This window comes from Heliconius melpomene, chromosome 19 (assembly GCF_056956725.1).
Source record: "Heliconius melpomene rosina isolate 202511_hmr_F chromosome 19, ASM5695672v1, whole genome shotgun sequence".
Taxonomy (NCBI): domain Eukaryota; kingdom Metazoa; phylum Arthropoda; class Insecta; order Lepidoptera; family Nymphalidae; genus Heliconius; species Heliconius melpomene.
Window position 1 is genome coordinate 135304 of NC_140407.1, and position 60948 is coordinate 196251.

General features: G+C 35.4%; 5 protein-coding genes across 14 annotated transcripts in view; 2 read left to right on the plus strand and 3 right to left on the minus strand.

The window, feature by feature from the left end:
• Positions 1-67, plus strand: part of LOC146528200 (nucleoplasmin-like protein) — a 3074-nt gene extending 3007 nt beyond the window's left edge. For both annotated transcript variants that reach the window (XM_085202520.1, XM_085202521.1), the window contains one exon: positions 1-67. This exon is cut by the window's left edge and continues 575 nt beyond it. The gene's annotated coding sequence lies outside the window, so the exon portion shown is untranslated.
• Positions 68-6684: 6617 nt separating this feature from the next.
• LOC146528201 (uncharacterized) lies at positions 6685-9269 on the minus strand. The gene is made up of 2 exons (XM_085202518.1): positions 8989-9269; positions 6685-8612 (listed from the first exon to the last, which is right to left on the minus strand). Exons 1-2 carry the CDS (start codon positions 9101-9103, stop codon positions 7141-7143), a joined length of 1587 nt encoding a protein of 528 aa, XP_085058644.1. The 5' UTR covers positions 9104-9269; the 3' UTR covers positions 6685-7140.
• An 8644-nt stretch (positions 9270-17913) lies between these two features.
• On the plus strand, positions 17914-42761 carry LOC146528202 (uncharacterized). 5 transcript variants are annotated; one of them, XM_085202998.1, is made up of 12 exons: positions 17914-18136; positions 19605-19774; positions 19984-20143; positions 21001-21102; positions 23136-23198; positions 24736-24796; positions 26959-27044; positions 28333-28529; positions 29021-32527; positions 32739-32829; positions 40676-40729; positions 40851-42761. In XM_085202998.1, exons 2-12 carry the CDS (start codon positions 19607-19609, stop codon positions 40886-40888), a joined length of 4527 nt encoding a protein of 1508 aa, XP_085059124.1. In that variant the 5' UTR covers positions 17914-18136; positions 19605-19606; the 3' UTR covers positions 40889-42761. The 5 variants fall into 5 exon arrangements, with proteins under 5 accessions (XP_085059124.1, XP_085059123.1, XP_085059121.1 ...); XM_085202997.1 differs by lacking the exon at positions 17914-18136 and adding an exon at positions 18312-18409 and having other exon boundaries at positions 40679-40729; XM_085202995.1 differs by lacking the exon at positions 17914-18136 and adding an exon at positions 18316-18409.
• Positions 41200-55845, minus strand: LOC146528203 (FERRY endosomal RAB5 effector complex subunit 3). 5 transcript variants are annotated; one of them, XM_085203003.1, is made up of 10 exons: positions 54891-55837; positions 54488-54815; positions 51758-51979; positions 50931-51110; positions 48529-48724; positions 47688-47835; positions 47430-47548; positions 45540-45753; positions 45399-45412; positions 41200-43637 (listed from the first exon to the last, which is right to left on the minus strand). In XM_085203003.1, the coding sequence occupies exons 1-9, from the start codon at positions 55069-55071 to the stop codon at positions 45408-45410; spliced, it is 1593 nt and encodes a 530-aa protein (XP_085059129.1). In that variant the 5' UTR covers positions 55072-55837; the 3' UTR covers positions 41200-43637; positions 45399-45407. The 5 variants fall into 5 exon arrangements, with proteins under 5 accessions (XP_085059129.1, XP_085059128.1, XP_085059127.1 ...); XM_085203002.1 differs by having other exon boundaries at positions 41200-45412; positions 54891-55839; XM_085203001.1 differs by having other exon boundaries at positions 41200-45753; positions 54891-55836.
• A 2191-nt stretch (positions 55846-58036) lies between these two features.
• Mlc2 (myosin regulatory light chain 2) lies at positions 58037-60648 on the minus strand. Its single transcript, XM_085203006.1, has 3 exons — positions 60508-60648; positions 59018-59212; positions 58037-58798 (listed from the first exon to the last, which is right to left on the minus strand). Exons 1-3 carry the CDS (start codon positions 60508-60510, stop codon positions 58379-58381), a joined length of 618 nt encoding a protein of 205 aa, XP_085059132.1. The 5' UTR covers positions 60511-60648; the 3' UTR covers positions 58037-58378.
• Positions 60649-60948: the final 300 nt, after the last annotated feature.

Genomic DNA, 60948 nt, shown 5'->3' on the forward strand with positions numbered 1-60948 from the left:
GTTTGTTTGTACATATACATTTAAAAGCATAAGAACCGTAATAATAAAATCATTTCTAAACATTCTCTTTACGATTCTTTTATTTTATCCCTCCTCTACAGTTTGACTGCAACCTAAAAATCTTTACTTAGAATAAAATCGCAACTGGTCCGGTGTCTACTTGAAAGATATAACAAAAAACGATTACTGGGGACATTTGTTAGTGTAATAAAGCCCAAAACTGTTTTCCTGTGCATGTGTTCACGCTAATCTCTGAAACTTCTGGCCAGCTTCGCCTAACATTTACACAACTATCTAACATTTACATAACAGTTATACAACTTATTGAATTGGCCTAATGTTTAGTTTTGTTGTTTGATATGGTTCGTAAAATTATTTGTTTGATTATAGAAAAAAGATTGTCATAATAAAAAACTGTGATTCAAGATTAGGATTTTCCTATTGAAGTTGACCTCAGTATATAAAACCAATCGTATTCAGGAAATAAAATCAGCTTCACGCTGCATCCTGCACAGCAGGGTAGGCAGAATGAACCTAGTATTGAAACTCCATATAAATTTAAATATCTCATATATATTAAGAAAATTTTAACATACATTTTTTTGTAGTTATTTATACCTACATATAAATCAAATTGATTGATTGATTGCTCGGTATATGGCGTTTCGAGCGTGCCAGTTGAGCACAATTCATTTCGCCAATGTCACGTTGTATGGAAAACACACGAAGGAAATTGACCGGTAATAAAAAAGAAAAATATACACAATTATAGAATACATGTAAAAAAAAGAGATCCTGTGTAAGTACAGCCTTCACCTAAAACAAAACAAACACAAATTTACAATATACACACAACACATTAGATTAGTAATAAATAATATTTTATGGGAGTTAATTAAAGTTTTATTTTGTTAAGTTTAATATATTTACATAAAAATTTACATAAAGGACTAAACACAAACATTAACAAACACTGAACATTTAAAGGGCGAGGGACTTTATGAGGAAGGACATCATATAAAGGACGAGTTAACTTAGGACAAGAGAAAAGGATGTGGGAAGGGGAGCCGTCGTCCAGGCCACATTCACACAGAGAGTGGTCCCTGACCCTGATCTTAGCTAGATGTACAGGAGTAGAAGCATGCCCAAGACGTAAGCGATAGATTGTTGTAATAATCCTCCGTTCAATAAACCTTTGAGAATAAAACCACGGTCGCCTAGGAATATCAGGTTGGATAAAGGCGTAATACTTACCTTTATGAGATTTTGACTCACTCCAGAAATTATTCCAGGACTTATGCAGATGAATATCCGCAAGGGCCATCAAATCTTGGGCGGAATTGGAGAAATGGTCTAATGTGCCACACTGAATAGCTGATTTAGCGCAGGAGTCTGCAGATTCATTCCCACTGATTCCAGAATGTCCTGGAATCCACACCAAAGTAACATCCAAACCCTTTAGATGACAAGAGTACAATTCTTTACGAATCCTTAAAACAATTGAAGATCTCAATCTACTATAAAATGGGCTTCCCTTTAAGGCCATTAAGCAGCTTAGTGGGTCAGTAAAAATAACCGTCTGTTTAAAATTGTGGGAATGTGTAAACAGGACTGCTTCTAACAAAGCAACAGCCTCGCCTGTGAACACAGATGATTCGGGAGGGCATTTAAATTGTAGAAGAATTTTGAATTTTGGTATCCAACAGGCTGCACCAACACAGCTCTCCTTCGAGAGCTTCGATGCATCAGTGAAGATGAGGAGGTGATTCGACCAATTGAATTGAACTATTTCTTTAAATTTTGTGTTGGTGCCAGGATCTCCCTTGGTTAGGCCAAGATTTGTGACAATACAAGGAGAATGAACTAGAGCGTTATACGGTGTAAGGAATAGTGGATTAGAAGGAAAACAAGTCAAGGGATTAGGGAGAGAGGTAAGTCTAAGAAAGCTATCAAGCAGGAATGGTAAAGGTTTGCCTTGAGGGATGAGATCAGCTAGCTTAGATAGCTTAGACCGTAAAGGATGGGAAGACAGCTGCAACATTTTACTCACAAATCGGTCAGAAAGGAATTGTCGGCGGATATGAAGTGGAGGATCTACACACTCCACCTGCAATGCATTGGTAGGAGTAGACTTCATCGCACCTAGGATAATCCGAAGACATTTATATTGTATTCGGTTTAATTTTTCAGTAGGTAATTTATTAAAGGGGTCTAACACAAATAATCCATAGTCAATATGACTGCGAATTATAGCATTGTACAGCAGTTTTTGAGTATAAGGGTGTGCGCCCCACCACACACCAGACACAGCTCTCAAAGCATTAATGCCTTTTTCACATTTCCTGCTGAGATATTCAGCATGAGCAACTCCGTTCAATCGTTTATCAAGTATCATGCCCAAAAATTTGACGTTTTCTGTTAGATGAATGGGAATATTATCACACTCAATGTTAAAATTTGGAATTACTCTCTTTTTTGTAAACACGACCGCTTGACATTTAGCTACCGACAATGCCAGGCCATGCTCAGAGAGCCACTGGTTAAGATAGTGCAAGGCAGTATTTAAACGAAAAGTTATGTCCTCCACAGAATTTGAGCTGTAATAGAGGACGATGTCATCAGCATACTGAAGGATGTTACAGAAATTATTAACAGATAATTCAAGGTCATGTGTGTATATGTTATACAACAGCGGACTAAGAGCTGAACCTTGAGGAAGACCTTTCCAGACAAGTCTGGAAGGTATAGTAAGAAGCGGATGTCTTACAGATACCGATCTCCCGGTCAGCAGATTACATATGTAATGGGACATCCTCGGCGGAATACTCAGCTGACGCAATTTCTGCCTAAGCACCGGAAGAAGAACATTATCATATGCAGATGCGACATCTAAAAAGACACCAACCAAATACTCTCCTTTGGCAAAGGCTCGTCGAATATCTGTAGTAAGAATGCTGAGACTATCAATAGTACTTAACCCCTTTCTAAAGCCAAACTGAGAGGGCGCTAAGATATTCCTACTTTCCACTATCCATTCCAATCGATTTTTCAAAAGCCGTTCAACAATCTTAGATATAGTAGATGCCAGGGCAATGGGTCTATAGGAATTAAAATCTGAAGGACATTTTCCAGGTTTGAGGATAGGTATAACAATTTGGGACTTCCATGAGTTGGGTATATTGCCTGATTGAAATATTTCATTTATCATGTTTAGAAAATGGTGTTTAGATTTATCATTTAATCTTGTAATAAAGGAGTAAGGAATACCATCCTCACCTGGACTAGTATCCTTTAAATCCGTTAAGACGTTTTTAAGTTCTTCAAAGGAAAAAGGAAGATCCATCCTCCGAAGATTCAACCGGCGTGGATATAGATAAATCTTGGGATGGGACAAAAGGAGGAGCCAATTTGTTTGCAAAATCGTTGAGCCAAACAGAAGGATTATTGGAATTGGGACTGCTGACATTGTTAAGAGATCGGCGAAATCTCTTAACATTTGTCCAAACAAGGGAAGAAGAGGAACGAGGACTAAGGGATTCACAAAAACTTATCCAACACATTTTTTATTTTTCCAAATGCAATTTCTAAACTTCGCATCCTTGCGTCTGTAGTCGATAAAATTTTCCATTATCATACAGGCTGCGTATGACTCCTCGGCAGATGTTCGCTGAAGGACAGAATCAGAGCATTCCTGATCCCACCAGGGATTGAAATGCATCCAATTCTGAATGGAGCGGTATTTGGGGATATGTAGGTCAGCAGCAGACATAATAGCAGAGACAAACCCTTCATAGTAAACAAAGATACTCTCATAATTACCAGACTCAGAAAGATTGCACAACATGCAATCCACAGAGTCGGCGTACTCGTTCCAGTTGGTCTTTTTTAAATTAAATCTATGGGGAAGGGAAGGGACTAGGAGTGGAAGGAAGTCTATTATTTAAGGACAGCAAAATCGGGAAATGGTCACTACCATGGGTAGATGGAAGTACAGACCATGATAGTTGGGAAGCAAGAGAAGGAGAAGATAAGGAAAGATCAATAGCAGACCTAGGGTTCTGATTTGGATTAACCCTACGAGTCGGTGATCCATCATTGAGAATGCAGAGATCCACATCATCAATCATGTCCACCAACAAAGGCGAAAATCCATCACAGTAGTAACACCCCCACAAAGTGTGATGGGTGTTAAAATCACCCAGGACCACCACAGGGCTAGGAAGCGAAGAGATAATAGACTTAAGCTCTAAAAAGATGGAAGGGGAAGGATGGGGGATGTAAACAGAAAGGAAGGAAATACCAAGGACCCTCACAGCAACAGCATTCAACTGTTGACTATGAGAAGGGAGAGGAATACGGGAATATGGAGAAGAGTGCTGGATGAGGATAGCACTACCTCCATACCCGTCATTTCTGTCCTCCCTTAAACAGGCGAAACCTGGCACCCTGAATCGGGAGTCAGGCACCAGCCACGTCTCTGAGAGGGCAATAATGACAGGATTATGCAGAGAAATAATATAAAGTAATTCATGCTTTTTAGCACGAATACTCTTACTATTCCATTGTAGGAAGGATAGTGGAGCCATTGTGAAGGATATTGAAGATTTTGAGTAGGTTTTGGGCAACGTTGGACGGTAAAGGAAGTTCATCAGCAGTTGAGATTATGCTCACAAGAGTGTCAGTCAAAGCAATCAACAGATCCTTTGTAGATTCTGCTGAACTGTCAGAACCTTGATTAAGTGCACAACCATTAGGAAGGGATGAGGAACAACTGCTAATAATGGACTGGTGAGCTTGTCTATTGTATCCCTTTGCCATAGGAGCGTGGGGACGGGGAGCTTGGAAAACTGTTTTAAAATAGGATTTAGAGGAATAAGCAGCAGGTCTGCTTTGTTGGGATTGGGAGTTCGTGAAAATAGGAGGTGAAAACATTTCCTTAGCAACATCTGCATAGGAACGTTGGACAGACGGAAACCGAGAGGATGCTTCCATATAGGAAATACACTCTTGCGACATAACCGACTTAATGTTCTGTTGTCTTACATACTCAGGGCACCCTTTATCAGTTGCAAAATGTTTAGCTGTGCAATGGATGCAGGTTGAATTTTCCTGCCGGATGTCACATGCGTCACCAGTATGAGACTGGGAACACCTATAGCACCTTGGCTTTGATCTACACTGTGACTTAACATGACCAAAACGACAGCAATTAAGGCACTGGATTGTAGGATATTTATAAAGTTCAATATTAAGGACAGATTTATAGGAGAACACTCTTTCAGGCAGTTGTTGACCACGTATAGTAATTACAACAGTTTGAGTTGGAACCCATGTAACTACACCCTCACTTACATTCTTCCGGTTCATTGGTCTTGCTTTTATAACTTCTCCGCACGCAGTAGGGAATATCAGTGAGCCAACAAACTCTTCCAAAGACCATTCAACGGGAATTCCTTTTACAATTCCCATCCTTGTAATATTAAATGTCGGGATTACACAAACATATTTACATAGACTAAAAACAGGATTATTCAAAAATCTATTTGCTGCATCAGCAGATGTAAATTGGACACTGATTTTATTGCGACCCACATTTTTAACTCCATCATTAACTATATCAGTGATTTTATTAGTATGGAGAAATTGACCAAATTTAATGGCTCTTAAAGAGGTCCCTGCAGACGGGTCAGGAGATGACACATACACGATAAAAGGACCTTTATCAGTACTTATATAAGATTTTGGGGCATCGGATAAGGCAGGGTGGGTCCATACATTCTGGATGGAAGGAGTGGCGGAGGATGGGTCTATAATAGTTTTTTTAATAATATCCTGGTTTGAGGATGTTTCCTCAACTTGCCTCTTTCTATTAATTACTTGAGCTGTAAAATTTACATTACCCCCCCAGGATCAGGGGGGTCAGGTGGAGGATCAGGATCCATCTTAAAATAAAATAACCTAACTATATACTAAAACTAATCTAAACTATAAGACAACACAACTACTTACTATTACCAATCACCTTGTTAGTATGGATCTATTTACACTATTATATATTGTTTCCACTATGTAAAATAAACATTTTCAATAGTAAAAAAAGGAAATTTTCACGAACACGTGTGTCAACCAAAACAAACGTCAGCCTATAAATCAAATTAAAGGCAAGGTTCTGTTTGTGACCCTTGTCAAAATAACGGTGTTTTTTCAAGTGCATATTGGTTCTTCGAAAGACAAATTTCAAGTTTCTTATGTTTACTCATAAATAGTACATTATTTTAAGATGAATATCATCTTAAACTCCTCTAAATAAAAGCGCGTCGTTGAGTTCCGCCACTAAACACGCAATGCCTCCAGAACTCTGCAGAAAGTGGTGAACGGTGTGTCGTAATCTTTGGCGTATTTGTTGTGTGCGGGATACAGCGTGAAGCTGATTAAATTATATACAGGAAGGAAGCGTCCGCGCTCCTTTTACGGAAACAGCATATAGGGTACAATATTTTCCACACATCACGATGCTTATCCTGTTATCCATACCTGTTGTTTGGTGTGACGCAGTTACGTATGCCAACAACGTAAACAACTATCGCCAATACCTGCGACTCGATCTCGGAATGAGGCGTAATATTAAGTAAATCACTATTTACTTATAACTACCTGAAAAATTATAGAATTAAAACAAAATTATGTCTTTGGTGGTTTGTTTTTATTTATGATGTTCATTTTGAAAGCAAAGATAAGTGTATGTATTTAGTTGCAGAGTTGGCATATGTTACACAGCACCAGCTAGTTAGCAACACTATACAATTCTATTTCCTATTGCATAACTTTTATTTTGGGACCTATAAGGAACATGTTATTCTCATTTCAATTATAGCTAATAAAATAATTAATGACGCATTTATTATTAGCTACAATTGAAATGAGAATCATGGACAAATATATTTAGATTATTGATTGTATAAACTCAATATATAAAAGTTGCTCTTTTGACAGTAACTCAAAACATTTATAAAGAAATAGCTTGATTAAGCCATATTTATTCAAATTAAATAAACAGATCGTGACGCTGCTCGTGGCCTAGTGTAAACTGCGCCTTATCTTATTGGAGTGGGAATAGATCTCTCATGGCCTTGTATCTCCCTACATATGTTTATCTAATAGGGCAAGTAATATTTTATTTCTTTCTCTTTGAATTTTATTAGAATCCTCTATAGCTCTTACAAGTTGTTCAAATTTGTCTGTTTCTTTAGTCTGTATGTTAGTTATTATTTGTCGAACTTCCGAGACGCTCAGCTTTTCTGCATTATTTGTGGTAGTAGAGTGTTTTCTATACAATTGTTCATCACAATAAATTTGTTCAAAGTAAGAGAAATATGGCCAGGCGATGTCTGTGCCAGTTTCTTGTTTTCTGTCTGATAGCCTTATATAAGTTTGCTTTAAATTTCTAAATTTTTTATCACATTCTGCAGCAGTAAGACCTACTTTTGGTCCAATTTCTTTCCATAAAATTTTTTTTCTTGAGAGAGGACTAAATTTGGCCTTATTTTTAACACAAAAATCTAACAACTTTTCAATATAATTTTCTGATAATTGTCTCTCTTGTGTTTCTTCAACAGTTGATCGAGATTCACTTTCAAACAAGGCCACAAAATCCTTGTAGTATCTCCATTTGCTCAAAGATTTTTCCACCCCCAGTCTCTTTTTTAATCTATTATATGTTTGCTTTAGATTTCTGAACTTTCGGTCACATTCCTTTGCATTTTCCCCCACAATTTGTGATATTTCTTTCCAAAGTTGTTTTTTCTGATATTTGGGATTTCTAAATTTGTGAGCAATCACTGTATATGAGGATATTAATAAACATGTTTTATGTCTATCCCAAGATTTTAGATGAGGTGTATAATTATGAAATATTCTTTCAAAATATTGATAATATGGCCATTTTACTAGTTTACCAGTTTCTCTATGCCTCTCAATCCATTTAAAATATGTTCTTTTTAGATTTTTAAACTTGTGATAACAATTGTAATCAGTAGTATGTAATTGTAGTGCTATATCTCTCCAAATATCTTTTTGGTGAATCATATTGTTATTTTGAAATTTACTGATGTTTTCAATGTACAGACTTAGCAATTTCCTAGTCTTGGTGTCTTCCCAAGGCTCTAAAATGGCAGAAATTGTAGCTTTACAATCCTTGAACACTTCTTTACAAGCATTATAGTGAATCCATTTTATGTTTCGACCTACTCTTTTCTTTCTGAATAGTCTTATGTATGTTCTTTTGAGGCTTTTATACTTTTTTTCGCATTCATCTGGTGTGGTTCCTGTTAATATTGCTATTTCATCCCATACCATTTTTTCATTATTCATACATTTAAATCTCTTGTCAAGACAAAGCGTAAGGAAATTTTTGGTTTTATTTCTATCCCAAAAGTTTTCATCATTTCTTTTTTCATCATTTTCATTGTCTTGGAGTGGTAATAGAACAGATTCTGTAGTTATAGGTGTGGGGGTTACTGTAGGTGTTGTTAGAACACATTCTACATTGTTAACTTGAATGTATTGTCTAACTTCTGCTGTATCTGCAATGTACCTTGCTTCTTCCTCAGCAACTGCAACCAACAATTATACCATTTGGAAGCTTTATATAATTTACATAATAGAGATTGATAGGAAGAAGATAATAGGAATAGGAGAATCTATTTTTTATTGTTAGGCCATAGCGGCACAACAGCACTGCATTAAACTGTAACACTATTATGGTTCTGGTTTCGTTTTCCATTTCAGGGGAATGTATTAATTTAATTTCCTCTTGTCACAAATTGACTTCCCCCACATAACATGCAATGTCTTAAAAAATGTATGGTGCTTAGAGCATATTATTCTGCTATATGCAGATACAGCTAGAGGCTTAGAAAAAAGCTGATGTGGTAAGATAGCTACGCTTATATTTACTAATTTATTACTAATATATTCAAAATCATTTACTTTGAGGGTTTTGTATAGTACAATTATTAGTACTAAATATGACATTGCTCTGATCTTCTCTCACCACAAACCAGTAACTTTGATTGTGTTCACTATTGACATCCATCGTTAACATGAGTACTTATATCACTGTTTACGGTTTGATATTGATTACATGTATTTGTGCTAAGCAAACAGTACTGCGTATTAAATTAAAGACATTTTGATATCAAGGAAGTATTTTAAAAATCATAGTCCATAATAATAACATTTTTATGTATCCATGAACTGTACAATAAGTTATATTATATAGTATACAATACATATACAAGGAACATATACCAGGTATAGGTATTAGGTATAGCAAGGAACCATAGATAATACACAATTACATATATACTAGTCTAGAGCTGTAACAGCAGTTGTCAACTGCTGTTGAGTTGAGTTTTTTTTTTAATGGCCTGATTTGATGGTGATGACAGACGCAAAATAATCTGCCAGTGTCACGTATAGTAGAAAACACACGAATGATATGATTCAGTAAATTTTGAGAGGAATAAAATGAGTTGAGATATAGTCATCAGATGAATGTTGAATGATGATAGATAAATGATAATAGATTATACTCGAATCGAACGAGTAGAGACACGAAAAAGTATTGATACTTTGTGATATCGAGTATATTGCCTTTCGATCCGATACTTTTGTAATTTATACTCTGTATTTGATACGTACTTATCAAGTATTTTTAATAGGTATCGTATCGAATAAATTACCCAACTAACTTGGCCTTTCGGTTCAGACTTATGATAAAATATCTCACTCACAAGCACTCTTCCTTTGGAATGCTCTGTACGCGAAGATCGTAAATCTTAATTAGAGAATATTTTTAACATTCTAAATTATCCTTTAATTTCTATTTGAAAAGAATTATAATAGTAATGAGTACTTAAATTAGTTACGCTTTTACTAAGTACTCTGAAAAATTCCCAAAACCACCTATCACCAAAACAACAACAGCTAGAAAAACTTTTATTATTAAACTAGCGGACGCGCGCAGCTTCGCGTGCTTATTTGCACCCTTAGGGATGAATTCTAATAAACTATGAAACACGTATTCAATTAAATATTTTTAAGAGTCTGAATTTAAAATTTTATAAAAATCGATGTCGATTTAAACATTTTTTCATACGAACTTTCAACCCCTTATTTGCACCCTTAGGGGGAGAATTCTAGAAAACCATGAAACATGTATTCAATTAAATACTTTTAAGAGTCTGAATTTCAAATTTTATAAAAATTGGAGCCGATTTAAAAACATTTCTATACAAACTTTCAACCCCTTATTTGCACCCTTAGGGGGTGAATTCTAAAAAACCATGAAACACGTGTTCAATTAAATATTTTTAAGAATCTGAATTTCAAATTTTATAAAAATCGGTGCCGATTTAAAAAAAAAATCCATACATTTCATCCCTTTAGAGTTAAATTTTTTCAAAATCCCTTCTTAGTAGATGTCCAGATTACAAAAGTAAATACCTGTCCAAATTTCAAGTTTCTACCATCAGCGGTTACAGCTGTGCGTGCGTTACCTCAGTCAGTGAGGACAAGTCCTTTTATATATATAGATGTTAAACAGCACTAACAAGACTATACGGAATATTTCTATTTATTGTCATATTCTTATTTTAGTACATTAAAAGGGTTATAATCAATTTAATTATACATAATACATAACTTTTAATAACAAATGAAAAGAGCGGGCATTTTGACATTGACAGTGACATTGACACATTGCAGTACTATATTTGACAGTTGACATTTGTAGCACAGAAGTCTCCTAACTATATATTAATATTATTTCCTATTGCATAACTTTTATTTTAAGACCTATAAGCAATATGTTATTCTCATTTCAATTATAGTTAATAATTAATGACGCATTTATTTGTAAATAATATATAGGCAAATATATTTACTTTATTGATTGTAAAAATTTAACATATAAAAGTTGCTCATTAGACATTAAGTTTTATAAAAATCACGTCATTAATCGCTCGAGTTTTTGTTTTAAACATTGCCATGAAATTACATTATATAATGTACTGTATTTTTCAACGATTTCTATTTATAGTAAGTTTTTTTATTTCTTTTTCATTATTCTTATTTTTTAACATCTCACTTTATCCCTAGCGGGGTAGTCAGAGAACGAAGCGGTTAAAGCTCTTCTCTACGTATGTTTCCCTTCGTCCACTATCACCACTCTTCAAATTCAAATTCAAAATATTCTTTATTCAAATAAACTATAAAAGCACTTTTGAATCGTCGAATGTACATGTCAACAAAAAGCTACCACCGCACTATGGGACGCTTTCTATAAAAGCGTGCCAAAAATGGTCGAAACAAAAATCGTAATTTCAAAGTTCTGTTGATTGTTCTATATACTAGAATAGACTATCTTATCAATACAACAAGATTTTTATTTTTGATAGCAGTTTAAAGTATCCAAAATGACCTTCAAACAATACACTTCGATATTTCCCTATTTTCCATACTGCATATAGCGATATTTAAGCGTTAGTTTCTTAATAAATTTCCATAGTAACTATATTTATGTTATACATTTTTATAAAGCTCATTGTTTCTTCTTTAAGAAAATATAATTAGTGTATAATAAAAACCTATATTTAAAAAGATATCTTAAAATTTTTAGAAGTGTTATATTTTAACATTTTCATATTTTCAATTGGAGTTTTCATTGTTGCCGCTGGCTGCCGCTGCCGACAAAACTATATGTATGTATACAAGAACTATTCAAGAATTAGGGGAAAGAATAAAATTTTGCGCATATTTGCGCCATTTTGATTTAGAGCAAAAAAACCAAAATGTAGTAAAATGTCAATTTTTGATATTTCATGAATACTGCTTTTATTTTAAATTATTGGCGTCCTATTTAGTTCTTTTTTGTTCTATAAATAGAAAAAAACTATTAGAATGTTTATTTTAACATGAAAAATAATAATATGTCTATTTTTGAAAGAGTATATTTGTTTTGAAATTGACATTTTTTGTGGTCATTCCAACCATGAACATGATAAAATTATCATTTTTTTATGTGAATAAACAATATTATGTGAATACAAAATAAAATATTTAATTAATTTGATGTAGTTTTGCACAAAACACTTTTCTGGACAAGTATAAAAAGACCAATTATAACTAGTTGCTTTCATTAGAGTAACCGGACTTTTCCGCATTGTTTCTAATACTGTTAACTTATTAAAAGATACATATATTTTGTGCAACATGAGTGAATTCGCTTGCAGTAGACGTACTTATGCTTTTTTATAATTGAAGGGAGAAATACTTCTGAAATAGAAAACTTTTAAAAGGAGAACTTCAATTTATCGTCATCAGACGTACAAACTATAATGAACAACATTCAAAAAATTTTTTTATATAATTCTTCACACTATGTCATCAGGACTTGCCGTAAATGTCGAAAAATTAATACATAAGTGTATATTGATCGAATTGCGCAATTGTATGTTAACAAATGTAACAAGTATTACATGCCTCCTTCGGTGCATAAAATTCTTACGCATGGAGTTCAAATTATTTAGTACTATGCGATTCTTCCTATTGGGCAACTTTCTGAAGACGCTCAGGAAGCAAGACATAAGGTTTACAAAAGTATCTAACGAACTTTTTGACGAAGCTAAAGAACTTCTGCAAATCACAGAATAAATTCCTTGTTTACGTCACTATTTTTATTAAAATTATTTTTATATTACATATGATACATCACTTTTTTGTTTAACAGCCTAGATTCAGTATACTTAAGTTACTTTTAATGATTTAAAAATAATAATAATTTTTAAACATCTTAATATGCTCTTATTTATGACAATTTCTAACTTTGAAATTTTTTTATTAAATAACCCTTGACTTTTATTAGTATCTATTTTATGTCATTGATAGCAAATATATTCAAGTATATATATGCAAAATTTCAACACTTTGCGATGAAAACTGAATGAGTTACGGATTTTTGACACGAAGCGGGTCATTCCGTCCCACTGTGCACCGGTTCGGAAGGCAGTTCTGCTGAGAAGAGCCATCAAGAAACTCAACAGTCGGTCTTTTCAAAGTCAATTGTATATTTAACTATTACATTAGCTGGCAGCTATCCTGCCTGACATTCAATAGACATTAATTTCATACATGTTTATCCTCTAAATATTCTTGAACAGTGTAATAAGCTTTACTTTTTAGAATTTTTTTACAGATATTTTAAATTTTGGTAGTGACAAACTACGATTACACTGCAGAATTTTATTATATACACGTATACTCAGCCCCATAAAAGATTTATTAACTTTTTGGAGGCGAAAACTTGGAGTAACAATCTTATCTTTATTTCTCGTTCCTATCTTATGACTGTCGCTATTTTTTCTATGACAATGTATATTTTGATCAATTCTTCAATTCTTCTTCAATCTCTTTATATATGCCATGCGAGAGTTCCTCACGTTTTTTCGTTACCTTTCTCTATATCATCGATATTATATTAAGTCTTCTCCTTTCTGGCCATAAAAAAAATCTAACCGTAACGTTAACCTCGAAGAATATTCTTGGGATATACATATCTGTTCTCCTTAGCGAGGGTTTGTGATCTATAACACCTTATGGTTAGGTTTATCTTTTTCCATATGCTGCTAACTTCGATACATGTCCATTCTTGACATCGGATATGTGTTCATTCCTCCAATATCAATGCTTCTCCTTTTTTGAACAATATATGTTAAGGCACAGTTACTATCTACTTTTTAGAGATCTGAACACTGCGAAGGAATATCACGTTTCACCGGTCTTAAAAATTGGATTTACTTTCTTGTTAGACTTAAATATAATTTTAGTAGAAGCTTTTCTTAAGATGTTACCATTCCTGTCTGAAACCTCCTTTAGATATGGCAGAAGAACAAAATGGTAAGAATTCCTGGCATGTTGAGCCAGTTTATACCTCGGCGTATCGATTTGGCTAACTGTTGAAGATACCGACCGCACCGACATTTTACACAGCTAGTTACGAGAGGTTTAATGTCAAGGATTTTTGTGTTTTTTGAAGTTGTATATCTTACGTGTCTTTCATCCTTCTTCTGCTACACCTACAATATCAGCGTTGGTCCTCAGCATTGCATTCTGTACCCAAACGTGTAACTATTCTGTTATTTCACGGTCTCATCAATACATCTAAAACACCGTTAATTCTATTACCCGTAGCGATACACCGGTGCGTCTTTTCTGCATTTCTTTTAAATGCAAGAACAGGATTTTCTTTGAAAGAGGACTTTCTTTGAGAAGGAAATTTCATGTGTTACTTCTTGGAGATAGCTATGTAAATACATTTTGAACAACCAAGACATGGCGCAACCTTATTCAATACGTGTGACGTACCTTTTCTTTTTCGCACACAGGCTGTGCGACCTCTATAAAAAGACTTTACAACAAGGGTTCGCTTATATTGTACCGGGGCGGTCTCCCAAAACATCTTACATCCCTGTCAAACACCTTTTCGTATTTCATAAATGCTCAAAAAACTTCTTGGTGTAGGGCCAAAAATTTCCCTTGATTATTTCAGGTCTACAACCTCCCTGGACCTGCCATAGCAGCCATTCGAATCTCTCCTTTACTATTCTTGTTAATGGTGGTATAAGTTTTACTATACAAGTTATTGAAATTGATAGCCCTCTAGCTTGCAGTGTGTCTGTGAACCTTTGTCTTAATACAAAGGTATGAAGCCTACACCTCGCTTGAAACTGATAGTCGTCGTCGAGTTAGTTGCAAGAAGCGTGGCCGTAACTCTATCTGCTGCCGCTACCACATATTAGTCTTCGTATGATATTCTCAACTTCTGATTTGTTCATTTCGCCATCTGCTATATCAAAACTGGGTATTTTATAATTGATGCAAAGGCGTCATCACATACATACATGTCCTCGTTAATTCTGCTCACCGCTGTAAAACGTGTGGCAAATTAGAAAACAACCTTGGGAGTCTCTAAAATTTCTTCAGAAATTTCTTCTATTTTCACGGAAGTTGCTCGTTAACATTTTACCTCTTTCTTTCTCAGAACTTTATACTATATCAGTGCTTTCATTTGGTGCAAGGAGGAGAAGAAGCTGCAAAAGCTTATCTTTTAAAAAGATTTATCTGAGGCTTTATCATCTTAACAATATTTCTTCTTTTTCTCTACAGTGTCTTTCATTTGTTGTGCTTATATATTTCTATTGCTGTTTCCCTCATATAATTCTTAAATATAATTGCAGAGAATTCAACATTTTCATTTCCTGTTTGAGGTATCTAATATTTTGGAAGCACTTATTCGTCTTTGATCGATGAATCTTAAAACTTCTAGCTTCTTATGCGATAATTCGACTCAAGTTTAGACGTCTCGTGCGGCTGCTTCAAAATGAAAACAAACCCCTTATTCTAACAAACACTACATATCCCCGGACAGCATCCTAAAAACTCGCGTGTCCATAACTTAACTTTAAATATACTGATCCACTAGGAATAAGTCAATCATACTTTTCACGGTGAGAATGTAGAAGAACGTGCGAATGGATCGGTGATGAAGGAATAGCAAAAAAGATTTATGAAGGAAAAGTTAGCGGTAACAACGGTAGAGGGAGACCTCGGTTGACTTTCGAAAACTCAGTAAGCATCAAAGATACTGGAGGAAAGTCTCGTAAAAAGCATAAAGACGCTCCGGAGAGCATGTATGATGAAATTGGTGACAGTGGTTGAGGTGAAAGAGGTATGTAGAGACCGCAGCGGTTGGCAATCTATTCTCTCTGACTTTCCCACTAGTAATAGAGCGTGAAGTTAAGTAAGAAAGTATTTAATTTCAATTCTTTACATACAAATATCATTGTTGGTACCACAGCATCATTTTCCGACAGATGCGTATCATTATTCTACACTAAGTGTCATTGTCCGTAGTAACTCATTTTTTGCGAATTCAATTTTTTAATTAAATAGAAGTAGTTCGTAGACGTCACTTCAATAAACGTGCATTAAAACGTCTAAGCTTCTATCTCTAAGCAAAATTTCAGCTTTACACGCTGGTTTTAAAAATGTCAATTTTTTTGGTTAAAAATAACAATTTTAGGAGAACTGCTAATTGGCAGTACAACACAGAACTACATAACATTATGTAATATAGAAAAGGAAGGTGCTAATGGAATACCGTGAGCAGCCTACGCGAGTAAAAGGCAGTTTTATTGTAATTCATTATTTTAATGTATTCTATAGAAATTATATCAAATATATAATTTGATCTATGTAAAATTCTCGAGATTTTTCAACATTCGTAGAAAATTTCACAAGTTTTATAGAAATAAAATATTAGCATTTCCTTTGTTATTAATTTGCTTAATTAATATCGTAAGTAGATTTTTTTTAAGTAATCTAACAATATATAATAATTAGATTTTACAATAATTGAGTCATCCTCATATGAGTGTTATATTACAATAGCTATAACAAATAAAAGAAAATAGAACGATTTTTTATTCTAAATTTAACTATGTCTACCTCCTTATGATAAGTGGATAGTCTACACATCAAAATTTAAAAAAAAATGTAAAGAAAAAAATCAAATTCCATAATTTGTCCCCTTCTGTGGGCTGTTCAGATTCGTAGTTCATAGTATCAAAAATTTGAAATTTAAGTTATTACGCCCGTGTCATCGAAATCACACTTATTTTCTTAAATCTCACTTGCCATTTCTCTATCCTGGATAACTAAAGACCATTGCTGATTTTCTATTGGAAAATCTTTTCTGTTGACATATTTTCTGTTACTCTAGGTGTGCACATGCCGCATCAGCCGGGATCCATCGCTGGGCAACTACAGGTAATTGCCCAGAGATGGTCGCCACAAGCTGCCCTGCGGGCTTATTATTGTTGTTCTCTGAAAATTACTGTTGTAAATATGGATCAAAAGTTCAACCAATCCATTTTGGTGGATTAAAAATACAACTTTATTTACACACTTGGATCTTGGGTCTACTTGATTATCAGTCGCTACAACTTAAGACAACATCTATCTGTTCTATTTCTACAAATTTGAGACATGGTCCCTTACTTAAAGATCTCATTAAGAAACAGAGAGTTTTTTGAAAATGACGAAGAAAACTTAATTTTATAATTTTTTTCGATATAATTGTTGGCTATTCATTATTGAGTAGATATTGTTTAGTTTGATTAGGACTCTTTCTTATTGTTTTAAGAGGCTAGTATTTGTTACATCAATATTCATCATGTTACAGCAACAGTATCGTTACGTTAACATTGTTTATAAATTTATTCATTGTTTAAATAAAGATGTTGCGTTTAGTTCCATTGAGGTATGTAGAAAATAACTGAAACTATTATGAACAAACAAATAATGATAAGAAAACATGGATTAATATGCTTGCTACTCAGTAATTGTAAGAAATTATATTTTTTTTCTATTTATTACCTTACATTTTTAAGACTGAAGAAATCTGCTGTATGAATCAGACATTTACTAGATTTTTTAAATTTTTTCGTGACAATATTGATGTCACATCGTAATCAAGGACGTTATTAACCAATACGATTATTATTAGAAGTAGGAAACCAAACAAATACATGTAGCACTAATACTTTATACTTTCTGTAGAACTGTGTCCGTTCTGTGGTCATCAAAAAAATTATGCATCGAATATCTTTCTCGAAAACGAATAATGATCTGGTCTCATATTTTTCCTGTATTAGGTTAGTCTATAAGAATTAAATGAGAGTGATTTTGAACAAATATTTCACTTTTTTTTTTCGTACACATTTAGGTCGCGATTTGTGTATGACCCAATTAGTATCGTACCATTGGCAACCCTTATGTTGGCAATCCTTATGTCCGCCATTAAAAAAACGCCATGTTTAGATTTGCTTGTGTTGTTTGGCTCATGAAGTCATGACTGTTAAACAGCGCGACTGACGCCATTTATGTGCCGCGTTTTGTTGTCTAGAGCAATTTGATTATAAATTTCTAACATATTTAGCAAGTTGTGTTGTGGGCTGCGGCACACAAATATTTCGTTGCTTGTGTTTGTGTTATCATGATATCAAACTTTTGATCGGTAAGTAAAGAAGGTAATATAAAGTGACGCTATATCAGTGTTCTTAATGAATATTAATCACAAATTACTACATTTGATGTGATCTATTTTTTGTATCTGAAAATATATTCTTATGTTAATTAAAAGTGGCGGGAAATAATACCGTGACAGGTTATCATAACATGTTGAGTCTACAGAGTATAAAAAAAACATAATTAACATTTATCAGGATCACTTTTACATTTACACGATCTTGACGTTATTCAAAAAGCACTTCACTCAATTTTATGGGCAGTAAGTTCTAACACGAAAAAGAAACCTTATAGAATCAAAATCAATATGGCTTTAGAATTTTTCATTCAAAATTAGTAAGCACTTGTTACAATTTTTTGTGTACAATTTGTATATTATAACATTCTCTTTGTCTGACAAAATATACTGTCATAGAAAAAATAGTGACAGTCATAAGATAGGAACGAACGACAGTCATAAGATAGAAAAGGAAGATAGGCGCCGAGTTTTCGCCTCCAAAAAGTTAATAAATCTTTTATGAGTCTGAGTATACGTGTATATAATAAAATTCCGCAGTGTATTCTATGTTAGCCACTAATAAAATTTAAAATATCTGTAAAAAAAATTCTAACAAGTAAAGCTTATTACACTGTTCAAGAATATTTAGAGGATAAACATGTATGGAATTAATGTCCATTGAATGTAATGCAGGATAGCTGCCAGCAAATGTAATAGATTGTACCATTGATTTTGAAAAGAGCAACTGTTGAGTTTCTTGCCGGCTTTTCTCAGCAGAACTGCCTTCTGAACCTGTGGTAGCTTTTTGTTCATATGTTCATTCGACAATTCAAAAGTGCTTATAATAATTGCCTATTTGATTAAAAAAATATTTTGAATTTGAATTTGTTAACCGGTGGTATGCCTAACTATTAACAATAGCAAAACATTTTTTTTTTGCGTTAGGTCCTTAAAAGATTAACCATGTCGTAGATTTTAAAAATTCACGTTACAACGTGAAAACGTTAAAACGCCTTGCACACGGCAGGAAAGACAGAGGGAACCTAGTGTTGAGACACTCTGTTCCCTACTTTCCTTCGAATTCTGGACGTATTCCGTGTTGATTGGAGGGACTCAACGTCACGCATTGCCGCGACATCAGAGCGAAGAAATGGAAATATAAACTTAAATAAATATTTCCACTTTGTGCCCCTGCGCCACGACGGCCTCTATCCTCTATTATAGATTTATTTTATGGTATTCGTTAGATTAATTCAAACATTTTTTATGACATGCAATCTGATGCTACATTTATACAAATAAACAAACTTAAGTTATTAGTAAGTGGGGAATGGAGTGTCTTAACACTAGGTTCCTTCTGCCTACCCTCTTGTATGCAGGATACAGCATGAAGCTGATTTGATTTGATTTTAAGTTATTAGGCTTATAATAGCTACAATATTTTTTTGTTGGTTGCCAGCAATGTCCGGTGGTCGTTTAGTTGTATTAGATCGGTTGCGGCGAGATGTGAAGGCGTATCTTCTGGAGGCGGGTCTAGCGAGGATCGGCAGCGATCCTGCCTGCGACATCAGGATCATGTTGCCCACTGTCAGCCCACATCATGCCACCATTGTAGTTCATACCAATCAAGTAAGATAATTGTATGTTTCCTTTTTAACTTTTTATAAGATTAAGACTAGTATTTATGAATCTAGTATTAAGATTTAAGACTCTCCGTTACAACCGGCCGGCCCCCCCCCCCCCAAATCCTTGTCAAAGTAATAAAACTTGAAATTGTTCAATATATAGTAATTGCTTAAGTTAAGTTAATTAATTTAGTTTCCATTTTTCTGACACAGACAGTAGTGCGGAGTGTCTCGGTGGGTGAGACACTGGTGAACGGTGAGCCAGTCAGTGTGGCGGCGCTGCGACACAAAGATGAAGTAATCATCGGTGGACGGACACTGCGCTGGGAGTACAATGAGCCAAACAGGCCAAGACCTTTGTCTCCACAGCCAGGTATGCAATTAATAATTATTGACATTAACCAACTGTATACAGTATTTTTATCTTCATCACTTTAAATGAAAGTACAGTTTTAACTACTCTATAAAAGCCTAATACAATTAAAACGAAAGAGATTTAGCTAAATGAAATAGTGATTTTTTCAAACAAAATAATAATGAAGAATGAAAAGTGGTAGATTGACAATGTTTAGTAGTATTTATTTTATAGAAGTAGGTGTTTATGTTATTAATATCTGTTCGTAACTGGGTCTCACGTAATACAGTATGGATAAAAATCATGAAATGAACAAGTATGTTTAAAACTTGAGGAATCTTGCTCTGCTGTGTAGCTTCCAGCCTGTATATTTTATTTCATTTTTGTTTAGTTTCACGTTCTTTATATACATAGCTGGGTAAGCAGAGGAAATCTAATATTTAAACACTGCCCACAATTATAGAAACAGTGTGTTAAGTGGCGGAACTCAACGCCGCGCTATGTCTTGTTATTAGCGCAAACAAAATACAGTTAAATAGATTAGGAATCAAGTAAGCAGACACGTTTAACATTTTTTAACATTTTAGGGAGTATTCTTAAATAGTCAATATGTATGAAGTGTATACTGTATGTATATTTTTTCACGCACGCGCTTTTTTTTTTCACGCGCAGTACCGCATATAGCAGGGTAGGTAGAGGGTACCTAGTTTTAAGGCACTTGATTCTCCCCTTCCTGTCTCAATTCTAGATAAGGCTAAGGCATAAAATATTAAGTTACGTCACTCTACCTACACTGCTATATGCGGTACTAAGTGTGAACAAATAATTCTTTGTTATCTGTAAGTTAATATATTAAGTTATTATATGATTAACAGCGTTAGGTCGTCGTACGGCGTCGGGGACGCGCGGCGCTCAACGCCGCTCGCACCCGTCGGTACACCGTGTGCTAGTGCCAGAACAACGCGCCTCTATGCCAGGTGTGTATTGTATTTTGATATTTGCGCTGCTTGTAATTTTTCCCCGTTTTTTTTACCATTGTGACCGTGAGTAACCTAACAATTATTTATATATAAAATGTTACTTTCGTTTCGTCTCTGAAAATTAATTAGTAGACGTACGTACGACTCAACACCATACCAAATAATTTATTAATCCAAGTGGGGATTGAACCTACAACTACTTTCCAGTCAGATGTAGTTTAACTGCGACATGATGGCCTCAGTGAAATATTTAACACATCCCTGAATGTCATCCCTGAACCTTAGTTTAAGAGTGACTATTTAAAATCTTATAATGTTATAAAATAACATAATGAGCCACACCAAGACATCAAAACTTTATAAGGTTTACAGCATTTAATGCGCGTACTCGTGCGAATAATAATAGTTTTTGTTTCATCGAAATCGAATCAGGATTTCAGTGGCGTAGTGAGGGGGGAGGGGCAAGGGGGCACTGTACAAGTATTTTGCCCCGGGCGCGAGTTAAGCTCGCTACGCCACTGCACGATTTCTATTCTAACGTTACGCGTGCGTGACGTCACGCGGCTACTGCTATGACCGATTACGGGCTTGCACTTCATATTATAAATTCTTGTTGTTGTTTGTAATTACTTTAGACATTATTCTTACTAAATTTACATATTGACGGAAGAGGGATTAAAATCATCATTTAACAGGTCAACAAATAGAATAAACATTGATTTTAAGATTGACCTTCTATTATATACCTAGTTATGATAACGATTACCGTCCAATTTCCATACTTCCTTTCTTATCCAAAGTACTAGAACGCCTTTTATTAATAATATTTCCCAACATATCACTTCTCTCTACCACCTATACGCAGATGATCTCCAAATTTATTGTAAGTCTAAAACATCTAAGCTACCAGCGGCTATTAATATGATAAACAATAATTTAATAAAAATATCCTCATGGAGTAGGTGCTTTGGAGTGCAATTGAATCCTAGCAAGTCTCAAGCCATTGTTGGTTGGTAATCCAAAGTTTGTATCTAAAAAAAATTAGCATATCCGCCTTACCTGATGTAATTGTAAATGGCCAAATTATACCGTATAGTAAATCAGTTAAAAATCTTGGTATCATCATCGATCACAATATGTCCTGGAATCCGTAGGTGAGCGAGGTGAGCAGAAAGATGTTTGCATCAGTAGGATATCTTTTCAGTCATCAGTAGAATATTAAACAAACAGGGCGGCCACGTTCAAGAAGAAGCGAAGAGAACTTTCGGGAGGTTGAAATTTCCGTAAGGAACGATCCAGAATCATCTACGCGTAAGCGTTCGGTGGCTCTGGCAATACCAAGAACTAGTCTGCAGGGAATTTTGCATTTGGACCTCAAACTACACCCATATAAGCTTCATATTGTGCAAAAGATGAGACGAAAAGCCAAACGATTACATTCAACGTAAGCAGGACTTAGATGCAACAAGATGGGGCAACATGCCATACATCAAATGTGACTTTACCGGTGGGCAAAGAAATGTTTCCTAACAAATTGATTTCTCGCAGAGGTGATATTCCATGGCCTCCAAGAAGCCCAGACATAACACCTTGTAATTTTTTTCTGTGGGGATATCTGAAGAGTCGAGTGTACCTTTATAAAGCAACGACCATATCCTAATTCAAAGAAAACATCCGCAAGGTGACAGCCGCGATTCCTCGCAGCATGCGTCAACGAATTTTCCAAAGTTTACGTAGTCGATTGTAGGAGTGCCAGCGACTAGACGGGACACATCTCGACCATGATATTACGTTAAATAAATCATCAAAAAAATTATATTTGTAGTTTTATTTTTATTCATGTTTCAAATGTGCAAAAATTTATGGCCCGCCTGTATATAAAATAAAAATAGTGTCACACTAAACTAAATACACTATATAAATGTATATATAAAATAATATATTTTATAGAAACAAATAATTCTATTAAAAAACAATTTTTAGTTCATATACATAAACAAATATTTCTTAACAATAATAATTATTTTTAGGTTCAAGCGGAAAGCAAGTAGCGATTGTTCAACCTCAACGACGGGAGACCAGCGATAAAAGTGGTAATATTTTTTCTTTACACTTTCCCACATATAGCAGGATCGGCAGGGGGGATCTAGTGTTAAGACACTCTCTTTCCAAAGCTTTGCCCAATGATCAAGACATTGCGTGTCGATTGGAACACGGAACTCAACGCCGCGCTTACAGTCTGTGCCACTTCGCCACTACGAGCACGGTGGCGGTACGGTGTGGTATGAGTTGTGTATGATTCATGACACATTCCAAGTGTTTGAAATAACTTTCATCGGACTGCAATAGTCAGCCAAACAAACTGTAGCTTTATAATATAAATATACAGGCTGGACGCGTCAGCGTTCCTTTTACGGTAATAGCGTAGGGTAAAATATTTCAAACTGTTACTGTATGTTTTAACGGCTGGCTCAGGACCTATAAGGATAGTGCTAGAGTCCGGGCTCCTGTAGGCCCTGTACTCGGTCTTCGACACATTTAGTTTGTTGAAGACCACCGCCGTTCTCAAGCGTACCCTTTCAGAGGTTCACTTTACGCTCAAGCGTCAGTCGGTTCTCGTCAATGAGTGCTATGTCATCGGCATACATCATCAGCCATGGAGGCTGGTCCTGGATGTGAGCAGAGACAGTATCGAGCACTACATTGAATAAGAACGGACTAAGAGCCGAGCCTTGGTGAACCCCCCACTGCAGTCTATTTCCTTTATTCTATTTCTATAATAAGATAATATTATTTACAGTGCTATTTTTCATTCATTTGGTAATAGATATATATTTTTAAATCATCCATAGATATATATTTTTAAAATTAATATAGTAACTCCATCAACCGTGACATGTAAACAACCTTTTTTTGACGTGTTTACCTTTTATCTCATGCCTTCGTGAATAGAGTATACTACAAATACTACTAAAGGTTAAACTACTTTGAACTTTATCGCCAATACCTACGACTCGATTTCGAAATAAGGCGGTGTCCCTTTGATAGGTTCATGTGTGCGTGTGTCGTCCTTAACAAATGGCGTTTTATTTTACAACGATAATTTTATTATTTACTAGTGGCCCTTGCGGGGCTACGCCCGCTTGAAATAGAAGAGAAATTGAAAAGTAAAGATTCAGTCTAGATTCAGTCTATTACGGCAATGATGAATAATCACTAATTTTGAATTCTAGTTCATCGTATTGTCTTTTAAAAATAAAAAATACGTGTGAAAGAATTATTTTGATATGTCTATTAGTATTTGACATATTGTCCTTTAAAGTAAGCGCGCGACGCGAGATTCCGTCCGGTTCTATTACGTTAATAAAGGTTCCTAATAACATTTTTTTTCAATATGTTCCAAATACAGACACCAACCCTCTTATGATTCTATTATAAGTACCTGTAGGTCTTGTTTGAAAAAAAAAATAAGTCTTTCATTTTTGGGAAAAAAACTTTTTAAAAATTGTACTAGGCCTTTATAGAGTAGTTAAAACTGTGGTTTCATATAAAGTGGTGCTGACAAAAACATTCTAGATATATTTAGTAACTGAAACATGCACTTATATTAATTAGTATGTCGTTTTGCAGCGCCCGCGTCAGCGACCGCTCCAGCGCGGGGCGCCCGCAGCAGACGGGCCACTTTATCTCGGTAAGACTCGTATGTTTGTTAATATATTAGACAGAGCGCCGCGTTGAAGCACCGAACACTCATTACCTCGGCGGGGCCTTACCCGATAAGCATGGGAAAGCTGCACTGGCTTCTAATTCTTCTACAGTCAGACGCTTGTGCCACTGCTTCACGACTGGTCTAGCCTTTTGTCGTCTGGCAAACGAGGATGATAGATTTCTATGAACTCGTAAGTTTGTTATACGCGCGCGCGCGTACTCATGGTGGTTTTTTAATATTTTGAGATATGTTGCACTACTTCATTTTTTTTGTAACTTATAGCATAGATAGCTATATTCTGGCAAACATGTTATTGATAATGGGAAGCACGCGCGGTAAATTGTGCAGAAAGCGTAATTTGATAACTGCACATAGACACCTTACGCCGGACCGATTCCCCGTAAGGGCTCGCGGGGAATCGGTGCGGGGTGTGACCGGGCTACGCAACGCTATCAGTTCATTACTATGAAATATGAATATAATATCATATGATAGCATCATATATACGGAATGGCGTAATAGAGCATATTTATCTCGTAATATTATAATAATTAGTGTGTTAGCTTAAGCAACATGCAAAATCAAGTTATGGATAACCAAATTGAAAAATTAAATAAAAAACTGATTTGAAATTATTATAATGGGGCCACATATAAATATTCTGAATCCAAATTCAATAAAAAAAGTAAAAAATAAAAATTGACAAATAATAAAGCAAGCAATCAAAACGGTAAAAGGCATTTTTGTTTACAATTAATTATATTCTTGTTTGAATAATATAGTGTGAGCTCGATTGTACCTATAAAGATGTGTGGGTGCGAATTTCCTGTAAGGACGTAGCGCTCACACTGACGCACAGTAACTTGTATGGCAAAGGGATACCTCACTCTCATTTTTTATATCTCAAAATTTATTGACATAATTTACCTAATATTTTTTTTTTATATAATCTTTAAGAAGTTTAAATATTGCCAGATATTTCTTTATCCATATTGCATAGTATATAAGCTTGTATTACGCATACTGAATGTTTATGTTGTACATAAGTGTGTATATAGTATATACATATATACATAAATATCATGTGCCATTAGTTATATAAGCAGAAGCTTAGAATTGATTAATTATTTATTGACAAAAATTTTTTATTATACTTTTCGGGCTAGTCTTCATTTTATTCTCGACAACAATGTATGGAACAGCTAATTATTTTTCGATATTTACATAGCCTCATATAATTTTCGTTTTGTATAATTTACTACAACATAAACATGATCAGATATTTTAATTATCGTATAGGTAAATGTGGTTTGCTAAGCCCGAGGTAAAACAACATAACAGGGTAACACTGATCGAACGTTCTCTGCGCATACGCATACTGCGCAATTTGCCTCGCGTGCTTCCCATTATCAATAATATGTTTGCCAGACTATAACTAACATGTGCATAATCTATATAATTTTGGTAGGTGTCAATTCACGAAGTGTTATATAAAAGCGTCCTCAATAAATAAACTTTAATTTTTTCTAAACTTAGAATTTCTCAAAAATTCTGAAATAAATATACAGTAACAGTCTCATAAATAGCCACTTTGAATCTCAATTTCATGACGATATCTTCAAAAGTCACCGAGAAAATAAACTTTAACACGAGGGGTTGTTTCTCCCATAACTCCCTTACTGTAAGGATTAGAGACAAAAAAAAATGGTGTGTCGCTATTTCAGATAAAAGCAATATAATCATATTAAAAATAATTAATTAGAAGTCAGTGCAGCTTTCCTATGTTTATCGGGGGGCTAGACATAGACTGTATGTATTGTAAAAAATTTACTTGTGAAATATTCTTTCCAAAGCGTGCGAAAGTTGCGCCGCTCGGTCTACTAGTGCTATATCAGGTCTATTGGCAACAATATACCTGTCAGTAATAATAGACCGATCCCAGAAGAGCAAAGCACGGCTATTTTCAAGACATGGGATTGTTTGTACCTGTAGTACTTCAAATTTAACATGACTAACAATTTAACAAGACAAAGTTATTATTATTATTCTTCGTTCTTAACCCTCTTAACATTAGGTTCCCTTTGTCTAACACCCATAGGCTAACATGTATGTATGTAGTTATTAACTATTTTTAATATCTATAGCAGCAGCAATAAATCTCAGCCGTTACTTGTACCTCTGCTTCGCGGGGCCGTCAACATGACCAAGATACAAGCTCCGTCGAAAATAGGTAAGTGTTCCAGCACTCCGCTCTCCATACTAAATAGACTATTGTGTTGTAATACTTTATAGATCACGGTTAATGGAGTATCATCTTTCAGCTTCACGTTGTATCCCGCTCACAGCAGGGTAGGCAGAGAGAACCTAGTGTTAAGACACTCCGTTCCCCACTTTCTGCTGAATTCTGGAGGCATTTAGACTAATTGTATATCATCAAATCTTTTTTATGATCATATAAAATGTGTATAATGAGGTAATGAGTTCATAGTTTTAATTTAAAAGAAAAACGTTATTTTTTCCTTTTTAGAGCGCTTAAATAAAAGCTTTTTCTAAAAAATATTTTTTGCTTTTCAATTTATTTTGTGTTCTGGACCATTTTCACTTATTATATTATTATGACTCCTTTGTTATACTTTTCATAGTACTCGATTATTAAATAAAATTACGTTTAAAAAAAATAGGGAAAATAAAAAAAAAGATTCCGTCGAATTGAAAACGATTAAAAACTTAGCTTAAAAGTCTTTAATATGATAGTATTGTTTAACGAAATGAAAGATTGTAAGTACGAAAATAATTTAAACATTTACTTATAACTTTAAATTTAAGACGTTGTGGCGCTGATAGTAAACGCGAGCGTTGTGGGTTCAATTCACACCCAAAAAAATAATTATTCTCACTTTATATTAATAAATAATTATTGTTACTTTTGCTGAAGCTAGTGTGAAAACACACTTTGTCTATCTAGACTTCTTGTTTCTTCCGAACCTGCTATATGCGTGATACAGCGTTAAGCAAAAAAAAAACGAAATATAATAAATATTTCAAGTTAAGTCAAATTCAAAGGCGAACACTTAGTCAAAGTTATATGAAACGTTTATTCGTCAGTTCTATCAACGGTTATTAACCCCGCGTTCACAAAAACTGCACGAAACTACACGATAATATACCTATTGCCGCTGAGCGATATTTTGTAATTTACTTTACTTTATTTGTTACAAGTAAGTCATTATACTGCCATTGCATCACTTTCTCAAAGTGCAATCGGACGTATTCTGTTTTGTACCCTTACTTAAAATAATAATATTATCGCGCTAAATAACATTTAGAAATATAATATATTTCAAGTTACTTTGAACTTGACTAATGACGTACACTGTTGCACTTACAAATGACAGTTAGTTTAATCACTACAGAGCTGAATCGCGAATTTAATGATATCGTGGTCATCTAGCTGTATGTTTTAAATATGTTTCTCCATTATTTGCGAGTAATAAAAGATTTTGTGTTATCGTCGCTAGACCATACAAAGCAAGCAGCCATTATGCTGATGACGGGGCACACGTCCAAGGACAAGCCTTCTAAACCTGGTTTTGTACCGAAGAGGCCTAGTCCTATAAGAACGGCGGGTACTCGCAAAATCTCAAAGGGTGTTATTGGTGTTACGCCAAAGAGAACTAGTGCGTACAGCTCCAGGAATAGTGAAGCTAGTAAAACAGTAAGTTTTTTTTAAATTATGTAATTTATAGATTTTTTTATTTGCTTAAGATTTTCCTTCATGTCGATTTTCCGCAATATTTTATGTCAAAACTTATTTTAGTAGTAATAAATACGCTTGTTTACCTTATTAAAATAAATTACGAAGATTATAATATTTTTCTGAAACTTGTATTGATTTTTATTATTTTAGTGTTGTTACAATTAATTTATGAATTGCGATATGATTTATTTTTGATTGTCATACTTTTAATTAAGTAGTCTAGTATTAGTATGATAAGTTGATTTAGTATTTATTCATGTTATAAAGAATTGTAGGTATTATAAATATTAAAGTATGGTAAAATAGTTTTCAATCTGTTGCACATTTAAAGATTTTGATGGTGACAGAACCTCAATTTTATTTTTACATTTAAAATTTTGATTATTAAAAAAAATAAAACAAAATAGTGATGTCACATAAATATTTTAAGTGTACAAATGATGTTTCAGGCTTCGATACTCGAAATAACCGACTCAGACACGCCTCGCATTGCCACGAGACGCTCCGGACGCCACACCGCCGTTGACTCCCCAAGCCTATTGAGTCCAAAGAAGTCATCACTAAAAGACCCTGCAAAGAAACTTAATAGAAAAACGGAATCCATTAAGTTCGACTTGAGTAACTTACAAGGCGATGGTCAGGAACTTTCGTCTGACGTCATGTTGACGCAGGAATGTAGTTACAACTCTGCTTCGTATGATGACATGACTTTACATTATACAGATACTTCGCCTTCTCCGACCAAATCTATACATTCAAGAAGCAGTAAGATATTAGAGAAATCTCTTGGAACTACGTATACACAGTCGCCTGTGCAGTCAGAGATGAGTTCAGTGATCAGTGATTCTTCACCAGCGAGGAAATCCTTACGTGGAAGTCTAGTGCAGAAAGCGTTGGAAAATATTGATTCGGATTTGTCGAGTTACTCCCACAGGTCTACGAAGACAATGTCGGAACAGAGCTTTAACACGGTCACTTCGGCTCGGAAATCGAGAACGTTGAGTCCGAGAACGTCGCAGAATATAGAATCGTACTCCATAGTGGATTTAGTGTCTATAAATTCAAATGAATCTGCATCAACCATGTATAATTCAATGGGTTCTAATAGTGCGTCTCTGAAATTCAGTACCCCACAAAATAAAAGGAAAACTAGATCTTATGACTTGGCGGGATCCAGCACACCATATAGTAAATCTAAAACTTCAAATAATTCAATTCTGTCGCCTACAGGAACTAAACAGTTATCCAAGAAAGATAGTGATGTACTCTTTGTAGAGGGCAGTACTGGTGATTCTCTGTTTATAGAGTCAGGCGATTCCCCGCGGACTTCTCGTAGCAAGGCAGACGCGGATAGTCCCGGGTCCGGCTCCCGTACACCCATAATCTGTATACAACGTCTGTTAAACCAAAGTTCTTCCACACGAGGAAAGAGGAAAACTGTACCTGCAGCGGCATCTAGCAGTAAAAAGCCCAAATCGAGTGTTAAATCCCGGTCGCTAAGTATTATCAGTCGTAGCTCGCAGAGAGCCACAAAATTCTCTCCACCACAATATAACCAAATATCTCAAGATGAAGAGATCGTTACTCCCAAAAGTGCAGTGAAATTGGTGCAAGAGGGTGTCAAAAATAAACATTCTACGGCCAGGAAGCCTACATCCAAACGTTCTATCATCGATGACCTCCACAAGTCCGACTTCGTCAAGCAGCTGTTCAACAGTCCCGTGAAAAGGAAATTATCGCGAAGTATGACAGAATTTTCTAGAAAAGAATTATTAGAAGACGACGAAGTGGCGCCTTTGAAACATAAAAGGAACACGATCGCTCTGATTGGAACGACGACGGATAATTCCCTGTTCAATGACACTGAAGCTTTTACACCGGAAGTTTTCATCAGCTCAATTAGCTCTCCCGGAAATAGTCCCAATCTAAGGGGTATAAGACGATTGTTCAGGAAAAACACCCCAGAAAATGATTTACGTAACGTGAGGGGTGTTAAAGCGTTACTACGAACACCTCGTAACAGAAACTCTGTAAGGAACGATCTGACTAACGTGTCAGGGGTGAAGAAGATATTCGAAAAGTCCCCTATAAATCGCCTAAGTGACGTCAGAGTTAAGGAAGTGTTCACCGCGTCGCCGAATAACGACTTAACACAGGTTTGGGGAGTCAGGTCGTTGTTCCAAGGCAACAAGGGCAAAACTACCAAAAACACGTTAGAAGATATAAGAGGCGTCAAGAATTTGTTTAGAAGTGGTCCTCGTAACGACCTGAGCAATATTTCTGGAGTTAAAAAGATTTTGAGCCGAAACTCGCCGCGCAACGATTTGACTGAAGTGAAAGGTGTTAAAGAGTTATATAGAGAACAAGAAGAAAGAAATAACTTGAGCGATCTCAGCGGCGTCGAAAAGTTGTTTTACGAGCCTTCAAACTTGGACAGTACATTTGACCTACTAGTGGGCAAACCGCGCGTGCGCTCCTATAGAAAAGCTAAAAGTTTTAGTAAAGTGAACAAGCGTACTAAACCAGCTCGCAATGCAAAAACACTGCACTATTCCATTGACTCTATTACCAACAACGTGGAGGAATGGCTCGAGAATGAATTAAAGAAGCGCACCTATAACAAGCCGATACGTAAAAAATCTGTTACTAGATCTAATTTAACCCGCGAATTGGAAAAGTTATCTACTGACACTATAGAAGGGAGTACCCCTTTAAGAACAACCAGGGTGCGAAATAATACATCGATCGCTCAGGAATCACTGGCTGACAATAAAACCGTATCAGAATTATACAGTGCTCATAAATTACCTATCAAAAAACGTCGTGTCTTACATTCTACACCTGTTAAAGGCGGTGGCGCGGCAGCCAATGACACCATTGGTGCTCGAGAATTAGGACGAGTTTCACCTATACAGCTTTTAAAACCGCATTACAACTCGCCTGGTGCTAAACCTAATAATCGTAGGGGAAAAGTAAAAGAGGTTGTGACAGCGGAAGTTTTAGAACCTAGAAGAACTCGTCGCAAACCTATTTCAAGTCCTCCACCGGATCGAAAGACAAATGCTAAGAACCGACGGTCATCTATAGTTGTAAAGAAAAAACCTCCAGCACTTATACCAAAACCCACTCCGAAAGAAGAAAAAGCTAAAGTTTATGTGAAAAAGAGTCCAATAAAAAGGAACTCTACAAGACAAAAGCGTCAAGTTCAACCCAAAATAGCTACGCCAAAAGTAGCGAGAGCTAAGGAAGTTAGTTCAGTCATCGCGTTCTCTTCGCAACAAAATCCAAGGTCTACCAGAAATATTAAAAAAAAGGAAACTGTAGAAGTCAAAGAAGTAAAAACGAGACGTTCTAGAAAAATCACTAACAATGCTACTAGTGATAAAAATGCAGAAAAAATAGAGTCAGCACCCGAGCAAGGAGTTCGAAAACGAGGAAGAAAAGCTGAAATTATGACAGATGAGGTGACACAGAAACCAGTTAAAAGAGGTCGAAAAAATATAACACATGCAACTAAAGAGGCAGGAGCCGGTACTAAAGATTGCAGAACTCGAGCAATAACTAATACAAAGACACTACAAAGATTAAACAATACTAAAGACAAAGAAAATGAACCTCCTAATAAAAGTTCTAAAAGAACTCGTCAGAACACAGAAGTAGAAGAAAGCGTTCCCATTAAAAAGACAACTAGAGGACGCAGTGCTAAAAATAATAATATAGCTATAGATGAGAAAAAAAATTGTTTGAAAGAAAAAGCTAAAGCCACTGATGTTAAAAGTGTTGAAAAAGTGCCACCAAAAACTAGACGAGGTGTAAGAACTGGTACTAATGAAGAAAACGAACAAATTGAAGGGAAAAGAAAAGAAAAAAAGAAACAAACAAACAAAACCAATGAAAGCAAAAAAACAAGAAACACTGTAATGGAAGTAGAAGTTAAACCAACTAGAGGAGGAAAGGTCAGTTAGTTAGGAAGACATATCTTCCTATTCAATTAAATATTTGAAAAGTAAAAATAGTGAAATGAAAGGCCACCTTAAACGCGATGCTTGTGAGTTGATGCCAGCTACGGGGAATTAAATTAGAGTAGATAAAGCGTAAACCTAAAAAACTATAATTTAACTATAATGTAAATATATGAAAAAAAATATTGTAATATTTCTTGTTCAGGTAACAATTATCGAAGAACAAGAAGATGCAACGAACGAAGTAAAACGAGGTCGCAAGAGGAAAGCGGAGAGCGTAGAGTCGCCGGCCGAAGGTTAGTTGAATTTATTATATATATATTTCATATAAAGTGTTGATCCCCTTTCATAAAGGAGAGTGCAGAATAATTAATGAAATGCAAGTATTATATTGTGTCTTTTAGTTTTTAGTATTTTTTTTTAGTGTTAGTTCCCGTTATTTTAGAATTTAATTTTATATATATATATATATAATCTAAGAGCTCGAGATTCTCTGCGAGATGTTTTCAAAGATGCAGGTATTATTACAGTTGCTTTCCAATTTGTATATTATAACATTCTCTTTGTCCGACAAAATATACATTGTCATAGAAAAAATAGCGACAGTCATAAGATAAGAACGAGAAATAAAGATAAGATTGTTACTCCAACTAAACTGTTGAGTTTCTTGCCGGCTCTTCTCAGCAGAACTGCCTTCCGAACCGGTGGTAGCTTTTTGTTCATATGTTCATTCGACGATTCAAAAGTGCTTATAATAATTGCCTATTTGAATAAAGAATATTTTGAATTTGAATTTTTGAATTAATGATAATATTAAAAGTAAAATTATAAAATTTCATGATTCTAATTAATAGTCAAAACGTAACAAAGGCTTTTTCTTCTCATCAAAATAGAAAAATGGAAATTGATACCGCGTAAATAATTGTAACAATTAAGCCACATCAGTCGCAGAGTGTTAAATTCCTTGATATAAAATAGAACATAGACGTCATGGAGTCGCTTGTACAATATGTTGGCAAGTTTAGTATATTTACTAAAAATAAAAGATCATTTTTGTAAATCAATAAAAGATCAAATTGCCAACAAGATATGAACAACATTTATTCTTTAAATAATATAATCTATCATACAGTTTATATGAATGGCATGCGGCTTACTCACGTGCGGTCGTTGGATCCCGATGCGAGGAGGCTATCGTGCAACTGTAAATGCGACGGTTGTGGGTTCGTTTGGGGAAATCAACGATTTAATATTTTTCTCCTTCGCTCTGACAATGACCGTAACAACTAACGAGAAAAGCGCGGCGTTAAGTTCTGCCACTCAACACCTCAAGAATTTGGCGGAAAATGGGATAGGAATGGGAACTTAATAGGGAACGAAGTGACTTGACTTGACTCAAGTGTCGTCGGTTCCCTCTGCCACTGCTATATATATATATATATATATATATATATATATATATATATATATATATATGTTGTGTTTAGGGACACGTCAATGAGACACGACAGCTCAACGCAGACTGGTTTATTACTCACTACAGATTTACGATACAGAACACTTTTCCTCCTTTAATTTAGTAACATAAAAAATTATCTTAATTTTTCTCCTTTTCACACTTTTCCTCCTTTAATTAAAAAAAAAATTAAACTAATTATATATTTAAACTAATTATACATTTAAACTAATTATATATTTAAACTAATTATATATTTAAACTAATTATATATATAATTATAAATTAAACTAATTATTTTATATTAATATTTTTATCTATATTATACTAATATTTTATCTAATAAAATCTTATATCTTATATCTTAAAAATAAATATCTAATAATATAAAAAAACTTATTTCTTTAATGCTCTTAACAATTCTTTACACCGTAAAGCAGCTTTTCGTTCCCGTCGGTTATTATCGGCGGGTGGCGTGGGCGGCGTGTTTAGCAAGGGCGATTGTGGCTCACTAGTTCTTACCTCCTCACTGGCGAAGGACTCATCTTCAACCATTAAATCTTCCTGGTTTTCTGAATCGGATACGTCTATAGTCCTACTCAATGAATGGCGCGATTTATTACTGTGTAATTGATTAATATGCCGTTTATGGATTTGCCCACTATTTGTTTCAATAGTATAAGAAACTGGCCCTGTTCGGTTTGCGACAACCCCCTCAGTCCATTTACGACCCGACTTACCATAATTACGTAACATGACCGGCTCGTCGCGCGCCAACACTCGTAGCGGACGGCCCGTGCTCTGCTCACGGCGTAACTGATCGCTGCGAATGCGTTCAGATACGTCGGGCCGTAGCAGATCAAGACGTCCGCGTAGTCGTCTACCTAAAAGAGCTACCGCTGGTTCCCTGCCCGTAGCACTTTGTTCCGTATTTCTATATGTAAATAGAAATCTGTTTAAAGCCGTACTATAACTTAGGTCTAACTTTTGACAGTAATATGTCCTGGGCGTCGCATATTAATGACATCAGCAAACGCATACATTTCTCTTTCCATTCTCTTAAGCGTCTCCAATATTTCCTCCCTCATAAAACCAAAATTATGCTAGCGCAATCTCTTCTCTTGCCTATTCTTGACTACGCTGACGTCTGCTATTTAGATGTGACGGAGGAGCTACTTAACAAGCTAGAGCGACTTCAAAACCTTACTATACGCTTTGTCTTTGGTCTACGTAAATACGATCACGTTTCCCAATTTCGAGCTCAGCTTAATTGGCTCCCAATCCGACTTCGCCGAGATATGCACATCCTCTCACTTTTGTTTAAAATCCTTAACTATCAACATTTCCCTTCTTATCTACGCTCCCGCTTTACCGTACTTCCCACTCCTACACGCTCTAGGAGGTCTTGTGTCATACCGATGCTTGACATTCCGAAGAGCAACACCAAATTCCTGCAAAAATCCTTCTCAGTCCATGCCGCATCCTTATGGAACCAACTCCCAAAATCCATCCAGAGAAGCTCATCCATAATCTCCTTTAAATCCAAATTAAAAAAATATTTTCTTGCTTCCCTAAGCCAGTAGATCTTGAACAATTTTTAAGCTTTATTACCGCATTTTCATCTCTAATATATATATTATATAGTGTATGTATATTGTGTATATATATATTTATTTATATCTATGTATTATATGTATGTGTGTATATGTATGTATTTATGTATACATGTATTATAATAGTTTACTCTTATATATGTACGTATATATATATTTTAGCTGTATTTTGTTACTAGTATATAATTTTTAATTTCTTAAATTGTACTTTGTTTTGCTCGCTACTCACTCATCCACTTCCACTGGTTGGCTGGAAGAGATCTCTTATAGAGATAAGTCCACCTTTGTACACAAAATGTCTATATATTGTTTATTATGTATTTTTTTAGTGCAATAAAGAATATATTATAATCCTCTCTGTCTAGTTGTGCCTTTCTTAAAACACGCTTAATCGAACGAACTGCATTCTCGGCGGCGCCGTTGCTTGACGGATTATACGGGGCTATTAATGTATGCTTTATACCGTTCCGTTTCAAATACTGCGCGAACTCTGACGATGAAAATGGTGGACCGTTGTCGCTCACTAGACGTTTTGGTAAACCGAAACGTGCAAATAACCGTCTTAAACTATCTATAACAATTGTAGCTGATGTCGTTGTTACTTTCTCCACCTCTATCCATTTCGAATGTGCGTCAATAACTACGAGAAACTACATATTACTGAACGGACCTAGGAAATCAATGTGCAGTCGCGACCAGGGCTCGGGAGGCCAGGGCCACGAATGCAGCGGGGCAGCGGGCGGGGCGGCCGACACCGCGCGGCACGACGCACACTCCCGCGCCACGCGCTCAATGTCCGCGTCTATATTTTCCCACCACACGTAATTACGCGCGATTTGTTTCATTTTCACAATCCCCATGTGACCGTCGTGTATTTCATTCAAAACTAATTCCCTCAAGGACTTAGGCACCACTATTCTAAACCCCCACACTAAACAACCCTGATCTACATGTAAATTATCCTTTCGATTATAATAAATATTTAAAATTTTATCAGTTAACCTCTCAGCTGGCCATCCGTACATCACAAAACCATAAATTTTACTTAATACCGGATCTTTAACCGTTTCACTTTTAATATCTTTAAAACTAATCGGAAAGTGTCCTTGTACATAATTTAAATAACTACATTCTCGGTCATTACCACTCGTTTGCCTACATGGCAAACTGAGAGGAAGACGGGAAAGAGCATCTGCGAAACAGTTTTTTGATGAATTTACGAACTCGATATCATAATCGTAGGCAGCCAACTTAACTGCGTACCGTTGTAGACGGCTGGCAGCGGTCACAGGTATTCCCTTCTTTTTACCGAAAATGTAACTTAACGGACGGTGATCGCTGCGCAAAGTAAAATGTCTACCATAAATATATTGGTGGTGTTTACTCACCCCGAATACTATTGCTAAAGCCTCTTTATCTAATTGAGAGTAACCCACTTCAGCCACATTGAGCGTCCTCGAAGCGCAACACACCGGTCTTTCAGTTCCATCTGCGTACCGCTGTGTAAGCACAGAGCCCACGCCATAAGAACTGCTGTCCACCGATAATATTAGTGGAAGGCTAGCATCATAATGAGCTAAGACAGGAGCACTACTTAAAATATTTTTTATTTTTATAAAAGCTGCCTTACACTTATCTGACCATTCCCATTTAATATTTTTTTTTAAAAGACAATAGAGTGGTTTGAGAATATCGCTCATGTTCATACAAAATTTGGCATAAAAGTTTACAAGTCCCATAAAACTTTTAAGTTGAGTAATATTAATTGGAGGAGGTGCAGCTACAATTGCCTCAATTTTTTTTTTGTCGGTATGCAAACCAAACTTATCGATTTTATATCCTAAATAAGTGACACTGTCCCTGAAAAATTTACACTTAGAAAAGTTAATTCTTAAGCCGTTTTCACTAAGTCTTTGTAGTACTGCTTTTAAATTGGACAAATGCACTTCCTTATTTTTACCAGTAATACATATGTCATCCGCAAAAACTGCCGTTGACGGCAATCCACTCAATGTCTCCTCCATGATTTTTTGAAAATTTTCGGGAATACATTTTATTCCAAATGGAACCATTTTATAAACAAAAGTGCCAACATGTGTTGTAATCGCCGTCATCGGCTGTGAGTCCTCATGCAAAATACATTGTTGAAAGGCGTTAGACAGGTCCAATTTAGTATACTGCTCACCTCCCCCTAAAACTGCAAATAGGTCCTCAATCAAAAACTCAAAGGCAAAGGGTAATGATAATCCTTCAATAATGGGTTAATGGTTATTTTATAATCACCACACAACCTAATACTACCATTACTTTTAACCACCGGTACGATAGGGGTACCGTAGTCTGACCGTTCTACTTTAAAAATCACACCTTCCCTTTGCAACCGGTTGAGCTCCTCTTCTACAGGCTGCCGCAAAGCCAGAGGCAATGGCCGCGCTTTAACAAATACCGGTGTAATATCTTTTAAATACAATCTAAACTTAGATTTGAATGTCCCTAGCCCCTTAGCGAAAACATTCGGAAATTCATTACGTAACGATGTCGCCATCGAGTCCTCATACGATAAACTATGGCATTCTACTACAGCTAACTTTAAATCTTTAATCCAGGCGCGTCCCATCAGAGGGGGCCCGCCATTTTTAATAATATATAAATTAAGCTTCGCGTAATGATTACCGCAACAAACATTAACAACAATGTACCCGAGAGTCTCGATAACGTCACCCGTATATGATTTTAAATTAAGAATTTTACTTTCAATTGGAATATTTGAGAAGTTCTCATCATAATAATGTTTAGAAATTATAGATATTTTACATCCCGTGTCAATTTCGAATTTACATTTAATATTTTCCACCATCAAATTAATATAGAACGGTCCGTCGCCGTCATTATTAATAACTAAATTATAAAAGTTACAATTATCATCCTCAGCATCGGACTCATTTAAAAAAAACTGATTTTTATAACCCTTCCTAACGGAAGTATTTTTACACACTATTTTTAAGTGGCCTTTTTCACCACACGCATCACAGTTGTAATGCTTAAAACGACACTTGCCTTCAGCATGACCGAATTTACCGCACCGCGAGCATGCACGTGCCGCGCGGCTGGCGCTCGCGCCGCCGCCACCGCCGCCGCCGCCGGTGCCACCACGTGCCCGCGGACCGGCTGCGCCCGCGCCGATCCGGTGCAAGCCGTCGTCATCGAGCGGAGGTGCGCTGGATTGCGCGCTAGCCGAGTTGCCTGAAGCTCTCGCCGTAACCGCGTGCCGCTCCGCCGCCTCGAGCGCCAATGCCAATTCCACCGCTCGCTTGTAGTCTAACTTACTCTCTGCGAAGATTCTTGATCGCATATCTTCATCGAACAGTCCCGAAACAAATTGATCCCTCAAACATACTTCTAAACAAGAACCAAAGTTGCACGTTTTCGCAAGATGTTTTAATGCTTGTAGGTATTCACGAATACTTTCACCTTGTCTTTGCACACGTTGGCGAAAAATGTGCCTCTCCGCGATCTCGGACCGTTCCGGTTCTAAATGTTCCTTCACTAACTTGACAAGGTCGCCGTAAGACTTTGTTTCAGGTATGCTGGGAGCACACAAGTCGCACATTAAATCGTAGCATTCCGCACCCACTACAGTTACCAACGTGGCAACTTCCAATGACTTATCTATGTTATTCAACATAATAAACTGATTCACTCGTCGAACATAAGCGTCCCAATTGCCATTTCCTAAATTATATGGTTCAACTCGTCCAATAGGCATTGTTATTAATTTCGAACTAACACGTGTAAGTAAATGATCCTCGTCGCCACTGTTGTGTTTAGGGACACGTCAATGAGACACGACAGCTCAACGCAGACTGGTTTATTACTCACTACAGATTTACGATACAGAACAATATATAATGTTTTAATATTCTAAATAGTCATTTCTTGGGTGACAATGGCTATCCATTGTGCACAGAAAAATAGGCCAGTAGGACATCTATAAGACAAAAAAAGTTAATAACAATTATCAAAATTAACACATCCACTCCATGCATGTTTTAGTCCAGACCAACTAATATTCCTAGTCGCAAGCGTTGGCCAAATGATGAAATATTTGATTTAATTGTTTAATACTAATTTTATAAAACACACTGAGGCATTTTGGCAAGTCCGCGTTGGCTGAGGTTGGACCATACTAAAATCAAATAAGAACACAATTGTTTTTTGTGCCCTTATTTCTCGGGCCGTTTTTTAGACTATAATCCTTCATCTAGAGCAGGGATTCCCAACCTTTTTTTGCTCAAGGACCACTTTTATATCAATATTGCTAGCAGAAACCACTCTATAGGTAATATCATTATAAACTGAATGATCAATCAATATAAACTGATAATGAAACACAAATTTTAATTAAAACTCAATAGTTAGGAATTTGCATTAAAAAAAAAATGAGAAACATCCAACAACAATTGTCAATCCACTAAACTTAAAATTATTCTCGGAGCATTTTTAGGCTTCTGCGGACCACTGGGTGGGAACCACTGATTTAGAGTGTGTTTGTATAAATAATCGAAATGTCATTCGCTTTGGACACATTCCTTTAAATAAATTTAAGTTGTTGGGTCTGTCTAATACTTATAAGTGCCCGAATTGTAATAGTATAGGAGTATTTATCACATATTGTTGGAATGTGTACGGAATGAAGCCCAGCGGCCTCTTTGGCTGATGCTGACATTTGCACCAGTATCCTTGTAGAGCCGTTGACAAGTAAGGCTCTTGCTCTGGCAAACTAATTAAGATCCCGTATGATCTATAATGGACATGCATGTAGATCATACGGGGGTGACACAGTCAATGTTATGGCTAAGAAATCGGTTAAGACGTTTCTTAGATTAGCGTGAACAAATGCACAGATAAGCAGACAAATAAAAATAATTGTTTTTGGTACTTTTATATTATTAAACGCTAATTGAATAACATTTTGTCTCATATATCTACCATCAAGACACCGATTTGTTACAATTTTATGATACTTATAGATTATATAGATAATATTAAAGATAATATCTTGTTATTTTACAGTAGCAGCTGTCGGAGAGAAGAAGCGACGGGCGACTCGCGCCACACAGACAGAAAGTATGTTTACAATATATATTTGGTATCATTTAAGTAAAATACAAATATAACTCATTAAAAAAAATTTAAATCTTAAGTAAATAAAATTAGTATATTACATAAAATAATTTGTATTTTTCAGCCGCGCAAAGGACCACAAGCCGCAGCCGCCAAAGATGATAGGGTTTCGAGACACTCGCAACCCTCTAGATATTCGAGATGCCACTTGTAAACAAATAAGTAGTAAATTAGATTAATAACAACTTGCACAACCAGGGTCTAATAAATTTTGTACAATAATAAAATAACATTTTATATGTCTAATAAAATATCACATTACATTGGAAATTAAAATTAAAAATTGTAAACATTTTTACAGTTTTCAAGTTACATTAAAGATAGAAACCATATTTATAGGAAATTTATAAAAATAATGTATCGGGTAAAATTTATAAAAATAACTCCACAAACTTTTGTGCGTTTTCTAAAAATATAAACATTTTTAATAGAAGACATAACTATAACTTAATATTTATGTTAAATATTCAATGGACACATTGCTTACGTCAAAGAGAATGGCAACAACAAACAATTATTACATGACAATTTATTTAAAAAATAAACAAGAGACTGCAGTATTTTTTTATTCAATATAAAAATAAACAATTTTATAAAACACTTATAAAGCAAACTCTGTTTTTATAATGCAAGAAAAAAAATCATTATTACATAAGATAACATCTATCATGTGCGGAATACAGCGTGAAGCCACATATCTACAATATAGCTGTCTCCCGTAAACGGCGAGTTAGTCAGAGGGAACCTGTCCCCATTAGGAGACTTCCGTTTCCGACTTCCCAATATTTCATTTGACGTTAATAATCTCGATTGACAAATCCGTTTATTTTCATTAGTGTTTTTACTCTACTAGTAAACTATTATAATATAACGTATAAAAGTACAAATTACAAATAATTATAATATTCATTTTAGTTTTTTGGTGCGATTGTTTAGTTTTTTGTAAGTGTTCAATTTACTTTTTTTAAAACATTCTTTAGTAGAATGTTAGTTTTTTCTTAGTAGAATATTAGTTATTAGTTTATAAATATAGTTTAATATTTTGTGATGATTTTAGCTTAGCTTACTTACTTACTTAAATTATATTTTGTTTTTCTTTTGCGTACAATTGTCGCGTCAAAATAAAAATTTTAATTAATAAAAATCCACAAAATACTTTTTTTTTGTCATTTGAGATGTAAGAATTTTCTTAGCTTTTTCGTTCACTAAAGTATTCAAAATATTTTCTATTTGCTTTACAAAATTTATCTCCTTTAAAAATTTGTTATTTTCATATTTTTTTTTAAATATATGTATATATATATATATATATTTATTTATTTTTCATTATTAGAAACAAAACTAAAGTTGAGGTTTCTTTGCGTGAACACGCTAACATTAGGAACTACTAGTTGAATAGTCCATTTATCGTCATACATTTATAGTTACAGTTTGGCCACGCGGACGAGGCCGCGTCACTTCATTCATTCAATAAGTATATATTTATGCTAAATCGCTTAGTGCTTAGAACTTAAACTTAACCTGAACCTAAACTTTTTATGAAATTCTCGTTCTAGTTATAATTTTTCGACACTTCTGATATATTATGAAGTTTTCTTTTTATTTTAATTTCACTATAAAAACTATGCCTTTTAGATATTTATTATTAAATACTTTTTAAGAATTTTTGTGTTGTATTTTTTCTAATTGTTTTGAGCAGCTTAGAAAAAACATTTAATATCGTAATTATAGTTAAAATATCAATGTATCTATAATGTGTATGACAATAATTCTTAATAATAAAAGTTTGTAAGCGCTGAATAATGCTAAGTTTTTAAATTTAGCAGATGAAGCGTTGTATAAAAGATAAGTTTTATTGTATCAGTCAGATAAACTAACACGAAAAAATCAAACTATAGTCTATTATATCCACTAGTCTATTCATTTGGACGTGGGACAAAAAATAAACTAAAGAAAATAAACACTAAAACATTGATTATTTTTATTTACAGTCATTATTATACAGTATTATTTACAGTGCTATCAGGTTATTACTGCCATAGTAATTTTTCTAACATATATTCACTCCAATAATTGTGACCTATAAAGTAACCTTACCTTTTATCTCAAGGCTTCCTGAATAGTGTACAGCCATTTTAATCGAATTAATTATAATAATTATTAGAGTATATGACGTAATTTTAAATAATGATGTAAAGTACAAACTGTTTGTGTACAGTTGTATTATAAACCTGTTTTGATTATAAATTGTTTCATTGAGTTTTTATTGTGACGGACGAATGTTAGAATTAGGAAGTTGTGTTTTATTTTTGTACATTTTTTTTCAAAATTACTTATAAAGGTAACGTATATTATATTATAATATATTTTTGTTTTTCCTTAGTCTTTCACAATACATACAAGTCAAGCAATATTATTTCACAAAATTAAAAGAATGTGATATAGAAATTACATAATATAACATCTATCATGTGCAGAATACAGCATGACGCGTAAGCGGCGGGATAGGCAGAATGAACCTGGGAACCTAGTGGTAAGACAAAATGCTTAGCAACATATAATTGTCTTCAAAACAAAAATATATATATTTAATTGCCCTGATGTAATAAGACAAAGTCGGGTGCTAAAAGACACTCGTTAGTAAAAATTGTCATAACATCTTGCGAATTGTTGTTGATAGGTTTGGTTTTCACTCAAGGGGAGTTAATTATTTGATATTTTCATTTTCTCGCTCTGGTAGCAAAGTAAAGAGCGGCGTTCAGTTCCGCCACTCAGCACGCAGTGCCTTGACAATTCGACGGAAAGTGGTGACCGGAGTGTTAAAACTAGGTTCTGCTTGTCTGCCTTGTTCCTGCATGCATGCATGCTATATGCGGACAACAAAAAAGAAAAATAAACAATTATTTTAACAATTTTTTTTATATTCTAAGATTTGAGAGGAATTTGAAATTGTTCCTAACAGTGTTTCTTTAAATATTACAAATAGTAACAAGCGGCGTTAGCTAATAAATAAATTATCAAAAATAACAAAGTGAAAAATTATAATCATTTGAGAATAATAAGCAACTTATTTAATTGTCAGCAAAATCATCGATGACGTTAGCAATCTCATTTATTAATTTCAACTTTATGCACAAAAAAGTTAGACGATTTATATTACATACATATGTGGATGTGAGGACACATGTCCTCCTCCTGCAGGGGCGGCTCTAGTTAGGTTCAGGTAATTGAAAGAAATGGAGAAAAGACGGAATACGAGATCAGTGTAAGACATGGTATGGTAAGATAGATGGGCAGAAGATAATGCTAACTCGGGATTCGGGATTGCTCGAGCGTCATAGAGACCTATTGGGTTGCGAAGCTTAGATGTGGGGTGAGGGGCTATAGGGGCCTTTAATAAAATATTAAAGGATCTGAAGAGAAATTAAACCAACAAATGTTTAATTTTTTATTATATATTACGAACCTAAATAAGAAACACATGACTTAACTAATATTAACAACTAGCGGCCCCCCCGCGGCTCGCCCGGTTGAACTAATATATATAATATAAATAACTTTATTCATTTAAGAAACAGAATTGACAGTCAAATGTGTTGATGTCAATGAATAATTTACTCGTTCAGAAACATTCTTAAATGTTAAATTATTGATTGGGGTAAGAGTTTATAATATTTTTTGTAAAATAACTGTAATGATTGCATATTACAAAAATCGAATCAAATAATCCAATATCGAAATGGAATCCAAAGTAATTAATCGAATATCGAATCGAAAATGTTTAATTGAGAACCCCGTCCTTGTTTTGAAAGTCGGTTAAAAATACAGATTTATTACAAACAAATACAGATTTATTATAAGTATAGATATGGATTTCTATATATTTGCAGGCAACCTCAAGCGTTGAGTTCATTCAAATGACCAACTTTTTTTTTATGAACCGATTTTGATGAAACAAACCTTAGATGTTAAGCTAGGTTAAAACAAAGAAATTGGTAAAAGTTTTACGTAAATCGGTTTAGTACTTTCAGAGATTAACGGGACCAAACATACAGACAGACAAACAAAAAATTTTTGCTTTCTATTTTTAAGTTTCCCTCTATCCATTTTAACCAAAAATACTAAATGTACAGACAAAATATTTTTACTGTTTTATTATATATAGAGATCAATAATTAGGTACAACTTTCTATTAACATAGCCCATAATGGCCTAGCCAAAATTGCTTAAGGACTTACGAATATTTTAGATTTCTCTTTTTATCTCTATGCTATAGCCCGCACACAGCAGATGGAACCTAGTGTTAAGACATTCCGTTCCCCATTTTCTGCCGAATTCTGGAGGCATTGCGTGTTGAGTGGCAGAACTCAACGCCGCGTTAAGAGTTTATTTCCAATACTATTTAGAATCATAAGTCACCAAGTTCTTATGATCCGGTTGTGGTCAGGTAAGTAGTTGCTCCTAGTCTTCAGCTAATTTTATAAGTTAAATATATAGAAAAATGTAATCCAAATACCTGGACTTTTAGAAATTAAATACCTAGGTATAATTATGTCTATTTCTAAGCCTACTTAGTAACAGTTAAAAAAGAAAACAATTATTGCTAATAAACCTCCCGCGACTAGCAGCTCGCCACCCGGAAGATGGTGGGCAGCAGGTGCGCCAGCCCCAGGAACAGGGACAGGCATGAGCGTGGCCGGCACAGCCGCCCTGAGCGTGCGCAGCGCCGCCTTCGGTACGAGCCGCGTCTAGTTGTTCCCACCCACCCTCACGGGGCCCGCCACCCGGAAAATGGTGGGCAGCAGGTGCGCCAGTGCCAGGAACAGGTCAGGCGCGAGCGCGCCCGGCACGGCCGCCGTGAGCGTGCGCAGCGCCGCGCCGCCGCCGCCCGCCGCCTCCAGCACGAACCCCTTCACGCACTTCAGCACCAGCTCGGCGCGCCGCAGGCACCACGCCGCCGTCATCTCCTGTACGTCACCGAGCAATGTATATTTGATTGTAGAGCAAACATACAGTTAATCTACTTTATTAGATTTTTTTTACAATATTGTATATTTAATAACAATAAACATTGCTGCGAGATGTTTTCAAAGATGCAGGTATTCTTACAGTTGCTTCCCAATATATATATTACCAGTGGGCGCGCGCAACTTCGCCTGTGTATTTGCACGCTTGGGGATGAATTCTAATAAACCATTTTTAAGAGTCTTAAGTTTCAAATTTTATAAAAATCGGTGGCCATTTAAAGATTTTTCCATACAAATTTTCAACCCCTTTTTTGCATCCTTAGGAGGTGTATTTTAAAAACCCACGAAAGACGTGTTCAATGAAATCTATTTAAGAGTCTGAATTTCAAATTTGATAAAAATCGGTGGTGATTTAAAAAAAAAAGGTGGTAAAAATTTTTCAAAATCCCTTCTTAGTGGATGTCCAGATTACGAAAGTAAACATCTGTCCAAATTTCACGTTTCTACTATCAGTGGTTACGGTTGCGCGCATCTTACCTCAGTCAGTGAGGACAAGTCTTTTTATATATATATAGATAATATTCTCTTTGTCCGACAAAATATACATTGTCATAGCAAAATAGCGACAGTCATACGATAGAAACGAGAAATAAAGATAAGCTTGTTACACCAAGTTTTCGCCTCCAGAAAGTTAATAAATCCTTTATGGGTCTGAGCATACGTGTATATAATAAAATTCCGCAGTGTATTCTAGGTTTGCCACTTCCAACATTTAAAATATCTGTAAAAAAATTCTAACAAGTGAAGCTGTTCAAGAATATTTAGAGGATGTATGTATGGAATTATCTATTGAATGTAATGCAAGATAGCTGCCAGCTAATGTAATAAATTGTACCATTGAAGAAATTGTACTTTTCAAAAAAAGAGCAACTATTGAATTTCTTGCCGGCTCTTCTCAGCAGAAATGCCTTCCGGACCGGTGGTAGCTTTTTGTTTATATGTTCGTTCGACGATTTACAAGTGTTTGTAATAGTCTATTTGAATAAAGAATAAATAATCGGTAATAAAATATAAGTTACTTATTTAGAAAACGTCTAAAAACTTGAACGTAGCGGAATCTGACATACAGAGATGCTAACAACATAAATAAGTTATAACTAGCGTATTAGAATTTCGACGTACCTCGATAAGAAAGAACTTATGGCTTAGTGGTCAGAGCGCTTGGACGGTTTCCAAGAGGCGCGGGTATAAATCCCGCTAAATCTTAATGTTTATATTATGTTTTCTAAATAAGTATTTTTCTTTTCTAAGTGCGGAATAATACTTTAATTACAAGTAATAAAACCAAGAATATAAACAAGCCCAATAGTTTATTAGGATTAACAGTCGGAACTTGCGGGGTTCCTGGTAGATTTTATTAATTGAAGAATTAGTTATAGGTCCCGACTGTTAATCCTAATAAACTATTGGGCTTGTTTATTTTCTTGTTAGTTGTATGCAGTCGGAGTTTTTGTGTTTTCAAATATTTTTTTATTTTTCACTTCTACGCTAGGATTCATTATGGTAATGATATCATACCTTTTTGAAATCCTCGTATTGAGCTCTTGAATTTGATACCCTTTTGATTACTTCTGTCTACTCTAGTACATAGTGTAAAGCAGGAAAACAAAAACTACCTCAGTAATCTCATGTCGTAGCAGAAGTGGTATAGCGATGGATGTGACGTCATTACAACACGCCGCCTTCAATATGTTGCGCAGCCCCAAGATGGCAGGGTGGCGAGACGTCATGTCGCCTGAACACATAAACATAAAGGAGTTATGGGGGTAACAACCCTTAACGATAAAGTTTTTATCTCGGTATCTATTCTATTAAATACATCTTAATGAAATTTGTGCTGAACGTGGCTTATCGTACAGTGTCACCACTCTCACCGGACTTGAGCGACTCGTCGTCCACGAGCAGGTGGAACACGACGTGCGCCTCCGCGAGGTTGCTGTGGCGCGTCACGCACACGTCGCCCGCCCGCAGCGCACGTCGCCCGCCTCTCCGCGCCCCGCGCGCCTCGTTGCGCCTCTCCGCCTTCGACCACATTCGGTTGCGAGTTACACATATATACATTGTATACAAGAGTTATAGAAAAGTACGATGGGCGATCCGAAAGTAATGGCAATCGAAATTCCCCGTACAAACTAAAATAAATATTATATATCCTTTACTTGCTCAGGTATTCACTAGTTGAGAAAAAAAAACTTAATTTGATGGAAACCTTGATTTTCGGGAGCATTCAAATGAATAATTTAAATATGATTTGCCGAGGAGTGAAAATCAAATGAAAAAGATCCAAATCGGGGCTGTCATCAATACCTCCGCTTGAAAACACATGTCTACTCAAAACATACGACTTGTTGAAAATGTTGGAGGACTCTATATGACCACCTGACCAACTGACACCATGACCACCGAACGCCGAAGAAATTCAGTGTCAAGGTTAACAGTTGACGTTAGCGACACTATGGCCGCTTGATCAAAGATAAAGAGAATTCTAATTTTAGATGTTAAGAGACTGTAGAAAATAAATAATTATTTTTACTATACTCATTGTGTTAATTATTGATTATCATTACTTTTCGATCACTCTTCGCATAAAAATCAGTGCAAAAGGTGGCCGTATCGCTAAAAGGGCGATGTTTTTAAAGCAACTTTTGGGTAGAGGAGATAATTAATGACAGCAACAATCAATATAATTTCATATAAAAACAAAATAATACATACAGGTTCCTTAACAGACTGTAGCACGTGTCTCAACTGAGCGTCCAGATCAGGGAAGTGGTGGTCAGTGGGCACCCTGTGTAACGCGTGGTGACGGTGGTGGTGAGGGGAGTCCAGGTTCGAATCTGATAATACTACTGCACCACTCAACTCGTGGGAGTATAGTGCTAGGGCGGGGCCCACGCGGGACCAGGTACCGCTATAAGAGGAGACATTAAGATGGTTAAATAAGGCCGTCGTGGCACAGCGGCACAGCGGCACAGCGGCAGGTAACAGGACATGGCGCAATGCTGAGTGCGGCTACTCAACACGTAATGTCTCCAAAATTAGGCGGTGTCTGGACCGACACCGGACCGTAGTATCTTAACATTAGGTTCTCTCTGCAACACTTTTATTTTTATTCTACGGTAATAAAAACATGGTGCATGTTTTTTTATAATAGTGTTCTTAAAATTAGTTATGGAAAAAAGTCAGAAACCAGTAGTTTTTTCCCTACAGCCTTGAAATTTTTTGATTAAAATTTGGCTATTTTAGAAAACATTTTTTGTAACAAAGTTATTTCCAAGATGTACAAACTAATAGTTATGAACTATATGATACAAAAGGGCTAACCATAGACAACCGTTATACTAAAAACTTGCATATTGAAAAAATCATATTCTATATATATCTGTAGCGGTGAATTGACGTCATCCACCACATTCGGTCTTGTGATTTTGTTTTTTTTATTTTAGTGTCATAGACGCAAGTCATTATAATATTGGTAGGTACATAAAGCAGCTAACAGTTACTAGAGTTACATCCATCTTATAAGAGACCTAGTGAACAATTGAATAAGGCGAGAGTGTGGACGGCCTACACCCCTAAAAGCGAGAATGCGGTTCGGGCGTTAGTATTTTAAAATAAGAGTTTAAGATGATTGGATGGAGCTTTCACGTCACAAAAAGAAAAAACGAAATTATATGTTAAAAGGTCGCAAACGTGCGACTGTAAAGGTGCGAGTGTCAGTCGTGGGTTTTATTCCTATTCTAGGAAAGAAAATATTTAATATTTTCATTTCCTCGCTCTAGTAAACAGGCGAAGCGCAGCGTCGGGTTCCGCCACTCGCCACTCACTACGCCACGACTGCCTCATTATAAATTCAAATTAAAAATATTCTTTATTCAAATAGACTATCTAGACAAGAAAAAATTTAGACAAGAATTTAGAAAAATTTAGACAAGAAGCACTTTTGAATCGTCGAATGAACATATAAACAAAAAGCTACCACCGGTTCGGAAGGCAAGACACTCAACAGTTGCTCTTTTCAAAGTCAATGGTATATTTTACTATTACATTAGCTGGCAGCTGTCCTGCCTGACATTCAATAGACATTAATTCCATACATGTTTATCCTTTAAATATTCTTGAACAGTATAATAAGCTTTACTTGTTAGAATTTTTGTTACATATATAATCTGGTTTTACACATCTGTTAAAAATTAAAGCAAGGTAAGGAGCAATATTAGGTATAATTGTATTAAGAACTTTAATAGACATGCCCCATAGGTCACCAGTTTTCTTTAAATTAAGTCTTAAAAGTTTTGACAATTTCATCTGGTGAGACATTCTTAAACACAAAATTTTATCCACAACTATTTACATGGGTCTTTAGTATTAGTTCTGCTTCCGAAGGAGATGATGGCAGTGAACGTGTTACTTCAGTAAATATATCAGAAAAAAAATTGAACAGTATTTGCCACTTCTAAATCTGAATTTAAGATTATATTATTAACTTTTAATTTAATAGGTTCACTGACAGCTCTAGATCTCCCAGTTACAGTAGTAATAGTACCATGTACCTTTAATTTTATTACTAGAGTTCAAAGTTTTGCTCTTATATACATAGACTTAGAATGGGTACATACCTATTTAAATATTTTTGAAAAATTTCTAACTTTTAACAAGAATGCCGGATCTTGATTCTATTGCCTCATATTATATAATTTGTATAGTTTGTTTCTGCTTCGGTATATACCAACAGTTGCCCAGTCGCTAAAAGTTGACTTGAAGTTTTTATATATTTGTTTAACTTTAAAAATGTTATCAAATTCTGTTGAGAGTAAATTAAAAGCTTGGCAATATAGCTGATTCGGATTTAATCCCGTTACATCTAAGTTTGCAATTTTTCCTATCACTTTACTATTAAAAAGATTAATTTTGCTTTCAGTGATTGGTCTAATTGTTATTTGTTTACGTTCTGCGAATATTTTATCTATTACCGAAAACTTTTGTCCACAATGATCTGAGCTTAAATAAGTAATCATTTGTTTTTCTACAGTCTCACAATGACAAAAAACATGATCTATACAAGTAGCGGACGTATCCGTTACACGAGTTGACGTACGAGTAAACCCTTATCATACCCATCAGTCCTGTCACTGGAGCACAGGTCCATCATGTCCACCGCAACCAGTCTTATATTGTGTGTTTGCTTCAGCTGAGATCCCAGATGTATGGTGAAGCTTTCTTCAAGCCGCGGTAGCAGAGGTGCTAACGTAGCTTGTTCCGTTGGAAATGAACATAAGGGGGAATTGCTGGAAAAACTGATGCATTTGTTAAGTGAATTTATTAGAGTGGAGGCCACTTGCAGTGGCACACTCATTAACCCTCGAACATACAGATAAAATACGAAAATAAAGGGGTGTTTTAAGTTTGACATGTCTGCCTGTATATGTATGTTTGTCTGTGGTATTTTTGAAACGTATGAACTGATTTTGAATTAGATTTTTTTGGTCGAAATGAGACTTATTAGATATATAGATATTTGAGTATTCTTAGCCACAAATCACGAAAATATTTTTAGCCATTAGAAGATTATCAGCTCTTTTCTAGTTGTTACGTTTTGATAGGGAGTTTTTAATTATCTGCAATTTTAGTATCTAACTAACGGCCCCTCTGTGGCTTCGCCCGTTTGAGCTACATGATTATTCATTTAATAAACAGAATTGACTGACAGTCCAACGTATTGATGTCAATGAATAATTTAATTTACTCTTACAGAAACGGCCTTAACTGTTAAATTATTGATTTGGGTAAGGATTTATAATACTCTTTGTAAAATTACTGTAATGATTGCATATTACAAAAAATACCCAAAATCGAATCGAATAATCCAACAATCCGAAATGGAATATTTGTTTAAGAAAAGAAAATAATAAATTAGATTTAGAGTTGTTACGCAGTAACAAACCTTGGAGTGACCCTCTCATCAGTCTGATATTCATCCATGGCGGCCATGAGCCAGGCTCTGTGAGACGCCCTCTGGGTGTGTCTCAACGCATCTAACTGTGACTCCCAGCGGCCCGTAGATAAACTCTGCTGTTCAAAATGCTGCGCGGCTAATGCATTGATGTCTTGCTCTGTGGTTGATATATTTAGAAGTCTCACCTTTTCCTCCATTTCTTCTGTTTGTCTAAAATGGTAAGAATATAACAAAAGTAAGCATACTAAAATTACAATATCAAGATTAATAGCTTTAAATATTATAATGATTATAATGTATAAAAATATTTTGCACGCGTCGCACAGTGGAGCCGATAACCCCAAAATGTACCGAAAATTTAAAAATTGAAAGTGATTTCATGTTATCCTCTTTATATCACTTATTTAAAATAGTACTAAGGTATCATTTGAAATGACCCTCTCTACGAATGCACCAGTCAACCGCGTAGAATGGCGTCGGACTGTGTGGCGCACCACCAACCTTTAAAAAGGACGACCACGACCGCTCTGTGAAGAGTGAAACGACAAAGAAGAAGAAGAATCATTTAACGGTAATGAAAAGCTTTATAACGAACTCAGTTTGATATAAAAGTGAATTTAGATTATGTATTGTCAATGACTTGTTAGTAATTTACGCAATTAAGAACTATTTCTTAATAAACGGATTTATTTTTTGTATTATTCAGATATGGAATCTTCATTCTCAAGTAGGTGACAATGTTATAGTGTTTTTTCTTCTTCGTTGCGTAAATATTGTCTAGTACATGAGACAAATAAACTTTCATAGTCAAATTATGGATAATTTTTTAAACATTTGATGTTTTGTTTATGTTCAAAGCAATAGTAACACATAGTTGTTATGTGAAAATATTCTTTAGTCTACACTTTTAGAAATAGTTTTAGAACTTTGACTGATTCATAGAAATTATTTTTAACTTTTTCACCTAAAACTATTGGTTTTCTGTTAGGAACGTTTAATAAATTATTATTTATTACAAAAGTATAACTTATAACTAACTATAATGCGAAGTTCTGTGTGTAAAGTGTAAAATCTTTACATATTAAAAAAAAGCTTTTAATAAAATTAAAAATTCTTTTGATAAAATTAAAATGACATGGGACATAATAAATTGTGAAAATGGAAAAGCTAAGAAACATAACTCTGAATTTAAATTAAAAATTAACAATGGTTTAACCAACTCTGATCAAGAAGATTCATGTGTATTTGAAAAATTCTTTGCTGACATTCCAGTTTCGACAACCGATACACTTATATCCTCCACAGCCGTCGATGAATCATTACTTAAGGCGAGCGTACAAAAATGTAATGTAGATTTTAAATTTAAATCAGTCAATTCAAGACACATTGTTAAGACATTCAAGTCCCTTGATATCAAGAAAACGTCAGATTTATGGGGTATTTCTGTAAAATTGATTAGCTATATAATAAACACAGTTGCTCCTGACCTCGCCATATTTAATAATTGTATAGCCATACTCTATATATGTGCTATCTATATCTATCTATTTATCTATCTATGTGTTTCCTGACCTAATGAAATTTAGTAAAGTCATACCTATATTTAAATCGGGTAGTACACCAGATCCCAATAATTTTCGACCCGTTTCTAGACTACCCTCGTTTAGCAAGATTTTTGAAAAAATATTCTAAATCAAATATTGGTGCATTTTAGTTCACATAATCTTATGCACGATAAACAGTATGGTTTTACTAAAGTGAATGGCAAGAATCTTATGGTTCAGTAATCAGCATGGGGTCCCACAAGGGTCTATTCTTGGTCCTTTTCTATTTTTAATATACATTAATCATTTGCCGTATCTAGTTGAAAACCATGAGATAGTATTGATTTATAAACTAAAAAGACGATAAATCGTATATGACGATGTAAACAATGATCTCTCGAAATTAGTACATTGGTTCAGTATTAATAACCTATTGAATAGTAAGAAAGCTAAATGCATGATTTTTAGAACACCTAACACAAATATTCTTAAAGCAGATGTACTCTTGATTGATGTACTCTTGAATGGTGAACCCATAGATCCTGTTGATTCTATGGTATTTCTCGGTATCACCATAGACTCCAAATTACAGTGGGGACCCCATGTTGATGGATTGGCGAATAGACTTAGCTCAGCAGCTTTCATGGTCAAAAAACTTAGATCATTAACTCGTTGTTGATGTGGAAACGGCTCGACTTGCACAGTATAGGCTAAAGGACCGCCCCTCTCAGTCCGCCACTGAGTCTACCATATGTGTAAGCTTGATATATATGCAAAGACAAACAATCTTCTTTAAATCTTGCAATATTAAAACTCTGATCCTCTAAACATTAAACTAAAACATAAAAATTCCATTTTGCCTCAAATATATTTTTAGGAAAAAAATCAGTGGTGGGTTTAGTCCCTCTACTCACCAGCCAGGTCTGTAGTACCGTGTTGGCGTATAATAGGAAAGGTTTATAGTAAATACCTATGTGGTAGTGACTAGGTACTATAGTATAAAAATATAAATGAGAAAGCCGCATCAAATTTTTTAGAAAGTTATGTTGTTTAGAAATGTTATGTACATTGTACATATATTTTTTAAAATGATATGATATCATAGTGTATTGTATACATGGAGATGAAATAGAGTAATGCTTATACTGCATAAAAAAATAAACATATTAAACACCTCTTGGTAAGTTTCTGAATATCCTCATCTCTATTTTTTAACATATTCATAACTGTTTTTGCGTATGCGCTTTCCACTTGCATTATTGTCTCCAAAGCTGGCGAATGCACCAACTTGTGATATGCAGCTGCAAACACCTCCTCATCTGATGACCCTTTTTGCTCAGCAAAGTCTACTACGTTCTCTTTAAATAATTTCTCCCAATTTTTTACTATACCGTCAACATTTAAGTCGTTATTCTTCAATTGGTCTATGAGCTTTGCGTCACGTTCATTATAAAAGTATTTTGTTTCTTCTGATACGAAAGATGCTAGTTTCTCGTTAAATTCTACAAGTTAGAACACATGTAAGATATGATATTAAAGGAAGTGTAATGTCCATAGTAATTGATTAGTTTAAATACCATTTTCTAAATACACCGGTATATGAAACATTTTTATTACTCGTTGCACAAGCTCGCGTGTGAACCCTCCGTGAGGGATCTCCACCGGAACTTCTAGCTTGAAATGTAATTCCTTGTTGGTGCATGTTGGAAAGGAAAATTTAAAGGTTTTTGTCAGTTTTTGCACTGTTTCCGCACTCATTTTGCAAATGTAAACAATTACTCGCCTGCCCACTTACACTACCTACACAGTCATTTCATCATTTGACATTTGATGGATACAGATTACAGATTATAAAAATATTTGATATTACGTTCGAAAGTTCTTTGACATTAATTTATAGACATTAGAATTTGAAACCTATCTTATTCTGGCGTTAAAATAATGACTTCCATAATTAGAAATTAAAAAGTGTCAAATATGTATATTTTTTAGGAATATCCCGGACCACCCGGTCTCCCTTTTCTTACGACCATGGGCACCGGTTTCTACTTTGTCTATTTTAGGGCCGTCGAACTTTGTAATCCAACACAATACTTATTGTATTCTAAAATTAACATTAATTAAATTTAAATAATTGTCAAGTGAGAATCGAAGCCATTGCTTCTAAAACTAGTAACCGGCTGACACTTCCTCTACACATGGAAAGTTTCTAAGAGGACATCAGACATGAGATTATAGTGAAATTTCTCAATTGCTGTAATAACCAACGGGTTGCTAGTTTTACCGCTCACCTTTCCTTCATAAATCTTTCTGCCAATCTGTCATCACTCATTCGTTCTACGTGTCCAAACCAGCTAAGCACGTTCTTCTTCATTCTCACCGGGACGTCCACACTAGTACCTGCCATTCTGTGTATCTCTTAATTATAGATTTGGTGAGCTAAGTTGAAAATGCATCTATCAAGGCATAGCTAATTAGATACCTGATTGGTAGTCTACTTTTATATCTTTAAAGACAAAATTAAAACGTAAAGAAACATAAAAAATAATATTATAGTTTCGTACCTCAAAAGTTGACTTCATACAAAATCAAGTATTTCCCAAACTTAAATTTTTCAGCTTTATAAAAGTTGATAAGTAAAAACTTTACAAAAGTCAGGTTCCCCTTGACCCCAAAATCATCAAATTGGTACGAAACCGTGGTTGGGCGAGTCCGATTTGTACTTGAATGGACTTTTTTAAATCTGTTCACTAGAATATCATAGCTAATAAAGAATACTTCATATTTGTATAAACTAATGAATATTTCAATTATTTCAATTGAAATATTCATTAGTTTATTCTTTTAATCCTAAAATATTATTGTTAAATTGTTTGATGTACTTAAATACGTTTATATATTTACCATACGGAACCATCCGAAAAACCTAATGATAAAGAAATCGGGACATACAGTTTAGCCTTGCAGTTTCGAAAGTATCCATCATCCAAAATTAAATTATACCCCGGAATAGTTAAAGAATCAAAGAATTTATTACAATAAACGAGAACGTTAAAAAGGTCAGTAAGCATAAGCACACTAAGAGGGCCCAACGATTAAGGACGAAGGGTTATTGGGGCGATAAGTCCGAGGTTAGACGGTGGGTCGTGATAAAGACTGCATGGGTGCTGAGTATTCAGCAATTCCTGGAAGTAGCTTCTCCACCTCTCCTTCACAGAGGCATGACTACAGAGCAGCGTGCCCTGGAAATCTCTGACGCAAAGACATTTGGGCGATATCTTGCGTCGCTTTATCCCGGGAACGTGCCAGTTTGTAAATAAGTTTCTGCCCCTCCACAGTTTCAAGTTTATCATACAATGGTGACAAACTCTCACTGCGGACTCTGGCTACAGCTCTTTTACTGGCACGTTTAGTTACTGTGTACTCCAATCTGTCTTCAGGCGAGTTGGATTCCTGTCACTTCTTAAAGGCAGTCTTCTATTCACGAGTTGGCTCCTGCCTCGTCATTCCATCACCATGTCTCCATATTGATGACTCGTCCTCCCTTAGAAAGGCCAAGAACTCACCTGCCGACTGAGCCCGATCCCAAGCATCCTGAGCAGTCTCGGTGTTAGTCGAAAGATTATGACTTTTCACCTCTGCCAGGAAGTCCGTCTACATCGGTCCATTCAGCAACCACCACTTGATCCGAGGCCTACGTTTCTCGGCTACTTTTTTCTTCGGAGTGGCGTTAAAGTCTATGACAAGAAGATGATGTTGGGCCGTTAGGCTTTCACCTTCTGGAATTCGCCTTACAGTTAGTTACCCTGCCCATATGACAGTCTGGTCAATAAGTAGGCAATTTGAGTAGGACCCGCTCTTATACGTCCCTCAGGAGTATAGTAAGAAGATTTAATCTATTTATTTACTGTAAGACTTGCAGGGATATGTAAACTGTCATTGGCTGTCTTAAACTCAATTCAACAGCATCAAATGTATATTATTTTTTATAAAAAAAGCTAAGGCAAACGAGTGTACGGGTCACCTGATGTTAAGTAATCACGCTTCATCACGCTAAGACGCGCTATTTGAACACATTTGCCATAGTTGAGTGGTGCGTGGAAGGAAGTTCCTACAAAACCGCACAGTAGTGGAGTGCCACGTATCCGGATGGTGTGGATGGTACTTGAGTTTGTGATGTACTGTGCTGTTAGAAAGTTCAGAGGTAGATAACAGGTCAAACAGTTCTCCAGAACACTCCCCATGACAAATGCGGTAGAGAATATCTCTACGCAAAGCCAATGTGTCAAATAGAAATCGCGGTCTGTATATAATTTTGTTTGCTAGCACTGTCTTGTCCTTCATAACTAAGAGGTGTAATTCATTAACATTATAGTATCGGCAATTACTCCTTTGGATAAGAAACTAAAACAGTACAGCCTTTCATACAAACTTTCAACCCCAAAAATAACCCCTTAAAACCCCTTAATATTGCAAATAATAATAGATTAATAAAATTTCAATAAAGACAAAAAATATGAAAATGTATTTGTGTAATTATTGATATCTTTTTTATTTTGATAAGTGTTTGCTTGACTCCCCTTTAATAATTTTTAAAATATCGGAGTGTAATTAAAAACCAAAAAAAACATATAATTACCTATCAAATCATAGGTATTAGTCATATAATAATGTCAGTCAAATAATGTCAGTACTAGTGATGGTGTGTAATGAGAAGCCCAGGTTTCATAAAGTGACCTCATCAGGCCTTAGTTTAGTCAGACTTGATTTAAATCTTTATTAAAACAGAAAATATGAATACATAGTATTCCTCACATATCCCTCGACTCTTGCCGTTTGACCCAACCAACACTCTACCGGGACTAGGGACAGTTGTACACGGTATTATTATAGTAAAACTATATTTTCATTATATATGTATAAATTATAAAATGGAAACAATAAATTACATAGAGAGATTTAAATAAAAAATTGTTCGGTTCGCATCGCGTTTAATCCGATGTGTGAACCTTGTGGGCCAGGTGGTAGCCACCGTCTATTCGACTCCTTGGATATTAGTGAGCATTTACGCGGCCTCTCCGCCCTCCTCGTCCTCGGCGCTGGCTGTGAGCATGGTGATCAGCTTGTTGGTATCAATGAAGCCCTTCTCATCGATATCCATCTGGTCGTATGCCTCGTCGACCTCGTCGGCGGAAAACTTGTCGCCCCAGGTCATGAGGGCGTGCCTCAGCCTCTCAGAGTCGATCTTGCCCTCGTTGTCGAAGGACTTGAAGGCGTTGATGACGACGTCGTCATCGTCAGAGCCGCCGGACATGCGGCTGGCGAAAAGGGTGAGGAGCTGGGTAAAGTTGATGGGGCCGGGCGCCTCACCGACCATCTCGTCGAGTTCCTTCTCGGAGGCGAGCCTGCCGAGAGAGTCGAAGGTGGCGCGAAGGTCGTTCTTGCCGATGATACCGTCCTTGTCGTGGTCCATTAGCTGGAAGGCCTAAAACAATGATCGTATTTGTAAAGCAACTTGTATATGTTGAAGGTACCTAATGATCAGCATGTTTTCCATCGATTATTTAGATAAGAAGGTAAAAGTAAGTGAGTAATGAATATTATTTACAGATTTCATAGAATAATACAATTCATACTCGTAAGCTTGTGAAATGTGAAGTACTTAAGAAACCAATAATTGCTATGATGCGATTCTAATACTGACCTCCTTGAATTCGGCGACCTGCTTCTGGGAGAACATGGAGAAGACATTGGAGCCAGTGCGCTTTGCCTTGCGGCTGCCGCGGGAGGATTGACGTTCACCACCGGCAGCGGCGGCGGGCGCGGGCGCTGCTGGGGCTTCCTCAGCGGGCGCGTCTTCTTTCGCCTTCTTCTTCTTGATCTTCTTTTCCTTATCCGCCTAATATAATTATAAATGTTTAATTTGGTTTCCTTTTAGCTTTAAGTATAAATTGGCTAAAATGACTAAATTGAAAATATACAAGTAAGTTTCAAGTAATTCTTCGATCAAAATATAGATCATAAAGGTCTCTTAATTTGATTACTAGTTAGCTATTACTAGCACGCAGCTCCGGCTGCTCATTTGCACCCTTAGGAGTGAATTTGAATGAACCGTGAAACACGTGTTCAATGAAATATTTTTAAGTAAAGTAAAAAGTTAAATATTTTTTAAATCTAAAATTTTATAAAAATCGGTGGCGATTTAAAGATTTTTCCATACAAACTTTCAACCCCTATTTCCCCTCTTTAAGGTTAAAATTTTTCAAAATCCCTTAGCGGATGTCCAGATTACGAAAATAAACATCGTCAGTGAGAACATGTCCTTTTATATTTATAGATTGTACAGAACTACAGACTGCCTTAAGTAACGGAATGTATGTAATCTGAACTTAAAACATTAAAGAAATATTGCACAGGTCGCTACAACGATTTCTTTCTTTAGTGCAGACATTTTTGTATTAATTAAGCTGACTGAAACATGCTCGTAAACTTTTATACGAAATTTGTTACGAAATATTTTGATTATGAATTAATTTCTCATGAACTTGATCAATCTTTGGTTTTATTATGAAATATCTTTCCAATACTCCCAATCCGCTATCGGATTACGATTCCAGCAGCCCGTTTAGGCGTTGCAAGGCGCGCGTATATTTAGATCGTCTTCGTCTTCAGCCGTATATTCCGTTGCGTGAAACATTCAGAAATAGCACTCGATCTAGTGTCTTAATTGATTTATTTTAAGATTTTCATGTACCTAAGTATAGTTAAGAAAAATCAGCTTCAGTAATACTTTATACTTTATAGCACAAATATTTATTGATAATTAGGTATTAGTATTAGGTAGTCCTCGTTACTGTTGCTATATTACATCTTTCAAATTATTTAAGTATTTAGGTCCGGACTTATTGGTAGTCTCGCTTATTGGTAAATTAATAAAATTTTCAAACGGTTGCTGGAATCCGCAATTGATTTTTTTAAAATAAATACAAGTGTAATAATAAAATAATACAAATTTATCTATCACCGTAGCATTGGAGTTGAAAATGTTTTCTACTCCAATGCTACGGGGATTTCTTATTTAACAAGGTAGCGCGCGCTCCATGCGTCCTCGCACCTCTATCTACAAGACACGTCCTCTCAGGCACTTCTCTTGTTTCCACTATTCACTATAACCACTACAATCACTGGACTTACCATCTTGTGTAGTTTGTTGGTTCGACGGAAGAGAGACTGTACCACTCGGCAGTCCCACCCTGACTCCGAGATATCGTCCCAAGCCGATACTCCAAGACGGTCCCCCCTCTACCCGCTACTACTACAGTTTCAGCTCGATCCCATATATAGTTAGCCACACAATTCTCAGTGATGGCATCAGAAGCAGAACTCTTTGGTCGGCTCTGAGGTTCGGCCGGCAGGCAGGCCGGCGGGCAGGCACGGTCGGACATTTAAAAATAAAATCAGCTGTGTGTTTTTATAATCTGAACACCGTATTATTTATTTTCCGGATAAAGTGCAGAGAAGCATTGTCATGCAACGTTCAAATTTAATTTATTGAATAATGAAGATGAAACATTCTTTAAGTTAATTGGATTGAAAATAATTAGGATTAAATTTTAATTACCGAAAATTTTCACT

What these genes read in the sequence shown, in the direction of transcription:
- LOC146528202 (XM_085202995.1), top strand. An exon ending in TTGTAGTTCATACCAATCAA is followed by an intron (nt 19,775 to 19,983) that starts GTAAGATAATTG and finishes TTTCTGACACAG; the next exon opens with ACAGTAGTGCGGAGTGTCTC. An exon ending in AGACGGGCCACTTTATCTCG is followed by an intron (nt 24,797 to 26,958) that starts GTAAGACTCGTA and finishes TAATATCTATAG; the next exon opens with CAGCAGCAATAAATCTCAGC.
- Mlc2 (XM_085203006.1), bottom strand. An exon ending in AGGTCGCCGAATTCAAGGAG is followed by an intron (nt 58,799 to 59,017) that starts GTCAGTATTAGA and finishes TCATTGTTTTAG; the next exon opens with GCCTTCCAGCTAATGGACCA.
- LOC146528201 (XM_085202518.1), bottom strand. Translation starts at nt 9,103, where the DNA reads ATGTTAACGATGGATGTCAATAGTGAACACAATCAAAGTTACTGGTTT. An exon ending in TACTATACAAAACCCTCAAA is followed by an intron (nt 8,613 to 8,988) that starts GTAAATGATTTT and finishes TGTTGGTTGCAG; the next exon opens with TTGCTGAGGAAGAAGCAAGG.
- LOC146528203 (XM_085203002.1), bottom strand. Translation starts at nt 55,071, where the DNA reads ATGAGTGCGGAAACAGTGCAAAAACTGACAAAAACCTTTAAATTTTCC. An exon ending in GATGAGAGGGTCACTCCAAG is followed by an intron (nt 51,111 to 51,757) that starts GTTTGTTACTGC and finishes CAAATGCATCAG; the next exon opens with TTTTTCCAGCAATTCCCCCT. An exon ending in TACGACATGAGATTACTGAG is followed by an intron (nt 45,754 to 47,429) that starts GTAGTTTTTGTT and finishes GGTGACGTACAG; the next exon opens with GAGATGACGGCGGCGTGGTG.